The 72,089-nt window shown below is 33.7% G+C and overlaps 2 protein-coding genes, 1 long non-coding RNA gene and 2 pseudogenes across 4 annotated transcripts in view; 3 read left to right on the forward strand and 2 right to left on the reverse strand.

The window, feature by feature from the left end:
• The window catches only part of LOC146914255 (uncharacterized), a 2,467-nt gene extending 1,314 nt beyond the window's left edge, over nucleotides 1–1,153 (forward strand). Inside the window, exons 1-2 of the long non-coding RNA XR_015016507.1 lie at nucleotides 1–648; nucleotides 741–1,153. The exon at nucleotides 1–648 is cut by the window's left edge and continues 1,314 nt beyond it. This is a non-coding gene — a long non-coding RNA (uncharacterized LOC146914255). The remainder of the gene's footprint in view (nucleotides 649–740) is intronic.
• Nucleotides 1,154–2,632: 1,479 nt separating this feature from the next.
• LOC146914256 (ABC transporter C family member 10-like) lies at nucleotides 2,633–7,922 on the reverse strand (annotated as a pseudogene). The gene is made up of 10 exons (XR_015014059.1): nucleotides 5,865–7,922; nucleotides 5,382–5,702; nucleotides 5,211–5,297; nucleotides 4,526–5,113; nucleotides 4,270–4,434; nucleotides 3,896–4,190; nucleotides 3,589–3,803; nucleotides 3,188–3,493; nucleotides 3,047–3,107; nucleotides 2,633–2,965 (listed from the first exon to the last, which is right to left on the reverse strand). The product of XR_015014059.1 is annotated as an ABC transporter C family member 10-like (transcript).
• Nucleotides 7,923–10,878: 2,956 nt separating this feature from the next.
• On the forward strand, nucleotides 10,879–46,567 carry LOC146914257 (uncharacterized). The gene is made up of 2 exons (XM_085721030.1): nucleotides 10,879–10,937; nucleotides 45,652–46,567. Exons 1-2 carry the CDS (start codon nucleotides 10,879–10,881, stop codon nucleotides 46,565–46,567), a joined length of 975 nt encoding a protein of 324 aa, XP_085577156.1.
• A 10,760-nt stretch (nucleotides 46,568–57,327) lies between these two features.
• LOC146914258 (uncharacterized) lies at nucleotides 57,328–64,109 on the reverse strand (annotated as a pseudogene).
• Nucleotides 64,110–67,856: 3,747 nt separating this feature from the next.
• LOC146914259 (PH, RCC1 and FYVE domains-containing protein 1-like) overlaps nucleotides 67,857–72,089 on the forward strand; it is an 8,985-nt gene continuing 4,752 nt past the window's right edge. The window contains exons 1-4 of the mRNA XM_085717139.1: nucleotides 67,857–68,365; nucleotides 71,391–71,477; nucleotides 71,709–71,798; nucleotides 71,937–72,023. Of these exons, the coding sequence (XP_085573265.1) occupies nucleotides 68,315–68,365; nucleotides 71,391–71,477; nucleotides 71,709–71,798; nucleotides 71,937–72,023 (315 nt within the window). The 5' untranslated portion in view covers nucleotides 67,857–68,314. The remainder of the gene's footprint in view (nucleotides 68,366–71,390; nucleotides 71,478–71,708; nucleotides 71,799–71,936; nucleotides 72,024–72,089) is intronic.

Raw genomic sequence — 72,089 nt, forward strand, 5'->3', positions numbered from 1 at the left:
GTCTATAAGACCCCTAGCCCACCTGCCAAAAAGTATACTGCAATTAGCATGATGGATGGCAGGAACAGAATCATTGAGTATAAGAATCCTACTCTTTGAGTAGTATGAAAGACGTCGGGAATCGATTGTTAGAGATAACAAAAGGTTTCATCATTTCAAGGATGGAAAATGCTCTTGTGTGGATTAATGGGTAAAGGAATTATTACTCCAAATCCTACAATATCATGAATATATAAATTTCTAAGCGCTGGTCGGCTCGTGTTTCGGAAAGACACATGTCGTGCGTGGAAGCTTTCAACACTACTAGGCAAAGGAGATGAATGAATTATGTAGTATGCACTGACTTCAAAAATATTTTTACATTGTTCAGATATCGGCACTATTGTCTCTCGTTAAGTTTGAAATTGCAATTCTATGGTTGTATTGTTTTAATTATTTTTTGGTTCTACCCACATCAAATTTAGCTCTGTTTTAGCTCTTTTGTTATAGGTGCAAGAGAGAGTTCAATATTTCATATTGCAATGGTATCATGCAGGATTCTCACTAACTATCAGAGAGTTTTATGCATCTTGGAGATCCTTTTTCTAGCAGGTGTAGCGAGCAAATGGAAACATCATTACGCGCTCGTCGTGACTGTCCTAATGCGATGTCAGTTTGGCTAAATTCTGTTCCGGATCAAGTTCGAATTCAGTTTTTCATCTCTGATTTTTATTAATGGATTGAGTTCAATCTGGTAGCAGATTTGGAAAATGGTGATGCAGACTACTGGAGCAGTTATTGGACATTAAAGAAGACAAGGGGCAGTAGCCGATAGGGTAAAATGAATGCCATTCCTTCTCGCCAATAGGGTGGTTGCTTCCGGTGCCGAGCTGATTCATCCTACTGATTCAGAATTAAAAACATAGATTATTATTTATTAGATATTGATGAAATTTTAGAGGTTTGAAGAATTATCTGAGAGGTTTCGGATTGTACGAGAAGAATGTCCTTAGTTGAAAAAAGTTATAAAAGGGGTTTGCACATGTTGCAGCTATTGTTTTCTATCACTTTAAAGTGTTCTTTCTTATCCTGTACTCGATTTTGTGTAACGAAAGCAAATTATGGCAAGTTGGTGGTATAGTTGAATTCATCAAAGGTTTTATGTTAACCAAAATTGTTCTTTCTTATACTGTACTGTAATGTTTGATTGAAATTTCACGAAATCTAATTTGTAAGTTATATGTGTGTCAATGTCAAGTTTACCATACAAAAAATGACAATATCATAATATGTAAGTGAAGATGCTTGTGCTACATGTCAAAATGTCAAATTTTTTTTTTGGGACTAGGGATCGTAGACATGGATAATATTCCAACATTTTTAGTTGAATCTGAATATAAATGCATATTAGAGGTGGTTGGAATGATATGCCATTCGATGATTTCAGCTACAATTACCAAATTCCTCATGACAGCGGTCACCACTATGCTGATGACAAGTACTTATCCGGTCACCACTATGCCGATGACATGTACTTATCGCACCAGATGCTGACACACTATGCTGATAACATGTACTTATCGCATCAGATGTCAGCACACTATGTGAAGAGTTCAAGGAATGTACAGAAGAGAAAATTCTACGAATTGAGCGAGTTTGTTATAGATTTTAGTTTAGGTAGGAGAAGCGTACATAATGTTTTGTGGAATATTTTGTTGCTTTCTTGTGCTGATAATTTTAAGATGAAGAGTTTGTTAGGATGGTTGAATTAGGTTTTCGTACGGGTGTTACAAAGTTTAATATTCGCGCTTTGGAGTTTTCGAGGATGGCATTATTTTAAGATCTTCATCTTATTATTGAGCATACGAGGAGTGAAAAGGTTGTTAAATATGGAAGGAATTTTGAGTTTGTTTTGAATAAAATGGATGTTGATGATTGTCCATGATTGGTGATGAATCCGTATGTCTTTGAGGTTTTAGGTAAAGGTAACTTTCACTTAAGTTCAGAGGCATATTTTGAATACAAGACAAAACAACAGAAATAGAGTTATAGGGTTTTGATAGATGATTTTGATTATTTCCATTTCTTGACGAATTTAACACACTTATCGACCGTTTGATCCCTTAAAGACATTCAATATTATGTAGAAAATTTGAAACAAACTTGTTTTGTGCAGTTACTCTGTGTGCAGAAAAAGTGTGCACAACTCTGACAAATGAAGACGGACTAGAATCTAAGGAGACAAAGTGAGTGATGGAGAACGGTAAAATTTGTGCAGTTTTGGTTGAATATTTAATCATATGGATGAACAAGAAATGTGTACTTTAGAAGTGACTTTGAAGACCGAAAGAGTCAGTCATGCGCTAATTGAAAATTCGGTGAATCAGTCAGGTCTGGTTGTTTTAGTCCTTTAATCTTCTGGAATGAGACATGTTATGAGCTTATCTTAATAGGTATAAATTGTTCTGCTTTTGTCTTCTGTCGAAACAGTTCACTTTCGGTTTTCATCTAATTTGGCGATGCAGCCACAAAAGATGAACATATAAAGAATAAAATATGAAAGGAATGTAATTGCTGAAATGTAACATTATTATACTTTGATTTGATTCAAAAAGTATAGATCAATATATATAAAAGATAACAAATATGTTGGTACTAAAATCAGTCTTCACGACTGATAATGAGACCAATATTCCTTTACAAGTTGTCCAAACAACGATTTTACTTTCTTCATTAACTTCATTGGCTCATCATACTCAGCCAACTTTCCTGTAAAATAATCACAAATTTCATTTCATTGAAGGGAAACAAGTAAAGAATCATATGGAAGTGTCATTTAAGGTATTTTGAAGAATTAAATCAGTTGCATTATCAATTGATGCAGTTGCTTCATCTAGCACCAATATCCTACTTCTCCTCAAAAGAGCGCGCCCTAAACAGAATAGTTGCCTTTGTCCAATGCTCCAGTTCGATCCATCTTCGACGACTGCATAACATTTTAATCCTTCCTCAAAAGACGTTCTTGCAGAAAATTTAATTACAAAATTGAAATGAATTATATAATTACCTGAGGAATCTAAGCCACCTTTATCTTTGACAGACTCTCGTAACTGACACTTTCGAAGAACCTTCACATGGAAGTAACTATTAATCCATATTTTCTAGGATAAACAAACTTTTAAAAGATATAGAAATTAAATATAATTACCTCCCATATTTCTTGATCAGAATGTTGAGATAAAGGATCCAAGTTATATCTAACTGTCCCAATGAAAAGGGTAGGATCCTGAGGTATAATACCAAAACATGACCTCAAGTCGTGAAGGCCAATAGATGCTATGTCTATTCCATCGACTATAATTTTGCCTCCTGCCGGCTCCACAAGACGAAACAAAGCACCTATCAGAGTAGATTTTCCGCTGCCTGTTCTACCGACAATCCCAATCTTGTGCCCTCCTTCAAAGGTGCAATTGATACCATGTAGTACAAGTGGTGTATTAGGCCTGTATTGTATCTGGCATTATATAAACAAAGAAATTATGTATTTCATTTCATCTCACATTTTTTCTGAACAATATGATTCACATTATAAAAATAATTTTGAATTACCTTCAAGTCTTTTATTTCAACTTTTCCGACATCTGGCCAATTAATTGGAGGATGATTTCCTTCACTCACTTCTTCAGCCTCACTTGGTATATGAGAGTATTGATTTATCCTTTCTATTGATACTATATAATTTTCTAGAATGCATTTGTATTGAATGCTATATACTAAGGCACTGTTTAATGCAAGGCCATAAGAAAGGGCCATGCCAATAAAACCTGGAGCAATGGTTGATGAAAATAAGAAACTTGCATAATAAGAAAGGTAAAAAAATATTATGTTTAGATGTTAACAATAATTGATGTCTCACCAGATGTTAAAGTCCCTAATGGAAGCATAGCGATGGATAGTGCTACAGAGGCAAGAACGACTGCGTACGCTGTTTCTACCCGTTAGATCAACCACTCATTTGAGGCAAAACTATGGAAGAAAGCAGTAGCATTGACATCAATTAAATCAAGATTCTTGTTGAACAACCGATCTTCTTCCTCAAAAGCTCTTATTGTGATAGCTCCAGCAACAGTTTCAGCTACATGATTAGCAACGGAGGATTTTGTTGTGCCATTCATCCGCATAAGTTCTTTTGCACATGCATAGTAGTGTCTCTATTACAATAAAGGAATGCCAAAAGTTAATAAAAGCACATTACAAGACAGTATGATTCAAAGGGAATATGTCATTTACCTGTAAACGAATAATAACATAAGCCATTGGTATACACACAAACAAAACTTGCCAAGCGACCGATGTTAAAACTATTAGACCTGAATAGTAAGCTATATTGGATGATATACAATATGTGAGGTTAAAAGAGATATCAAGATCCACAATGCTCAGATCTAATGATACCTAAAGAAAAAAAAGAATTTAATTAAACATTAGTCAAAATATATTATTTCATCGATTACATAGTATGGTAAAAATAATTTAATAAGCTTACCCTACTAAGTATCCTTCCAAAGGGTATGGTGTCATAGAAAGACATTGGTGCATGAAAAAGAGAGTTTATTAACTGTCCAAATAAAACCTTCGATGATTGAATTCCCAATGCAGCTGCAAGTAAAGCTCTGCTTATAATGAAAACCGTAGAACCAACTCCAATCAACAAGTAAACTGTAATCAATTGTAATGTGCCGACTTGAGGATTGTCAACATTAGCAGCCATCCATGAGTTTTGCGATATCTGGCAGATCACAAATATCAGATAAGAAAGAAAACCAACGAAGAAGTATATGTAGCCGCTTTTCTGATTCAGATACTGTAAGTAAGGCTTCAACCCTGTGTCTCCTTTTTCTCTCTCTTCTTGCTCAATTAATTGATCACCATTTTTAGCATTAGACGACTTCTCTATGGAATATTGTTTCATCTCTCGACTAGACATTGAATGTATTGGGGTTGAAGTAATGTCTAAAAGATGATTAGGGTTGCCAATCTTTTTGTGTGGATTAACAAGGTCCTTAAATTCTTGGCTAAAGGTTAGTAGATCATGATACGTAGAAGCTTGTTGGATTTTTCCATCTGACATCAACTGCGGTAAGAAAAAAGGAATTGTTCATTAAGAATTTTCAGTACACAAGCTGAAGTGATATATAAAAACAAACATTCCTTAAGGCACAAGAAATTACCAAAATAGAATCAAATGACGGGAGAAAGTCAACTTGATGAGTCACAAAAAGGACTGTCTGTCCGGCGAGTCCTTCCAATATGTATTCCTGTCAAGTTTCAATGTCATTTTTCAATAAAGAATGAATCTTATGATGTAATCGCAGTTTGTTAAGAAAGGAAGAATTGATTACATTGAACAAATTTTTTGCAGTGTGCGCATCAACAGCACTGAAAGGATCATCCAAGAGATATACATCAGCATTTTGATAAAGAGCTCGAGCTAGTTGAATTCGCTGTTTTTGAACCCCACTTAAATTGACTCCTCTCTCTCCTATCACGGTTAGATCACCATATGGAAACAACTCAAGGTCCTTCATCAGTGAAGACCTATGAAGTGCTTCTTGATACCTTTGAGAATCCATAGGTGATCCAAACAAAACATTTTCCTGTATTGTTCCGGTTTGAATCCAAGCTGTTTGAGAAACATAAGCAAAATTTTCGTAAACTTTGATCTGTAAATTACAAAAGAGAATTCAACGCCAACGAATAGTATCTACGTCTTGAATAAAAGACATAAAAATACACTCCAATTTAATCAAGTTATTATAAATTAAAGTATAACAAAGTATAGGAATATTATCGATAAGCATAAAATAGAAGGATTAAAAGCTTACTTTCCCTTTAGTATTAGGCACTTCTCCGAGAATTGCTGCTAATAAAGTTGATTTTCCTGAGCCAACTTCTCCACAAATAGCTATTTTTTGCCCTGCTCTAACCGTTAAATTAATATTTCGTATTGTTGGCTTCAATATATTATATTCCCATGAAAAATCTGCAGACTTGATTAAAATTGAGCCCTTTAACTTCTCATCGTAGAAGCTCTTTCTGACACTAGTAGTTTGAAGCTCAGGTGCCTCGAGAAATTTCACAACCCGAGAAAAAGCAACCTTTGCTTGAATGATCACTCCAATAACATCTCCGATGGTTGAAATAGGATCTTGCACAAGGCGCACGGTTGTGATAAATGTGAAAACATTATTTGCATGGAGAGGAACTTTCAAGAGGTAACAAGCCAAAAAGGTAGCAGCAGAGACCAAAGTAGGTGAAAACCAAAAGAGCATAAGACTGTATGCCTTTTGTAATAGCACTGAAGATAACAATTTTTGTTCAATGATTCTTAGGATTTCAATGGATTTTTTAAAATGCATTTCCCATGCATATAACTTTAGCACTTTCATATTCACCAGAGCCTCAGAACTAGCCTTCAACCTTTCATCTTGGGCCACCAGAAGTTTACTTAGATACTTATGTTGTAACTTTGCTAGTGGAGCATTCAAAAGCACGGTCAAAACTATCACCACCAATGATGCAATTGTTGCCAATCCAATAGCGCGAAAAAGAATCACTAATGCAATTGATAGTTGGAGGACTGTTGTCCATGTCTGGTGAAACCAAAACGGAAATTCTCCGATTCTATAGGCATCCACATTCACATAGTTCATTATCTCACCGCTAGAGTGAATCAATCTAGCAGCATTGGATAATTTCAGCTGTTTCTTATAAATAGATGCAGTAAGTAACGATCTAACTTTCATACCAATAACTCTCGAGTGAAAATACCACTGCCTTTGAGATAGGGACTCTAAAATCTTGATAAACAAAAGTGAGATGGCCAAAAAGTAACCTTCAAATTTGAAACTTTGATTACCCTCAGCCACCAGTATAAAGGCATTCAAAATTATAGGACAAGAAGAAAGAGTGAGTACCTTGAGAAATGCGAAGAATCCAGATATCAAAATCTCTCTCCGGTGGCACAAAACGATTGTCCATAACACCGATGATCGAGATGATGGATCCTTTTGCTTTTTTCTATTCAATTGATCTATAAATAATGAATAACATACTTCTGCTCTATCCGACTCTTGCAACTTTGGGATGTCTTCGTCCTCAAGTGTTTTCTTTTGACCCTTTTTCATCAGTGGATTCAACCACCAAAAAGACATCCGACTAAGGAGTCCGGCTTTGGCAAATGGGGTTACACTTATATGACTAACATGATCAACATCACGGACCCAGCTATTCAAAGGGGCATATAGACTTCCATCTACTTCCTTGTCAATATCTTCATCTTTACATACTTTGTATGTGCAAAAGAGCAGCAAAATTACTCCCAAAAAAGATAGAACATCTAAAGATACCTTAAGGGACATTTCTTTGCTGCTAAATGCATAAGATAATGACAAAGCACAGAAAATACTAGAAACAAAGAATATAAGAATAGTAAACAGTCTCAAGCATGTTCTTGGAAGTTGTTTCGGCACAAGACTTATAGTTAAAGCAACTAAGATCCATGTGAATCCGTGAAGAAGTTGTAGTGGCCACCAAGTAAGAGGGAAAACAGTGAGGTTTTTCCTTAACTTATCTTCTAAAATCCAAATGCCTAAGAACAAATGCAACAAACCAAGAGAGCCATTGGTTATTGCAGAAACTAGCTGCAACTTTGAATACCTTTCCACTCTATTCTGACCTTGAATTGACTTCACCAAAGACTTTTGGATCGTAACAAACGTCAACATTATTAGCAACAACAAATTAAGAAAAATGATCAACAAATGGTTGATGCATGAAGAAGGATTCGTCAAAACCTCGAAATCGAAACAGAAAGGTTTTCCTCCAAGTAAAGAACAAGCTGAATCATCATCGCTACAAATCACGTGCCAAAAATCTTCCATTTTCTCTTTACTCTCTTTTGTAGTAAAAAAAAATCTGTAACATAATAATTTGTTTAGAATGAAAACTTTGTCCTAAATCTTGAAACTTAGTTAACAGGGAAAATAATAATAGCTAAAACAGAAAATAACAAGGAAAATAAAGGTCGAATGTTTGCTTTTTCTATAATTCAGAATGTGTGAATAGATTAACCATATCATTGTTCTCGTGAGCTTAGCTGAGTTGGTAGGAACAATGCATAATATATGCAAGGTCTGGGGTTCAAACCTCGGCCACCACCAAACAAAGATTAACCATATAATGTGATTTAACAAATGTCAAGTAAAATCCAACAAATAACTTCAGCATTATTGTGATATTAACGATCATTTTACAACTGTCCCGAGAGGATAGTCAAACTCGTACAACTAAGCTGACACCTAACCGGATCGCAACATTTAAGTTTAACACAATTGAAGAAAAATGCATTATAAAAAACAAATGAAAGAATGTTAAGTGCATGCATTGAACTCAGTTTAAGGAAACACCTGAAGCATTTCATACCACAACATTGATAATGAAAAATGTAGCAATGCAAGTAACACAAAGAAACAAAATAGCAAATTTAAATGGATTGCAAAAAAAAAAAAAAAGGTGCAAGTAACATACTTGTTATTGTTGCTACTTAATTGGTTTCTCAGTGAAGTTTTATGCCTTGATGGATGTGGAAAGGAATGTATAAGTAGAGGAATAAAGTGAAAACATGTTTTGTAATAAATAATAATGTGACAGCAGAGACTAGTAGTGCTAATGATACATTCTTCAGGTTAATTTTTTAATGACATGTGACAAAGCATATATTATTTTGGAACATATTTTATTAAACTCTTTGACTTTGGACAATTATTTTATAAATCTCGTTTAATTAGTTAAATATTGTAATTATCTTTTCATGGGATCCATTTTCCAGATAATAGAACTTCAAGTTGTTTTATTATAATTTTAATCCCTTGTTGTGTGCGTCTTAAAATCTCATGAGATCGCGAGGCGAACCAGAAAGATCGTTAAGTTATCTACTTCACATCTTTTATTCTTATTTGTTCGAATTCACAACAATCAATTCTATTTTGTTGCTTGGACCAAAGGAGAAGTGTGAATTATTGAACATTCGCTGCTTCAGGTGAGTGTGCATGATTTCCCTGCTTGGCTGAATTGAAAAGGACCGCCTCGTATGCGCACTATCCTGTTGAAGATGGCTCATGTTAAGGTGATAATAGTTGTCCCCATTGCAATTTAGCGCTACAAACTCTTATGCATGTGTTAAGAGATTGTGATGACGTTAAACCTTTTTGGGACCATGTCACCTAATATAGTAATTGGAGCAAGTTTTTTACTCTGGGAACTTTAGCCTGGCTCGAATGGAATCTTGAAACAAATGATATTGGAAATAGACCTTGGCCTTGGAATCTTGTGTTTGGGGTTGTCGTTAATATGCTCTGGCAAGACCGTAATACACTCATATTCGATCACCATACTGATATGGATCACACTCTTTGGTTCAAAGTTATAAATCAGGTTGAGAATATTCATATATAGTTCGATGAATGCCTATTTGAGGAACGGTAACAATACGACTTCCCATAATTTTTGGTCGATGGCGCCTCCTATTCAAAGTTTATTTGAATTAATACTTGCTGCAACTTGAGAAAGCAAAAATTAACCATATTTTATCACAGAAGGTAAAGTTATGGACAGAACCTTGAACATTTCTAAAATTTGCAAAGAGGTAGGGTATTTCAGATACTTGTAACAAGACATAAATTAAGTGTATTCAAGTTTATTTGATACTTTTGTTTCCATCCCTCAAGTTTTATACTCTTGTTTATACTAGAACATACTACACTGAAAAATTATAGACTATGCTACAAAATGTCGTCAAAAACATTGATAACTATGATAACTCAAAATAAGTATTGTGCTGAATTGTTCGTGCCAACAACCAAAAACACTAAAAAAGACATAATCCTTTGAATAACAATATGCAAAAATAAATTAACATAATTAGAGACTTAAATTTTCTGCCGGGACTCTCGCTACTCATAATAATTGGTTCGACATACTGTGGTTGAACATAATTTCAATTGTCGATATGCTTTCCAAGACATGCCCTGCAGGATCCAAAGTAACAAAGTATCATAATCACAAACTAATTACAAATTATAATTTGTGAATAACCAACTTATCTACAAATTTTTCATAATAAATTTCTTTTAAAGTAACATCTTAGAGAAATAATTTTGTAAACAAAACATCTTACTTTAGCAAAGCAGGTTGAGAATAGCAAACAAGACTACTATGCAATTGATCACAACCCTCCAAATTGATTTCTCTCAATTCTGTGCAGTTTTCTACCACATATTTCACTCCCTTCTTTGTGACATTATTACAATATAGCAGTGACAGCTGCAAAAGCCGACGACAGTACTTTGAGATCACGTAGAGTGTTTCATCATCAACATTTGAACATGATAAATCCAACGTTTCAAGTTTAGGAACTTCAAAGTTCATTCCACGTAGCTTCACGTTTTTACATGCGGTTAAGTTCAAATGTGTAATGTTACAACATTTCCTTAAAACATGATTAATACCTTCTTCAGGTAAGCCAGTAAAATGACTCAAATCAAGTTGTTGCAAATTGGGGAAACAATTAGCAATGAGGAACAGATTTGCGGGTTTGGCGCGAAGAATGAGCGTTGTGATGTTCAATTGGAAACTAAAAATTTGAGAGATAAGTGCATCGACGTCACCGCGGAAGCTCGGGAGATAGAGGTAGTTGAGGTTGGTGAACCTTTTCAAGAGCTGATCAAGGAAAGGGACTGTTGGAGTAGAGATAGTAAGTGAAAATCGAAGACGGTCTGTGATGAAGAGAAACTGTTTGGAGACTAAAGAGAGAGAATTCAAACTCAAGTAACGATCACGATGCCTGATGGGTTTGTCGCTGATGACGAATTTGAAGATATGTTCCCAACACTCATCAGGTAAATAAAAGACTGATGGTGCCACTGTTGTTGTATTTTTCGATTTTAGAAAGTTTTTACTTCTCTTCTTCCTTTTCATATTCAGGATAACTGCGAATGATATTGGTACCATGGTGATTACAACAACGATTAAAGAAAACAAAATCATTTTCATATTCATATTTGTTCCTGCCGCCCGCGATAGATTTGTCAAGGTATAAGGGTTAGGGTTTTTTTTTTGAAGAAGTATAAGGGTTAGGGTTTATTTTGTGGATGCCATTTGTTTTACTTTTTATTACTTTTATACTTGCTGTATTTTTAAAAAATTAAATTATATATTAATTGTTTTTTGAAAGAGTTATATATTGATTTTTTGTTTTTTAATAAAATATAAAATATTAATTTTGTTTCTTAGTGATACTCCACTAGATAAAAGTTTGAGAAATTCTTACATGAACTCTTACCTAAGAGATCATTCTTACACCCAACCAATTAAAATCAAACATCTCATTAAAATAATTAATATCATAATTTTTTCTCATTATTTTTAATATTTCTCTCTCCTTTTTCCACTTTCTTTAACCAACAAAAACCACTCACCACCATTTATTGTTTTCATTTCCTTAATTAAAATCACATTTTTTTAAAGTTAATAACATGTGTCATATTTTTATTGGTTGGGTGTAAGAATAATCTCTTAGGTAAGAGTTCATGCAAGAATATCTCTAAAAGTTTGAGTAAATTACACTATCATTCGGAGATGTTTAAATTACGTTATACTCCTTATGATCGTACCTGATCAGAAAGTAACTGTCGATGCTCTTTAATGCGGTGTTTGAAGGTGGTGGAAATGCGTCAGTTTGTGCACTGGAACGGTGGGGGGTGTGTACCAGACACTCCGACGCTTAAGTCAGTAGAGGTCAGAAATGGGGGTTAAGAGATAAGAGAGAGTCTACCTTGGGGACTGTGAGGAGTCCCCTTTATATAGAGGTGAGTGTTTGCAGAGCCGTTGTACAGTACACGTGTGTTCGGCGGTTACGAAAACGTGGGAAGTGTAACCGCCAGTGAGAGATTCGTGGGAATGTGGGGAAATAGACATTACCGTTCATTTGAACTGGTCTCTGTTGCACCGTGCACCCCCTTCGCGAGAAAATGGTGTGTTGCGAGTAAACTGCCAAATGCGGTATTTGGTCTGGATTTGTTATGGGCCTAAGCGATTAGGCCCTAGGTCTTTGACTGGTCCAGAACAGTTTTTATAATAAATTATTATTAGTATATGGTAACTATTTTATTTTTTATTTTTATTTAAAAGATAAAAAAATTAAGTTTAACTAATTGATTGGTGACAAAAAGTTGTCTCATGTATGAATTGTATTTTTCAAAAGCAATATTTAATAATTCATTTGTAGAAAATAACATGAGAACTTGCCGGTTTTTATTTAAAAAATTAACAAAAAAAATGTTTTAAAAAAGGACAATTGTCAAAGAATAAAAAGGGAAGGGGTGTAATTTTTACTTTGTTATTGGTTATCTTAAGTCTATTGTGGATTTAATTGCATATAGAAAGTAAGCCACCCTTCATTTTCTCATATAAAAAAGTCGAAAAATCATATCCAATTCGCATAAGCAAAATATTATTATTACTAGTATAGTGACCCGTGCCAAGCACGGGAAATAAAAAACTTTTAGGATCAAATGTATAGATTTTATATTATGTTATAGTATTAAAGTTATAAGTGTGGTTATAATTTAAATTTGACATGGGAAAAAAATATCATCTTAGCATATGTAATATTTTTGCAAAAATACGTCAACGTACTGTATATTATTATTTGTTGACATAATGTATTTTATTAATCATAAAAACTAAAAAATTTATATTTTTTTATATAATAGTCAGTGTCAGATGTATACACCTAGTCTGTGAATGCAAACGTTAAATTTTTTACGGGTGTGTATAAGTATAGTTTGGGCTACAGAAACGCCGATTGTTATTTTTTTTTATTTTTTTACAAAATCAATGGTCTAAAGTAAATATTGTATTTTAGGGTAACAACGATGTAAAAAAAAAAGCGTTCCGCGTATTGTTATACCTGAAAAGTGCATCAATTAAAAGTCAATGGCAGGAGGATCTGCTTATATAGAAATTGCATGTCTTGTAATGACCAGTACGCCTTTCAAAGAAATAAAAAAAAATGACTTCCAAACAATACGCAACTTTTGTTTTCTAAATTATAGCAACAACAATTGTAAAACATAACCAATGATCATACTTTTTGAAAAACTTCACGATACACAACATTTGTGGTCTCCTTGCAAACATTATTATCTTCATCCAAGATGAGCAGCTTCAAACCTTTTCTAGAAGTAACTCGAGAGACAGCGACATAGAGTTGTCCATGCGTGAACACAGACTTAAGAAGATTAACTCCCACTCGAGATAAAGGTTGACCCTGACTTTTATTTATTGTCATTGCAAAACAAAGCGTCAATGGAAATTGTCTGCGCCTGAATTTGAAGGGTAGTCCTGGATCACTCGAAATAAGATTCATCCTCGGAATGAATACCTTGGTAGCTACCCTTTTTCCTGTAATTACGGTAGCAACTATCATGCTCTTCCCTAGATGTGTAACTGTCAGCCTAGTACCATTACACAGTCCATTGGCATGATCGATGTTTCTCATCAGCATAACTGGACATCCCACCCTTAGTTTCAACCGGTGATTTGGAATTCTAGAGCTCTTAGTACCATTAAGAAATTCTGTTGTGAACCACTCGCTTTGGACATCAAATTTTTCACCCGATCGACAAACAGAATCAGAGCTTAAATACTTTTTCTCTTCATCTGGAATCAGTGACATCATATATTCGTTAACATGCTCAGCTGAATCAAGCGTTGGTGCGAGTATTCCCTTTCTTGGAAAAATAGCGGGTCACCAAGGTTATCATTCAAATCGGGATACATAAAGTCTATAAGTGACATCAACGGATTTGTTGTGTCTGATATGAGCAAATCTTCAGGAATTTCTACCTGCATTTCACCATTCTCATCCGAAGTGTCGTTGACGTCTCTAATTACCAAAATTAACAATTTCTTCCTGCTCTGCAGGTACCGAAGATGCACCTAATCTCATATTAACAGTAAGCCTCAACAAATTACAATAAGCCCATATCTTTGATGAATTGATTGAGGCATCAACAATATCCTGCCTCGTTCCTTTTCGAACAACAGACAATATCTGCCTGAAATCACCACCTAAAACTACTGTCATTCCACCAAAATGTCTAAACTCATTTAAGGGATCATTCTTGGACATGGGATCATTCTTGGACATGATATCATGCATTGATCGGTCAACTGCCTCAAAGCACCATCGGTGCATCATTGGAGCCTCATCCTAAATTATCAACTTTGCAGCATGCACCAGGTCTGCTCTAGGACTATCCTTTTCCATCGTAAGCGATGATGCCTCATTAATCTCAATAGGGACTGTTAGTGTCGAGTGCACGGTTCTTCCACCTGGTAATAGAAGAGTCGTTATAGTGCTGGATGCAACATTCAATACAATTAACCCCTTCGATCTAACAGCAGCCGATAATGTTTTCCATATAAAGGTTCTTCTAGTACCACCGTAACTGTTATACCCTAATTTTGGACCTAAAAATACTAGTCCAATTCTTCTTTTCTTGCATTACAAGCTATTTGAACTATCTCTGATCAGTTGCATCGTTCTCTGCATTTTATTTCAATTTTATTTGCAAAATTCACATGCAGGGGCATTTTAGTCATTTCCTATGTCAAGTGTCTCTCAGTCTTTCAAAATTTTGTTTGAAGTCCTTTCAAGTAGTGTGAATAAGTCTCTGTATCATTCTATGTCAAAACCCATTTTTTAAAAATTGCATTTGAAGCCATTTTGAGTCAGTTTTGCCCCTAGGGGCATTTTGGTCATTTCAAGTGTCAAGTCACTGTTTAAATCCTAAAAATTGTCTCTGAGTCTTTTAATTTTGCTTGTATAAGCTTTTGTTTCATTTCTCTGTTAAAAATCCATTTTAAGTTTGCATCTGAGTCATTTTCAGTCGTTTTAGCCCCAGGGGCATTTTGGTCATTTCACACGAAATTTCGGCAAAGAGAGGTTACTTTAAAGTACCTCATTTAGGCCATTGGTTCGTTTTAGTCCGTTTTGTCAATTTTAATCGTTTCACTTTACGTTATTTTCCAATTACCAATTTTAATTCATTTTATTTTATTTTTTAGTCCTAAATTCCTAAAAATTGCATTTCAGTCCTTTAAACTTTCAAAATTGCACTTTAGTCCCTTTTCACCTTTTTATTTCTTTTAAGAATTTAGGTTTTAGTCCTTCTAAGTCAAACTTCCATTTTAGGTCAATTACAATGAAGTCCTTTTGTCCAGTTTATTTTTAGTCCTTTTTTAGTTATTTGCAGATTGGTCCATGAATTTTCAACAATTGCAGAAAAGCCCTCAAGTCCTAAATTCAGCAGAGGCCGAATTAGTTACAAGTCCAGACAGGTGGCAAGCACACATTGGCTATCATGAACACAAGTCACCTATATAAAGGCCCAATCATCACAGTCCCAAAAAAAGAACGAAACAACTCAGCAAAGTTCAGTGCCACATCACAAACAGATTTCACATTCTCTCTCTATTCAGTTACGATCCAAAATCAGGATCAATCAAGAACACAGAAGAACAATCACAAACCCTAAGTTCTCAAAGCCAAAATTCAACACAATTCCGATGAATTGGTGAGAGTTCTCAGAGATTCGAAGCTGAATCATCATCACTGAACTCAAACCACTGCAATTCAAGCACAAGTTCGAAGAACTTATACGATCACAGTGGAGAAGAAGAGGAATTGAAGAAGGATTCGAATCAGAGAAGAAGAAGAGGAAATTTACCGGTACATTTTTCAGTTCGTAGCAACAAATCACCTACCAGAAACTCAAAGAAGATTCACGAAGATTTTCTTCGTCTTCTCATTCGAATCTCCAGGTAAAACCTCAAAACCTTCTCGTTTTTCATGTCAAATCATCATCGAAGGCTTGTAAGCATAAATAAACGGTGAATCGAAGCAAAAACTTCGAAAAGATTCAAGAAAGAATTGAAACCGAAACCCTAAAATGTAAATTCTTCAAGATTCACCGTTTATTTCATGAATCCAAGTTTATAATCATCATCAGCGAAGAAAATAGGTTAGATAGGGGTTTAGTTCCAAGAAGATTAGAAAAAGTTCGAAAACCCTAGAAACCGTAAGTTCAAGGTCCGATCTACTTCGTTTTCATCATAATTTCATAAAAATAACCGTGGATCCGTAAACAGGGGAGGAAGACGAACGTTTCTGTGTAAAAAGTTTGAAAAAGTAGCATCAGGTCGTCGGAGAAGATGAAGATTCCGATGAATCTTCATCTTCCTCCGTCGTTCTCCGCCGTCCTCCCCAGTTTCCGGCTAGGTTAGGGTTTTAGAGAGAGAAGAGAGAAGAACGAGTGAAGAGAGAGAATGAGAAGTGTGAAATGAATTAGACCGGTCACCTGGCCTTTATATAAGCCTTTGAACCGGTCTGGTTCAGCTGGTTCGCTCTCCTGACTGTTGGATCTAGGGTTGATCCATCTGGATCAATCCAACGGTCCCTGAACTCCCTGAGGATCCAGGATCCGTTCATCCCTTGGGTTTGGGTTTTGGGCTTAGTTTCCTGCGTGTTTCCTTGTTTTTTTTGCTATTCTTGCCACTGTTTCTTGCTATTTGCACATCTTTATGCTCAAAAAATTTGTTAAAAATTCCAAGTATATTTTCATGTGTTTTTGACTAGTTTCTTGATTTTCTTGTGATGTTATTATGTGTTGAATTTGGATAAAAAAAATATGTAGCATTTTTTTTCAATAGTTTATTACATTTGTTAAATCTTGTGAAAATTTTACATGTTCTTGTGATCAAAACTCTTTAAAAAAATTCCAAAGAAATTCATGTGTGTTTTTTGACAATTATGTGACCTTCTAGTGTGGATTTTACATAAAAAATTGGTGAGCATGGTGTGGTTAATTTTCCTAATGCTTTGTGACATTTTATGCTAAAAAATAAATGAAAATTCATTTGATTTCAATCCAAATTGCTTGATGAATGTTGGTGACCTATACCTTTTGATTCCATAGGATTTAGCTACTGTTTGTGTTTGATATTAGTGCATGAGTATGAATTTTGATTAGTTACTTAGCTTGCAAGTTAGTTGAATAGTTAAATAATGCAAGTATGTTCAAAGTTTGTTTTAAAATGCCAAGAAAATCATGTAGCCTTAATTTCCATTCCAAGACTTTATTATAAACCTTTTAAAATGTAATTGGAATGTGAGAATTATAGGTCACTTGGTTCTTGCATTTTATGAATAAATTTTAGCTATATTTGCACTCTTTTGCCTTTATTTTCTATCCTTTATGTCCTAGTACTTCTCTTGCTTTATTTCCTTTGATATTGCTCTATGCTACTAACCTTTCCATTTCATGTTTCATATTCATCATAAGCATTCCCACTTCATCTTCTTCTTCATCTAATTTCTTGCATTTTAAGTTACAATTTCATGCCAAGTCTAAAATGTAAATACTTAGGAAAATCTTGTAATATTCTTCCTTTATGCACTTTTAATTTTCTTGGCAAAGAGGCCATAGAATGTATTTAGGGTATGATGTAAAGGACAATGGGCTCTAATGATGTACACCGACACAAGCACCGACACATGCACACACATCACTAAGTAGCTAGAATATGCATGTTTAGATGTATGTTTAGGATTGTATGCTTAGATGTATGTTTAGGCTTTATACTTAGAAAAACCAATTTTCCAAACAAATGTGAACAACTTCACTCAAAGCTTTTCCAAATAAACCTTGGGGTCCAACATCCCATTGTATTTTCTTTTCCATTTTCTTAATCAAATTTCAATGAAAATAATCATATTTGACTTCTTTTGCAAATCACTAATCCAACCTCACAATTTCCTAATCTCATGCCCTTGAGGCCTCTTCCTATTCTTCAAAATCCATTTTCAAACTTAAAATCAACCAACAAAAACAAAAACATTTTTTGAAAGAGAACTACGGTGGATTTGATCCCTTAAATGGGTACGTAGGCAAGGAACAAAATTCCTTCAATTCAACTAAAATAAAACTCCAAACACATTCTTCTCCCTCCAATTCTTCACTTAGCAACTCTTAGGTTTAAATAAATACTTTTAAATGGCATTTAAAAATAAAGCGCGCGCGTAGAAATTAAAGACGGTTCCTATAGGATACTATAGTCGTTATGGGTGCCTAACACCTTCCCGTAGCGAAAACAACTCCCGGACCTCGATTCTCAAGGGTTTTGCTTACTTTTTCCCTTCCCAAGAAAAAATAAGATATCACCGGTTTAAAAGGTTCAAACGTAATCAATGTTTGACACCCGAAAACCAAGATAAAACAGCTGGCGACTTCACTGGGGAGATTCGAGAGTTACGCCTAGTCTTTATTTCCACGCTTGCGCTTGTATTTTTACTTGCTTCTTTTACTTGCTTCCTTATGTGAATAAATGTTTAATTTCTTGCAAACGTGTGGGGTGAGAATATCAAAAGTCCTGCACCCGGGCTGAGTGAACTTAGGATTTAGGGGGGATATAATCGACAATTCATTCCGGGGGTTGCCTCGTGTCTTGGATTATGCGATCAATCCCACATAGCTGAGGCATTTTGGGGGTGATGTTGTCGGCGCGAGTTGTCGCGTTTAGGCACTTTGCTTCTAATTGTTCTATGACGCTATGAACCGTAGATAACCAAACCCATCCATGGCCATTTTCTAGGATGTAGTGCGGAGGCTAAACCGGGTGTTGTCTCGAGTTTTAGTCGTCACGCGATACTACACTCAAGTTAGACCTTCCACGTATAATCATGGAGCGAGTGTTGACTCGTGACACCATGAGATACGTCGGAGAGGTTGCAACTTGGGAACCTTTTTAGAACCCGGTTACTATTATCCTAAAACCCTAGTTTCACCGGACACCGTGTCCACCCATGACTCCTCGACTTTGAACTTCAAACCCACCATGTTTTCTCCGAATTTGAACATAATCATGCATTCATGCATACATGCATACATGCATAAACTTTTTGTCATGCATTGTTATCGAAGGGCTTAGACAAGTTGAAATTGTAAACATTGTAGGGATGAAGATGACTAAATCCTACAAGTTCAAGGAAGTGGATTTGGCTAGTTTGAGGGATTTGGCACTCAAGATTGAGGATCCGACTGGTTTCCGACGCCGTTACGGGGCTTTACTTCCTATTCTCCATACTAATGTGGATGAGAAGCTTGTGCACACTCTAGTGCAATTCTATGATCTGGGGTATCGGTGCTTCACTTTTCCAGACTTTCAGTTGGTGCCTACTCTAGAGGCTTATTCTTCCTTGACAGGTCTATCTATTGCTAAGGGGATACCTTTCTCAGGACCTGAAAATCCTCCTCCTCCATTGGTTATTGCTAAAGATCTCTATCTCAAGACCACCGATGTCTCCAAGAATCTTGTCACTAAAGCACATATTCGAGGGTTCACTTCAGAGTATCTTCTTGGGAAAGCCAACCTCAATACCACTTGTCAGGACACTCTTGAGGCTATTCTTGCACTTCTCATCTATGGGCTTATTCTCTTTCCGAATCTTGATGGCTTCGTGGACATGAATGCTATTATGATCTTCCACTCCAAGAATCCGGTTCCTACTTTGCTAGCTGACACATACCATGCTATTCACGATCGTTCCAGCAAAGGTCGTGGATACATTCTTTGTTGTGTGCCTCTCCTCTATCGGTGGTTTATTTCGCACCTTCCGCAGTCTTTCCACGACAATCCGAGGAATTGGTCTATTTCACAGAGGATTATGGCTCTCACTCCTAATGAAGTGGTTTGGCTCACTCCCGCTTCTAGGGTCAAGGAAATCATCTTTGGTGGTGGAAAGTTTCTTAATGTACCTCTTCTTGGTACTCGGGGTGGAATCAACTACAACCCGGAGCTTGCTTTGCGACAATTCGGTTTTCCGATGAAAGATAAGCCCATCAATCTTGCTACAGCTCCTTACTTCTTTCACTACTCCAATGCTCCCACAGGCATTAGAGAAGATTTCATGCAAGCTTGGACCAAACTTCGGAAGAAAGAGGTAAAGCATATGGGTGTGAGGTCCGGTATCGCTCATGAGGCCTATACACAGTGGGTGATAAGCCGAGCTGAGAAGGCTGGTACGCCTTACCCCTCTATGAGATATGTGTCTGCATCTGTTCCTACCATGCCTTTGCCTCTACTCCCACCTACCCAGGAGATGTATCAGGAGCATCTAGCTATGGAGAGTCGGGAGAAGCATCAGTGGAGAGCTAGATACTATGAGGCTGAGAACTTGATCATGACTTTGGATGGAAAGGGTGAGCAGCAGACTCATGAGGTCTTGACACTGAAGAAAGAGTTAGCTAAGGCTAGGAGAGAGATTGAAGAGAAAGATAGGTTGCTTATGAGGGACTCCAAGAGAGCTAGGGGGGCCCGTGACTTCTACGCACGATACTGCGACTATGAGTCCGACTCTGAGGATGACGCTTCCACTTCCTATGCTTGAGGATTTCCATTTCCTGTTGTTATTTCCTTTTGTTTATGTTAAAATTGTCTTGTAAAACTATATGTTAGTTGTTTGATTCCCGTTTATGTTAATTGTTGTTTAGTAATGTTTACGAGTTTATAATTTGTCTAAAACCCTTCGATAACCTAAAAAGAGTCTTTTTTGCATATGCATTTACACACTTCATGCATCATATGCATTCATTGGCCACAAAAAAAAAAAAAAAAACTTCTCTCGTGCTCATTGCCTCCTGGTTTTGTCCGCCGCAGTCTGAAAAGTGGCTCGCGTTCGCAAAGTCTACCAACCAGATAGAATTCATCAGACAAGATTTCACAAGAGAAGGATAATGGCTAACTTTGAGGAAGAGAATGCTCAGCTCCGTGCCGAATTGGCTGCTATGAAAGAAGACTTGGCCAAGGCTCATGATGCTATGTCCGCTATGATGGCTGCGCAGGAACAACCAGTCACTTCTGTTCCAGTTACTGCTGAGGTGATTCCCTCAATCCCACTGTCTACTGTGGCTACTGATGCTCGTTTTGTTATGCCCAACGGCCGTCCTTATGGCCTCTCAGCTTACTATTCTCCTAATACTACTGCTGGTGTCTCTGGTTTTGCTGGTCAAGGACAGATTCCTGTGTCTACTGCTATGCCTCAAGTAACTACTGTTGTTACCGATCCTATTGTACACACTGTGCAACAGGTAATTGATGTTGATACTCCGCGTGGACAAGATCCCGCAATGGAAGCTATGAAGAAACAGTTGAGGGAGTTGGCTGGAGAACTCCGTGAGGTCAAGGCTAGCCGGGGAAACAATGGTGCTCCTACTAAAGCTCGCGATCTATGCTTGGTATCCCGATTTGAGGTTCCTAAGAAATTCAAAGAGCCAGAATTTGACAAGTACAATGGGACTTCTTGCCCACATAACCATGTTATCCGGTATGTCCGAAAGATGGCTAACTACGCCGACAATGATGCACTGATGATCCACTGCTTCCAGAGTAGCTTGACAGATGATGCAGCAGATTGGTACACTAGTCTGAGCAAAGATAACATTCATACCTTTGAGGAACTTGCTGCTGCTTTTGAAGGTCAATATGAGTTCAACACCCGTCTGAGACCAAACAGGGACTCTCTCAAAGCCCTATCTCAGAAATCAGATGAAACATTCCGTGAATATGCTCAAAGGTGGAGAGGGGCAGCTGCCCGTGTCTCTCCTCGACTTGATGAGGAAGAGTTAACACAGACATTCCTGAAGACCCTGAAGAAGGAATATAAGGAGAGAATGATAGTCTCTGCCCCAAACAACTTCTCTGATATGGTTACAATGGGAACGCGTCTAGAGGAGGCCGTCCGAGATGGTATTATTGTCCTAGAAAAAGGTGAATCTTCAAACAGTGCACCAAAGAAGTACGGTAACGGACATCACAAGAGGAAAGAATCTGACGTAGGGATGGTGTCTGGTAACCCATCTGCAGCTGCTACACAATTACCCCTGCCTTATCACTACATGCAATACTCTCAACACCCTTTCTTCCCACCATTCTACCAGCAATATCCTCTGCCACCGGGTCAACCACCAATGCCCGTCAATGCTATCCCTCAGCAAACACAACAACAGCCTCCTGCTCAACAGCAACGGCAGCAACAACAGGGTCCCCGACCCAAGCCTTCTTTTCCACCAATACCAATGTCGTATGGTGAACTGCTCCCAACTCTATTGGCTAAGGGACACTGTGTCACTAGACCAGGCAAGCCTCCGCCTAATCCATTGCCTCCCAGGTTCCGTCAGGACCTAACATGTGAATTCCATCAGGGTGCTCAAGGCCATGATGTTGAAGGTTGCTTCGCCCTGAAATATATTGTGAAAGATCTGATAGAAAAGGGACAGTTGACTTTTGAGAACAGTGTTCCTCATGTCCTTGATAATCCGCTTCCAAACCATGCTGCCGTCAATATGATTGAGGCCTTTGAAAGGATTCCCGCTCCTCAAGAGGATCCCATGTTGGATGTCCGCAATGTCGTTACTCCCTTGGTGCCATTACATGTCAAGCTTTGCCAGGCTTCTCTGTTCAAACATGATCATGATTCTTGTTCAGAATGTCTGCAGAATCCTATGGGCTGTTGTGTTGTGCAAAATGATATCCAGAGCCTGATGGATGACAAGTACTTGATTGCCAGTGATGTATGTGTGATTGTGCCAGTGTTCCATGACTCTCCTGTTGAAAGTGTATCTCAGGTAAAGAATGTTGAGCCTTTGGTAATCAGGCTACCCGGTCCGGTATCTTATACCTCTACCAAAGCAATTCCCTACAAATACAATGCAACCATGATTGACAATGGGGTGGAGGTGCCTCTGGTATCCCCAGCTACAGTTGATAATGTTGCCAGTGAAGTTACAGCTCTGAGAAGTGGGAAAGTCCGTCCACCCTTGTTTCAGAAGAAAGTGGTGACACCTATTGCCACGATAACTCCACCAGTTGCCCCTCCTGTTGACAAGAACACCGGCCCAGCAGGACAATCCATTGAAGAGTCCAATCTGGACGAAATCCTGAGGCTTATCAAGAAAAGTGACTATAAGATTGTTGACCAGCTGCTACAAACCCCATCAAAGATATCCATCCTGTCTCTGCTCATGAGCTCTGAGGCTCATAGGAAAGTGTTAATGAAGATACTCGAGCAAGCTTATGTTGACCACGAGGTCTCTGTGGATCAGTTTGATGGGATAGTGAGTAATATTACTGCCTGCAACAACTTAGGGTTCGGTGACGATGAGCTCCCCGAAGCAGGGAAGCACCACAACTTGGCTCTACATATTTCAGTACACTGTGGGTCTGATATGATATCCAACGTATTGGTAGACACTGGATCATCTCTGAATGTAATGCCCGAATCCACGCTAAGGCAATTGAGCCATCATGGAATTTCTCTGAGGGGTAGCAGTTATCTGGTTAAAGCTTTTGATGGATCCCGCAAGGATGTTCTCGGGGAAGTGGACTTGCCAATTACCGTTGGACCCGAGACATTCCAAATAACCTTCCAAGTCATGGATATCAATGCCTCTTACAGCTGTCTCCTCGAAAGACCATGGATCCACGACGCTGGAGCAGTCACATCCACTTTGCATCAGAAGCTCAAGTTCATGAGGAATGGTAAGATTGTCACTGTGCATGGTGAGGAAGCATATCTAGTTAGCCAGGTATCATCGTTCTCTTGTGTTGAAGCAGGGTCCGCTGAAGGGACGTCGTTTCAAGGATTGACTGTTGAGGGTGCAGAGCCCCGGAGGGCTGGTGCTAGCATGGCTTCACTAAAGGACGCCCAGAAGGCTGTTCAAGCAGGGCAAGCTGCTGGCTGGGGCAAAGTGATTCAGATTCCGGAAAACAAGCGTAAAGAAGGCCTTGGATTCTCCCCGACATCTGCTGTTTCAAAGGGAACTTTCTACAGTGCTGGGTTCATCAATGCTATTACTGAAGATGCTGCTGAAAGAAGCCATGTGCCTACATTTGTTGTACCAGGAGGCACTGTGAGAAATTGGGAAGCCATTGATGTTCCTTTAGTCATGCATGCTTCCATGTAATGTGTCGTGTTGCTCATGTTTTCTTGTTTTCAAAATAACAATCCTTTCGCTCTGCCCAAGGCGAAAGTGATATCATTGTAAGGGCGTGTTTGTTTCGGCATTGCCGTTATCAATAAAAGTTGTCGTTTTTCTCACGACTCTTTGTTTTTTTTACTTTTTAGTGCTTTTTCCTTGGAAATAATGGTAATGCCAGAAAAAACCAAAACATCTGTATTTTTCTTATTAATTTCAAAAATCTGCATGAAAAACTTTTTCTAAAATCATCCCAATCATATTATGCAGATTGAACCATAATAAACCCGTTGAACACAGTGACCCTATGGTTCATCCAAATTTTGAATTCCCTGTATATGAAGCTGAAGATGAGAATGATGATGAAGAGATACCATATGAGATCACTCGACTGCTTGAGCAAGAAAGAAGAGCCATTCAGCCTCACCAGGAAGAGATTGAGCTTATCAACCTGGGTACTGAAGAAAACAAGCGAGAGATCAAGATTGGTGCTGCACTTGAGCCAGGAGTGAAAAGGAAGATTACTCAGCTTCTCCATGATTATCCAGATGTCTTTGCATGGTCTTATGAAGATATGCCGGGTCTAGATCCCCAGATTGTGGAACATCGGATACCGACAAGACCTGAATGTCCTCCTGTCAAACAGAAATTGAGAAGGTCTCGTCCAGACATGGCTCTTAAGATCAAGGCTGAAGTACAAAAACAAATTGATGCGGGTTTCCTCATGACAGCTGAATACCCTGAGTGGATTTCCAACATTGTACCAGTACCAAAGAAAGATGGGAAAGTTCGAATGTGTGTTGATTACAGAGATCTAAATAAAGCCAGTCCAAAAGATAACTTCCCATTGCCTCATATTGATGTACTTGTTGACAGTACTGCTCAATCCAAAGTGTTCTCCTTCATGGATGGTTTCTCTGGTTATAATCAGATACGAATGTCTCCGGAAGATAGAGAAAAGACGTCCTTCATCACTCCGTGGGGAACGTTCTGTTATAAAGTGATGCCGTTCGGCTTGATAAATGCTGGTGCTACCTATTAAAGAGGTATGACAACTCTGTTTCATGATATGATTCACAAAGAGATTGAGGTATATGTTGATGACATGATTGTGAAGTCAAGTGATGAAGAGCAGCATGTTGTGTATTTGAAAAAGATGTTTGAAAGACTAAGAAAGTACAAGCTGCGGTTGAATCCTAACAAGTGTACATTCGGTGTACGATCGGGAAAGTTGCTAGGCTTCATTGTCAGTCAAAGAGGCATTGAAGTTGATCCTGACAAAGTCCGAGCCATCAGAGAAATGCCGGCCCCTCAAACTGAAAAGCAAGTCAGAGGTTTCCTCGGACGTCTGAATTACATTTCAAGATTCATATCTCATATGACTACTACTTGTGGTCCAATTTTCAAATTGCTCAGGAAAAATCAGCCTGTTGTATGGAATGATGAATGTCAGGAAGCTTTCGATAGCATTAAAGAATACCTGTTAGAACCACCTATCCTTGTCCCACCAGTGGAAGGAAGGCCTTTGATTATGTATCTGTCAGTGTTGGATGATTCAGTGGGCTGTGTTCTCGGTCAACAAGATGAGACTGGTAAGAAAGAGCATGCTATCTACTATCTGAGCAAGAAGTTCACCGACTGTGAGACTCGGTATACAATGCTTGAAAAGACTTGTTGTGCTTTAGCTTGGGCTGCCAAACGCCTGCGTCATTATATGATGAATCATACAACTTGGTTGATATCCCGAATGGATCCAATCAAGTACATCTTTGAAAAGCCTGCTGTTACTGGAAAGATCGCACGTTGGCAAATGTTATTGTCCGAGTATGATATTGTGTACAAAGCTCAGAAAGCAATCAAAGGAAGCGTCCTTGCTGAGCATCTTGCTTGTCAACCTCTTGATGATTACCAGCCAATTAAGTTTGACTTCCCTGATGAAGAGATTATGTATCTGAAAGCAAAAGACTGTGAAGAGCCACTGATCAATGAAGGGCCAGATCCCAATAGCAAGTGGGGATTGGTGTTTGATGGTGCTGTTAATGCTTACGGTAAAGGAATTGGAGCCATCATTGTAACTCCACAGGGGCACCACATTCCTTTCACTGCCCGAATAACTTTCGAATGCACAAACAACATAGCTGAATATGAAGCATGCATCTTGGGCATTGAAGAAGCCCTTGACCTGAGAATCAAACACCTTGACATCTATGGAGATTCTGCACTTGTCATTAATCAGATAAAGGGTGAATGGGAGACTCATCATGAGAAGCTGATCCCATACCGTGACTATGCAAGACGTCTGTTGACATACTTTACCAAGGTCGAGCTGCACCACATCCCTCGGGATGAAAACCAGATGGCTGATGCTCTCGCTACTTTGTCTTCCATGTTTCGTGTCAACCACTGGAATGATGTGCCTGTGATCAAGGTGCAGCGTCTTGATAGACCCGCTCATGTGTTTAATATTGAAAATATGCCAGATCAAGCTGATAGAGATGTGAATAATAAAAAGCCTTGGTATTACAACATCAAACAATTCTTGCAGAATCGTGAATATCCACCTGGTGCTACCAACAGGGATAAAAAGACTTTGAGACGATGGGCTAGCAAATTCCTTCTGGACGGAGAAATCCTATACAAGAGGAACTATGACATGGTCTTGTTAAGATGTGTTGACAAACAAGAAGCCGAGAAGTTGATGCATGATGTACATGATGGTACTTTTGGGACCCATGCTTCGGGCCACACTATGTCGAGGAAATTGTTAAGAGCCGGCTATTACTGGATAACAATGGAACGTGACTGCAACAAACATGCCAAAAGATGCCACAAATGTCAAGTTTATGCTGACAAGATTCATGTGCCTCCACATGCCCTCAATGTTATATCTTCCCCATGGCCTTTCTCTATGTGGGGCATTGACATGATCGGAAGAATTGAACCAAAGGCTTCCAATGGGCATCGTTTCATTCTAGTGGCAATTGACTACTTCACCAAGTGGGTTGAAGCTGCCTCCTATGCCAATGTGACCAAACAAGTGGTTGTCAAGTTTATCAAGAATAACATCATCTGTCGATATGGTGTTCCCAACAAAATTATCACTGACAATGGTTCCAATCTGAACAATAGCATGATGCAGGCTTTATGTGAAGAATTCAAAATTGAACATCACAACTCTTCTCCTTATAGACCTCAGATGAATGGTGCAGTTGAGGCCGCTAACAAGAACATCAAGAAGATTGTTCAGAAGATGGTCACTACTTACAAAGACTGGCATGAAATGCTACCTTTTGCCTTGCATGGTTACCGTACTACGGTGCGCAGTTCAACCGGGGCAACCCCTTTCTCCCTTGTGTATGGCATGGAAGCAGTTCTCCCTCTGGAAGTGGAGATTCCATCTCTTCGAGTAATCATGGAAGCAAAGTTAACTGAGGCTGAATGGTGTCAAAGTCGGTACGATCAATTGAATCTGATTGAAGAGAAGCGTATGGATGCTATGACTCATGGACAGTTGTATCAAGTACGAATGAAGAATGCTTTCAACAAGAAAGTCCGACCTCGAGAATTCAAGGAAGGCGAACTTGTATTGAAAAGAAGGATAAGTCAGCAACCCGACCCAAGGGGCAAGTGGACACCTAACTACGAAGGTCCTTATGTTGTCAAGAAGGCTTTCTCTGGTGGTGCTTTGGTTCTTACACACATGGATGGTGTTGAACTCCCAAATCCTGTTAATGCCGATATAGTCAAGAAATACTTTGTCTAGAAAGAAAAGAACAGCGTGGTAGGTCGAAAACCCGAAAGGGCGGCCTAGGCAAAAATGCGCTTCCCGGTGGATCGAAAACCCGAAAGGGCGATCCAGGCAAAAGTTAGGGACAAAAAAAAATGAATATGAAAGAGCTCGCTGAGATTTGTACGCAACTCAGGCAAGAATGAGCGCCTCGATGAGCCGAAAACCCGAAAGGGCGGTTCATGCAAAAATGAGGTTGACAATAGAAGACAAGTAACTATATCTGGCAAATCACCATCACCCCTTGGGGCATCTGCAACTGTCAATGATCGTCTTCATCAGAGACTTTTGTACTTGTGAATTCAAAATTTCTATGAAATGTAGCGGTCATCGTGTTCAATGTATCACCAACCAATAAAATTACCATTTTCCAAGCTTTGTAAATCCGTGAAGTCATGCCTTTGGCTGACTTTCACTCTTCTACATCAATTTGAGCCTTTCTATTGTTTGAAACTCTATTTCCTTTCTACTTTCAACGCTATATACAAAACATTTTCTTTCCATTTGATAATGTCAATGTCTGAAACAAACATCTTTGAAAATTGAAAAAAATCTTTTTCTGTCTATTTTGAAAGCAAACCTGAGCAACAGGGTACATTTCAATGAAACATGCATGAATAAATGAATATCAATGTCTATTTCAATACATGTTACAAGCAGGTTACTCCCCAGGATGATCTGTGGTCAATGGCAGGAATGAAAAAACAGAATGAAAATGAAAAATGAAAAGAATACAAATAAAGAGCTCGCTAAGTTGAAAACCCGAAAGGGCGGCTTAGGCAAAAATGAGCACCCCGCTGATTGACAACCTATGAAGGCAATTCAGGCAAAAATGGGGCAATGAAAAGAATCTTTATTCCCCGGTGAATCGAAAACCCGAAAGGGCGGTTCAGGCAAAAATGGGGTTTGAAGATGAAAAATGAAAGAATGAAATATTGAAAAAGCATTGACCACAGATGCGAACATCCAATGTTGACCCAGCACTGACACGCCTAGCAACGGCGACCTGTATCCAAAACCTTCCAAGTTTCCCCCTTTACAAGTTTTATTGCCCTCAGCCATGGTTTCGATACGTCTCCCAACGACGGTCTCTCCAAAAGAGGTTTTTTCCCCTGTGAATACGTTGCAGCACGAGCCACTACGTGCCCAATCTTCCAATATTTCGTCTGCCTTTGTGAAACTTCTCTGACTTCTCTGTCAAACTGCCAATCAATCATGCATTTCAAGCATTCATACATGCATAACCATGCATTTTATGTGCTCATACATCCAATAGTCTTGCTATACCATACATACATGTTGCATATCCAACTGTCAACTGTCAAATTCAATCCAAATTCCAACTGTCAAAATTCAATTTCAATTCCAATTCCAAATTCAATTCAATTTCAACCTGTCAAATTCGAAGCAATTTCCAATTTCAAATGTCAAACTGACAAATTCGAAGCAATTTCCAATTTCAAATGTCAAACTGACAAATTCGAAGCAATCTCATTTCCAATTCCAATGTCAATATCCAATGACAATGCCAAATTTCCAATCTCATTTCCAATTCCAATGTCAATATCCAATGACAATGCCAAATTTCCAATCTCCAATTCCAATTCCAATGTCAATACCCAATGACAATGCCAAATTTCCAATCCAATTCCAATCCAATTTCAATGTCAATTGCAACTCTCCAATCCAATGTCAATGTCTATGTCTCAATCCAATTCCAATTTCCAATGTCTATGTCTATGTCTCTGTTCAATCTCAACTTTCAATCTCAACTTTCAATGTCAATTTTCAACTCAAATCAATGTCAATTTACTCTCAATTTACTCTTGGGCCAACAAAAATGGTCATGTCTATTTCCAAATCAAGTCAATAACAATTTACCCTCAATTGGTATCTTGTTAAGCCAGACTTTCAATTTGTATCTTTTACTGGTCAAGTGCCAGGTTCGATCCAAAAAAAGAACCACTTGTACCTGCTTGTATACCTGTGCTTCCGGACAAACGGCAAGTTCGATAGAACAGTTTGTACCCAGTTTATGCTCTGTTATCAGTCAGATGGCAAGTTCAATCTGAAGAACAGTTTGTACCCAGCTTATGCTTTGTTATCGGTCAAACGACAAGTTCGATCTAAGAGAACAGTCTGCACTCTCCCACATGATGTGGTGATAACCCAACAAGCAAGTTCGATCCAAAGAAACAGCTTGTATCAACCCTTTTCTCTATGGCTCCAACCAAACAGCCAGTTCAATCCAAAGAACAGTTTGTGTCTACCTATCTGTTTGTATCTTCAACCAAGTGTCAAGTTCGATCCAAAGAACCGCTTGTATCTGCCTATATGTCTATGTTTCCGGTCAAGTGCCAAGTTCAATCCCAAGAACAGCTTGCACCTCTCTCTTGTCTATGTTTCCGGTCAAGCGCCAAGTTCAATCCCAAGAATAGCTTGCACCTATCTCTTGTTTTGTATTCCTTGGTCAAGTGACTAGTTCGACCCAAAGAGCAGCTTGTACCTTATTTTCTGTCCCTGGTTTGTCTACCCTGTCAGTGTCTACCTGAATCCCCAGTAACATGACAGGTTCCATAGACTCCAGTCGTTTGTCATGCATTCATAATCAAAGTGTTGCATAACACTCATGTTTCAGAAAATCTGAAAGCGTATTTTTGTGTCCAAAAACAGTGCAAATGTTAATATTTAAGTATCTTCGTCCCGTCAACTCTAAGACTTCGTCTCTTGACTCTCCGGACAAAGAAACTTAAATAGGGGCAGCTGTTATACCCTAATTTTGGACCTAAAAATACTAGTCCAATTCTTCTTTTCTTGCATTACAAGCTATTTGAACTATCTCTGATCAGTTGCATCGTTCTCTGCATTTTATTTCAATTTTATTTGCAAAATTCACATGCAGGGGCATTTTAGTCATTTCCTATGTCAAGTGTCTCTCAGTCTTTCAAAATTTTGTTTGAAGTCCTTTCAAGTAGTGTGAATAAGTCTCTGTATCATTCTATGTCAAAACCCATTTTTTAAAAATTGCATTTGAAGCCATTTTGAGTCAGTTTTGCCCCTAGGGGCATTTTGGTCATTTCAAGTGTCAAGTCACTGTTTAAATCCTAAAAATTGTCTCTGAGTCTTTTAATTTTGCTTGTATAAGCTTTTGTTTCATTTCTCTGTTAAAAATCCATTTTAAGTTTGCATCTGAGTCATTTTCAGTCGTTTTAGCCCCAGGGGCATTTTGGTCATTTCACACGAAATTTCGGCAAAGAGAGGTTACTTTAAAGTACCTCATTTAGGCCATTGGTTCGTTTTAGTCCGTTTTGTCAATTTTAATCGTTTCACTTTACGTTATTTTCCAATTACCAATTTTAATTCATTTTATTTTATTTTTTAGTCCTAAATTCCTAAAAATTGCATTTCAGTCCTTTAAACTTTCAAAATTGCACTTTAGTCCCTTTTCACCTTTTTATTTCTTTTAAGAATTTAGGTTTTAGTCCTTCTAAGTCAAACTTCCATTTTAGGTCAATTACAATGAAGTCCTTTTGTCCAGTTTATTTTTAGTCCTTTTTTAGTTATTTGCAGATTGGTCCATGAATTTTCAACAATTGCAGAAAAGCCCTCAAGTCCTAAATTCAGCAGAGGCCGAATTAGTTACAAGTCCAGACAGGTGGCAAGCACACATTGGCTATCATGAACACATGTCACCTATATAAAGGCCCAATCATCACAGTCCCAAAAAAAGAACGAAACAACTCAGCAAAGTTCAGTGCCACATCACAAACAGATTTCACATTCTCTCTCTATTCAGTTACGATCCAAAATCAGGATCAATCAAGAACACAGAAGAACAATCACAAACCCTAAGTTCTCAAAGCCAAAATTCAACACAATTCCGATGAATTGGTGAGAGTTCTCAGAGATTCGAAGCTGAATCATCATCACTGAACTCAAACCACTGCAATTCAAGCACAAGTTCGAAGAACTTATACGATCACAGTGGAGAAGAAGAGGAATTGAAGAAGGATTCGAATCAGAGAAGAAGAAGAGGAAATTTACCGGTACATTTTTCAGTTCGTAGCAACAAATCACCTACCAGAAACTCAAAGAAGATTCACGAAGATTTTCTTCGTCTTCTCATTCGAATCTCCAGGTAAAACCTCAAAACCTTCTCGTTTTTCATGTCAAATCATCATCGAAGGCTTGTAAGCATAAATAAACGGTGAATCGAAGCAAAAACTTCGAAAAGATTCAAGAAAGAATTGAAACCGAAACCCTAAAATGTAAATTCTTCAAGATTCACCGTTTATTTCATGAATCCAAGTTTATAATCATCATCAGCGAAGAAAATAGGTTAGATAGGGGTTTAGTTCCAAGAAGATTAGAAAAAGTTCGAAAACCCTAGAAACCGTAAGTTCAAGGTCCGATCTACTTCGTTTTCATCATAATTTCATAAAAATAACCGTGGATCCGTAAACAGGGGAGGAAGACGAACGTTTCTGTGTAAAAAGTTTGAAAAAGTAGCATCAGGTCGTCGGAGAAGATGAAGATTCCGATGAATCTTCATCTTCCTCCGTCGTTCTCCGCCGTCCTCCCCAGTTTCCGGCTAGGTTAGGGTTTTAGAGAGAGAAGAGAGAAGAACGAGTGAAGAGAGAGAATGAGAAGTGTGAAATGAATTAGACCGGTCACCTGGCCTTTATATAAGCCTTTGAACCGGTCTGGTTCAGCTGGTTCGCTCTCCTGACTGTTGGATCTAGGGTTGATCCATCTGGATCAATCCAACGGTCCCTGAACTCCCTGAGGATCCAGGATCCGTTCATCCCTTGGGTTTGGGTTTTGGGCTTAGTTTCCTGCGTGTTTCCTTGTTTTTTTTGCTATTCTTGCCACTGTTTCTTGCTATTTGCACATCTTTATGCTCAAAAAATTTGTTAAAAATTCCAAGTATATTTTCATGTGTTTTTGACTAGTTTCTTGATTTTCTTGTGATGTTATTATGTGTTGAATTTGGATAAAAAAAATATGTAGCATTTTTTTTCAATAGTTTATTACATTTGTTAAATCTTGTGAAAATTTTACATGTTCTTGTGATCAAAACTCTTTAAAAAAATTCCAAAGAAATTCATGTGTGTTTTTTGACAATTATGTGACCTTCTAGTGTGGATTTTACATAAAAAATTGGTGAGCATGGTGTGGTTAATTTTCCTAATGCTTTGTGACATTTTATGCTAAAAAATAAATGAAAATTCATTTGATTTCAATCCAAATTGCTTGATGAATGTTGGTGACCTATACCTTTTGATTCCATAGGATTTAGCTACTGTTTGTGTTTGATATTAGTGCATGAGTATGAATTTTGATTAGTTACTTAGCTTGCAAGTTAGTTGAATAGTTAAATAATGCAAGTATGTTCAAAGTTTGTTTTAAAATGCCAAGAAAATCATGTAGCCTTAATTTCCATTCCAAGACTTTATTATAAACCTTTTAAAATGTAATTGGAATGTGAGAATTATAGGTCACTTGGTTCTTGCATTTTATGAATAAATTTTAGCTATATTTGCACTCTTTTGCCTTTATTTTCTATCCTTTATGTCCTAGTACTTCTCTTGCTTTATTTCCTTTGATATTGCTCTATGCTACTAACCTTTCCATTTCATGTTTCATATTCATCATAAGCATTCCCACTTCATCTTCTTCTTCATCTAATTTCTTGCATTTTAAGTTACAATTTCATGCCAAGTCTAAAATGTAAATACTTAGGAAAATCTTGTAATATTCTTCCTTTATGCACTTTTAATTTTCTTGGCAAAGAGGCCATAGAATGTATTTAGGGTATGATGTAAAGGACAATGGGCTCTAATGATGTACACCGACACAAGCACCGACACATGCACACACATCACTAAGTAGCTAGAATATGCATGTTTAGATGTATGTTTAGGATTGTATGCTTAGATGTATGTTTAGGCTTTATACTTAGAAAAACCAATTTTCCAAACAAATGTGAACAACTTCACTCAAAGCTTTTCCAAATAAACCTTGGGGTCCAACATCCCATTGTATTTTCTTTTCCATTTTCTTAATCAAATTTCAATGAAAATAATCATATTTGACTTCTTTTGCAAATCACTAATCCAACCTCACAATTTCCTAATCTCATGCCCTTGAGGCCTCTTCCTATTCTTCAAAATCCATTTTCAAACTTAAAATCAACCAACAAAAACAAAAACATTTTTTGAAAGAGAACTACGGTGGATTTGATCCCTTAAATGGGTACGTAGGCAAGGAACAAAATTCCTTCAATTCAACTAAAATAAAACTCCAAACACATTCTTCTCCCTCCAATTCTTCACTTAGCAACTCTTAGGTTTAAATAAATACTTTTAAATGGCATTTAAAAATAAAGCGCGCGCGTAGAAATTAAAGACGGTTCCTATAGGATACTATAGTCGTTATGGGTGCCTAACACCTTCCCGTAGCGAAAACAACTCCCGGACCTCGATTCTCAAGGGTTTTGCTTACTTTTTCCCTTCCCAAGAAAAAATAAGATATCACCGGTTTAAAAGGTTCAAACGTAATCAATGTTTGACACCCGAAAACCAAGATAAAACAGTAACCATATAAGAAATAGAAACCACCGTCGTCAGAATCAACGAACTCCATGATTTTGTCATGCACACATCTTTGTTCATCAGTTAGCATCAGTAACATATCAGCGTGTGTCTTTTCCAGTTCATCTTTGTTGTAATTTAGCTCATCAACGATAAGCTTGTTTGTGAAAGTTGGCATGTCTGTTGCGTTTGGTCTGGGCATAGATTTGAAATCAGTAAGCGACTGTCTGTTTTCCTGAAGCAGCATTTCAATTTCAATCAAACACAGGTTCTTCACGTCATCGTCACTGATATGCAGATCTTCATATTAAATGTAAAGTCACGAAATTAATATTAACACCCTTGCATGCATATGTGTGCACGTTGAAGAGAAAGAAAAAATATTAGCTTTATATGAGAATCCTTTATATTTAAACATATCAGCCTAAAAAATGTGGAAAATGCTGAATGGTATCGTAGAGTCAGTAACTCTTAGTTTGTTCTTTACTATATCCTAAAAAAGTACCTCTTAACTACTTAAACTACTCTAATCAGCCTTTACTATATCCTTGAAGACACACCCCTCGAAAACAACATTGTCATCAAGGTTGGAATGTGCTAAATTTCTTAATGTATAATAGTCTTCAAATGTATCACCCTTATCCCTATTTTTTGTTAGTGAAGTACTGTTTTTCTTCACATCTTCAACAATAACATGAGTAGTTTCTCTCCACTTCCTTTGCATAAGCTTTTCATTTTGAGAAAAAGAGAGATAGAACCATTTGAAATAAATTATTTGTCTAAGAAACTTTTATCAAAATAATTGCCTCGTCCATGTCATTTGCACCCTGATGCTAAACTCGTCATCACAGAATTCCAAGCAATTTTGGCTTGTGTTGCTTCAAAAACAACAACAAAGGAGTACGCAAAGAAAAGTGCGGTGGAGACAACACTAACAAAGCGTATCTCAGTGGAGACATGTTTTTACTTTGAATTTTAATGTTACCTCTTAATGCATTTTAAGTGCAGCTTTTCCTTTTAAAGTTGCATAGTGACACGCCATTTGTTCTAATTCTCATCAATGACAATTACAACATGTTCTAGCGTTAAAAAGAAAAACATATCATTATGTCTTGAAACATGCCTATTTTCATTTCTGTCTTTGTCATAAAAACTAAAAATGATAGTAAGAGAATATAAGCAATGCAACGGAAATTAACGTACTTATTTTATTTACTTTTACTCGAACAATTTACATATTTATTTAAGTTTAACTATATATATATATATATATATATATATATATATATATATTTTAAATTGAATATTAATCTACACAAAGTTAGTGAATATTTAAGTTATTTGATATATAAATCAGTATAAATTTAAAGTAACTTTAGTATAAATTGTAAAGTTTTTTTTACAAAAAAATATAACTCGTAATTTTGTGTAATTTTTGTAAAAATATTATATAGTTTTATTAAGATATTTGCTTTTACAAATATAAAGTATATGTAGTTTACAACTATATTTTATTTTAAATTAGTATCTTTATCCTAACTAATAAATTGTTTCAAGGGGTTGAATAGTTCAAATGGTTTGAGTTAAGGAATAAGAAGTTTGAGATACTGTGGTCAAACTGAAACGAAAGAGTAAAGATTAATCTAATAACTACAAATTTGTGGGCTACAATCCAATCTCATATCCTCTTTACATTCACAATATCTTTTTTTCATTCTTATCCTCAATAATGCCTACACCATTTCTCGATCTAACTATTCCAGTTTAACAATGCTTAAATACTGAACTATCTAATTCTTTCACCTTTTCACCCACCCACTTAGTTTCTTGTTGGCACTTAAAATTAATCTTCTTCCTAGTCATAACGTCAATGATTTCCATATATGTTCAAGTAAGGGTGCCTTTATTCCATGTTCAAAAACAGATCATACTCTCATGAACTAACTTCTTTACCCACACTTGTTCACAAAGGTGGGGGACCCTTCATTATTTTTTCCTTCATTCAGGCATCGATGTATCCACCTTTGCTCATTTAACATTGTACTTGAGCTATACAACACGTTTCTTCTAGGCACTGACCTAATGTTCACACTATTATATACTTGGTCCATGCCATAGAGATTCAAAGTGTTTCAATTAAATTCAAGTGTTCAAGTTTTAAACAGTAGAATCTAGTCCAAGTCTTGAAATTTTTATAACATTTAATTAAAGAGTTTTTCTATCATGTGCAAATTTACACATGTTAAGAAGTTTAAAGTAGTATCGTTGATTTGGAACTTGTGTATTTTCTATTAATATGTAATTTTTTAATAAATAATTATTGTTTTTCAATAAATAGTTGCTGCTTTTAGATACTTTAACATGTGCTGTAACATCCCAGACTGCTTTTTAGGATTGCCGACTAACCCCACAAACCAACACGAGTCTTTTCAGCATGCTTTGTCCTCACTCACATGCTTATCGGGAAACTCCCCGGTAGGTCACCCATCCTAGTACTACTCCAAGCCAAGCACGCTTAACTATGGAGTTCCTATGGATTGAGCTACCGAAAAGAAGATGCATCTTGTTGATATGGGTAGTACCTAACAATTCTTATAAGCCTTCCTTCAACCATGTAGTCCCATACCTACACGGCCTCCGAATCCCTCTCATTCCGATGTGATTCGGTTCCTCTTATTAACGTGTGCCTGTAACAGCCCGGTGGTCCGACTCATCCCGCTTAAGTCCGGAGCTGGCCTGGCTCCGCCACTGTTACTGTACCACGTTGTGGGTGTTACATGCCCACCAGCTTCCTCCTGGTTCGTCCTCGAACCACACCGTACTGGGAGAAGTCTGCTCTGATACCAAGTGTAACATCCCAGACTGCTTTTTAGGATTGCCGACTAACCCCACAAACCAACACGAGTCTTTTCAGCATGCTTTGTCCTCACTCACATGCTTACCGGGAAACTTCCTGGTAGGTCACCCAACAGCCCGGTGGTCCGACTCATCCCGCTTAAGTCCGGGGCCGGCCTGGCTCCGCCACTGTTATTGTACCACGTTGTGGGTGTTACATGCCCACCAGCTTCCTCCTGGTTCGTCCCCGAACCACACCGTACTGGGAGAGGTCTGCTCTGATACCAAGTGTAACATCCCAGACTGCTTTTTAGGATTGCCGACTAACCCCACAAACCAACACGAGTCTTTTCAGCATGCTTTGTCTTCACTCACATGCTTACCGGGAAACTTCCCGGTAGGTCACCCATCCTAGTACTACTCCAAGCCAAGCACGCTTAACTATGGAGTTCCTATGGATTGAGCTACCGAAAAGAAGATGCATCTTGTTGATATGGGTAGTACCTAACAATTCTTATAAGCCTTCCTTCAACCATGTAGTCCCATACCTACACGGCCTCCGGATCCCTCTCATTCCGATGTGATTCGGTTCCTCTTATTAACGTGTGCTTGTAACAGCCCGGTGGTCCGACTCATCCCGCTTAAGTTCGGGGCCGGCCTGGCTCCGCCACTGTTACTGTACCACGTTGTGGGTGTTACATGTGCAATAATGCACCCTTTAACTATATATATATATAAGATATTTGTTAAAAAGTTATGTGCAATTATTTGTTAATCCATCCTAATGAAACTTGATTGCATCAAGTAATAGATTACAATGAAAACCGACCCATCATGTGAACACATGTAGGCGTGGATACAAAAGCATGTTTGCTTATTTTGAAATAGGTCTCCTCATCGATAATTAATTTTTTTCATACCCATAACGATCATAAAATTATATTTGCTTAAATTTAATTTTTTCTTTGAATATTTTTTTTAATTAGACGACGAATGAATTGAATGATTCTATTTCCCTCATCAATGGAACTCTATTCAGTTCATTAAAAAACAATGACATATTGAAAGTGCCCATCCCACTTTTACTAAAAACAAATAAAAAAATTCAAGAGAAAAACATGTATATTTTTATTTTATTTTTTAGGAAAAAGAATGGTTTGCATGGTATAATATGAGTTAGAGTGTCCGTTGTACTCTCTTTTATTATGTATTATTTTTCATATTAAAACTCAAAACCTTTTTGTACCAAAAAAAAACTCAAAACCTTTAAATATCCAATTTTATTCATTTTACTTCTGATAAAATATATTTTTTAATTTTTATTTAATGCACATTAGGATTATAGAAATAATTTTTTTTAATGATTTCTATAATAAAAAAATTCATAATAAAAACACTAAAAATTTCAATTCTTGTAAATAAAAAACTATAATAATCATTTATAAGTATAATAGAAATTTCTACAACTAATTAATTAGCTTATCTTTAACTTTCATTTAAAATTTAAGGGTGACCATTGTTTTTCTGTTAAATTTTAAATTAGCAACCACATAATATCAAATAAGTTATTTTTCCCAATTTTTTTATCAGTATGAAGTTCATATTTTGATTGATTCTCATGATTACCAAGAACTGGCTTGGTTTGATTTATTTTTTATTTGAAAGATGGTTTAATGATCTATTATTTACCAAGAATAGTAGAAACATGTATTGAAGATTCGGATGAGGGTCAAGAGTAAACACAACTAAGAGAATGAGACATACCTATTTATTATTGCTTGATTTAAAATATTCCTTGAATTTTTTTTTTTGATTGACTTGATTGAAGCATTTCAAATTTCCACAATTTGTTTACCTTTAATACAATTAATTCATGGGTTTTATTTTTTAAAAAATAAAAGAGGATTTTTTTTATGATGGTTTAAAAGTCATTTAAAGTTGATTGACTATGGAAAACGGAAAACTTGTTTTATATTCTCAAATGATTTAAAGAACTCAGTGAATTTCTTTTTTAAGATAGCCCTGATTGTAGCATTTCAAAGTTTCAACAAATCATTTATAATTAATACAATTAAAGTATGTGTTTAATTTTTGAAAGAACAAAATAGGATTTTTTTTATGCTTATTTAAAGGTTATTTAGAGGTACTTTCTAACAATTTTTTATGTCGTATTCACGCGGAAGTCACGATCCCTTGCTATAAGCATACACAACAACTAATAACAATCACTTGAACTATTTTATTTCTCCCAAGTCTTTGGAATCAAATGTCGTGAAACAAAGAAAAAAAAGATAGCCTATTTAGAAAGTTTGTACCAAATTAATTTCATTCAAAATATTACAATGTTTATTTCAAATATTACAATGCGATCACTTATTTAGAAAGTTTATACCAAATTAATTACATTCAAAATATTGTTGATCCTTAGAGATATTTATCTTAATTAAAAAATAATAATGTCTCGAATTTTCATAATTTATAAACATAAAATATAAACTCCTTAATTATTTGGTCAAAGGTTTATTTCATGGCACTACAAAAAAAAAAGTTTTATTTCATGGCATTCTTAAATTTTACTCGAAAAAAGAGTTTTCTCTTTACTCTTTTGTGAAAATGACTAAATGAGCTGTAACTATATAAATCAATTAATATTTTTTTTTATTTTTATTAATTACCATTTACATTACAACATATATGATGTTGTGATGGATAAATTAAATATGTCAATTAAGATTATTACTTCCCTCAACAAAAAAAATAAAATCATAACAAATTAAATACTAAAATTTGTAAGCAATAAACGAATATACAATTTACCGAAGAAAAGAGGACATGAGACTGTTGGTTTGGAATTGAAACTTGGGTGTTGTCATTTGATAGTGTGTGTGCATGATGTTTATTTTTTATTTTGACTAAACCGACTTTAAAAAATGGAGAAAATGATAAACTCCATTATAAACTAATTGTAGTAAAAAGCATTAAAATGATGATTAATTTATTAACTAATTTCATCAAAATAATACTCATTTGTTCCATTTTTCAGTCTGATTACATATAAATTATAACAAAAAATTATACAATTCTTCTTTGTATAAGAGACATAAAAAGTGACTCATCATAGTAGAAAATTTATCTAGATTCTTTTCTAATAAGAACGACTATTTTTTTTTTAATCTCAAAGTTTGTCATAATGTCATCTAATTTTTTCCTCTAGGCCCTCGTGTGAAGAATATGTTGTCTTGAACTCAACCACCAAATAATCGGTTTCATCTATAAAATAATATCTCAATATTCTTATTTTTTGTACTTGTTCGTGATTTCTTGATTCAAATCACATGTATGCATCAGAACCATAAAAGCAAAAAAAAAACATAGTATTCATTTATGAACCATCCATAAATTTAAACAGAATAATAAAGAAAACAAAAAAGCATAAACAATGTCATAAAAACATAAGGAAGAATAAAATAAGTCACCGGAAAAAAAATTAAAGGAGAAATGAAGATTTTTTATATAGGAGAGACGAAGAAACTATTTTTATGTTGTGAACGTTTGATTCATCAAAATCGCAGCATGAAAGAAATATTACTCTTCAAACATTGACATCAATGAAAAAAATATGAAGAAAAAAGAATAAAAAAACTAAACAATCTTTGTGTGAACATTTGAATCATCAAAATCACAACATAAAGGAAATATAAATCTTGTAGCATTGATATCACAACATAAAAGAAATATAAATCTTGTAGCATTGATATCAAAGTAAAAAAAAAATGAAGAACAAAGAATAAAAAACTAAACAAAATAGAAAGAAAAAGAAAGAGTGACATAGAAAAAAAAAACGGGGGATAAGAGTTGTGAATTGTGATGTGAAATTATGTCAATCCAAATTTCTAATTTATACACTTGTTTCACACCGTAATTTGGTATAATAACCATTATTTTTTTAACATTCTTAAAAAACAATTGTTCTATATAGGGTATTCATTTACAAAATTATTTGGTCATGAATCAATTTTAATGTCCTTAAATTATTTTAATAGCCATTAAAAGCGTATCATAAAAAAGTGTCCTATTCTAAGTTTTTTTTTTTTTTTTGAAATCTCCTATGCTAAGTTTGAGGTGATTTTGACATATATATTTAACATAATCATTTAAAAATATCGTAAAAATAGAGGTCATTTTTTTTTCTTCCGATTATGTGTTTTTTTTATTATTATTATAATATATGTAATGATCCAAGCTCAAACAATTAAAATTTTGATCAGTGATAATAGTGAACATTTTCTCACTAAATGTTTCATTAAAAATAATAATTCTTATTAATATTTTGTTTTCATTATTGTTTTCACATTATAGTGACATTTAAGTTTGACCCTTTTTTATAATAATATTACAATATATAAACTTCTTTATTTTCTTAACGAAAATACAACATATGCTATTTTTTAAGAACGAAAATACAAAACATAATGAAGTGTATCATTTGGTTTTGTTACTTTTAATTTCAAACACAAAATAATTTAGATATAAATAGATTCGTGTGTATATGTGTGTGAAAAGAAAAAATTCAATTAAAATAATAGTTCAGATATATTATATATTTAATATTCCATGAATAGCAACACATGAAATTAGAATAATTTTATAAAACTCAAATAAAAATAAAATTAACAGCATTAAATGTCAAATTCATTGTGAGCAAAAGAAAACATATATATATATTTTTTTTAATAATATGGCTCGTTTGATATAAGTTATAAAACATTTAAAAAAAACATAAAAAAATAATGCATGTTTTTTAGTTTTTTGTTAATAACATGGCTACTTGATATAAGTTATAAAATATACAATGACAGTCTTAAATTTAATCGGTTTCTCTCAAAAAAAAAAAGATTAGTTTAAATAGGGTATCAATCGGTCAATGTTACAACAATATTTTTCATTAAAAAAATTATTATTAATTTCTTTTTTAGAGAATTTATATATTTTATTACATTATAATACAAATAATATAACACAATGATATAATATAATTGATACATATGATACCAAAAATGAATTACAAAAATTAATAGTGAAAGTTATAATAATGCAAAGTTATAATAATTCCAAAAATAATGCATTAGAATAAAACAACATTAGAGTGCCACGTGTCGTGACTTGAAAGAAATTCTAAAACATTAAAATGTGGTGACACATGTCAAGAAGAGAAGAGAAGAAAAATGAAATAGGTCCTAAATTTATATAATACTAGTATGGACACCCGTGCCAAGCACGGGTTAGAATTTCGTCATACTTAACATATTGCAAGAAGATGTAATATCATTCTCATTTGTGTAGTTGATCTATATTCAAAAGATCGATTCACACCAGTGCTGACTCCTCCACAAAGTTTAACGATGGTACCATAGCCTTGTTTGATCTCGGATGCATAAAGTAGGCATTACAATGGGGTGCAATTGGGAAGAGTTTTACGTTTCCCGTCTTATCCTCGACTTTCATATACTTACATGTTACCCTACTCAAACACAATGGGAGTGAGAAATTGAATCTCATCCCCTTCCCAGACAGGTTTGGGTATCCATGTCGCATCCTCATCTCCACAGTGAATCATTTTTTTCGAGCCCCGAGAAAAATGTTATACTGCATTTTTCAACAATATGTTAATATTCACATTTCCATGACCAGATAATTTGGTTGCTCCTTTAAATTTCAAAGGCAATTATTATAACATGGCAAATCTCAATAGGGAATAAAGTAATTTTCTACATTCAAGTAGAGTTTGGGTATGTGTTCGAGGCAGGTATGTATATCCATGTTACCCATCTTGTACCCGTGTTGAGAAATCGGAGAAAACATAAACTCATACCCAAACCCAATCAAAGAGGAGAACCCCGTCAAAGCGGGGTGGGTTCGGGCGGGTAAACGCGGGTACGGGTTTTGTTGTCATGCATAGTAGAAAGTCTTATAATTGAGGCAGAGATGGTAATGTGTCAAGTGTAAGTTGTTCCACATTGAATGCAAAAGTGGATGTTGAGAAACATAGAAGTGATGTAACCCATATATCTAATGCCTTAAGGTTTACGGTGAAGATGTGGTGTCAAAATCGGTTGTGTGGATTCTCCTAGTTTGATGTGATAAGCAAATTCAATGTAGTATCCCCTGAAAGTCATGATATTATGATGAACTTTTTTTTAGTTTTTGGATGTCATTTGTTTAATTTTTTTATCTTTAAATTTAGTTTTTGGATATCTTTCTTTTTCCTATGAATTTGTTCTTTCAGCCTTTATTATTTTAAATTTATTCATTTTTTATTTTTGGTGGCAAGTGATAATGGAAATTTGCATATGTGTTATGCTAATTTGACAAAATACATGTTTATCACACATTTAAAATTATGTGGCGTTATTTTAATTGAATCTATTTTTTTGGTAAAATAATTACGCAAAAATTTCAAACTCTTTCAACAAACTCATAAAATTACCGGCAACTCACACTATTTTCGATACTATTACAAACAAATGCACACTACTTTTTTTTTTGCTTATCTTCTTAGATGTTCAATTTTTTTATGTTCTTTTTCTTTGAATATTGTTTCCTTCTTCTCTTGAAAGGAATAAACAAAAATCTCCTCCATGAAACACCATGAATCAACCCTTTTGAACATGTTGTGTCACTGTTTGACCTTATTCGACTATATCACATAATTACGGACGCGGAGAGTTACACAGTTGATTAACAAATGTTAATGTATCAAGTGTGAATTGAAGTTATATATTAGATGGAATAGTAGAATTTGAACAATGTATAAGTGAGATGACCCATATAACATGTCTTAAGGTTTAGGGTGAATATGTGATATCAAACTCGATGTAGGATACCCAGAAAGTTCCGAAATTATAATGAACTATTTTGTTAGTTTTTAGATGTTATTTTTTTTAATTTTTTCATCTTAAATTTTAGTTATTGGATGTCATTCTCTTTCATGCTATTATTTTTATTCAACCTCCAATATTTCAAGTTCATTGGTGAAATCTAACAATAAAAAAATAAAGATGTGTTTTGTTGAATTGAAAAAATATATGCTTGTTTGAAATTTTAAAATGATGTGACATTTTTTTTAATTGAATCTAATTTTTGATAAAATAATTATCTCAAAATCTTCAAATCCTTGAAAATAAAAACGTGCAAAATTAGCGTCAAGTCATTTAATTCCTTATACTATCACGGTTAAAGTACACATTCCTTTTCGTCTTTTTTTCCTTATCACTTTTTTCATGTTAAAATTCATTTTTCATCGTCTTTCTTTTTCTAATTTAATTTCTTTACTCTCATGAAAGAAAGAAACATAAAATTACCTCCTTAAAACCACCACCAACCACCTTTTTTACCATATTGGAACTCAGCTTAACTTTATTTGGCAATGTCCCAAGATTAAGAGAAATGTCTTATATGTCATATGTGAGGTAAAGTTCTACATTGGATGCAATAGTAGATAGTGGGGAAAATATAAGTGAAATGACTCATATACCTAATATCATAAGGTTTTTGGTGAAAGAAATGAACATAAATCCCCCTCTTATCCTCTTTATGTTTCTAATTTATTTTCTCTCTTATCATGAAAGAAATGAACATAAACCTCCCTCCATTAGCGTATCATATGTGAATTCAAGTTTTAAATTGAATCGAAGAGTAGATGGTGAGAAATATATAAGTATGTTGACCTGTACCTAATCCCTTGAGAATTTTGATGTAGATATGGTGTCATTCTCACTTGAGTAGTTTTTTTTTAGCCTAATGTGATTATGCAACTCAGTTTAGGCCCTTTGGAAATCCAAACATTATGTAGATATGGTGTCATTCTCGCTAATTTTGAAAATCTGTTTAAAATCTATATTTTATTCAACCTTCGTTATTTTAAACTCTTTTACTTTTGATCTTTGGTGGGATCTGATTGTGACAAAATATAGATGATCATTTAACCTTCATCATTTTTAACCACACACTTATTATTATTTCCTTATCATTTACATCATGTTAAAATTCAGTTTTCATATTTTCCCTTTTCTGAATTTCCTTTCTTTTCATGAAAGAAGGGAGCACAAATATTCTTGTATTAACCACCACCAACCCACTTTTTTTAGCAAGTTGTATCTATGTTTGACTTTATTTGGCTATGTCTCTACATCACTTTCGCATAAATTCTCGCACTTAAGGGAGAGATGATAATTGTGTCACATGTGAGTTAAAGTTTCATAATTGATCGGTTTCAGACTTAATCAACAAACTCGTTCAGCTTTCCGCTTCATAATGTTTTCGATCGTATTGATCGTACATCGACTGATGAGTTAGATATACCTAGGCCTGTGTTGGAGAAGGTTGTTTCCCCTGTAGAGCACGATGACGTGCAACCTATAGAAGCGGTGAGGTCTCATCAGACATCGCGGGAGGTGTTGGAGAACCCCACGGTGACTGCTGTTACTAACTCGCTTTTGGGTAGTGTGAAACACAATCATGAGAGCTCGAGGGAGATGGCGGAGAGTCCTAACGGTTTTATTGAGCGTGTAACACATTCATCCCCTCTTGGGCGTGAGGACATACGGCCTGACGGAGTGGAACAAACAACTCAGACATCGAGGGAGGAGTTGGCGATTCCCACGGTTGATGAGGTTTATGAACCGCTTCAGGATGGTGTGGAACATGATCATGTGAGCCCACAGGAGCTGGGGGAGAGTCCCAAGGGTGCTCGTGAGAGTGTTGCAACACCATCCCCTGTTGAGCTTGATGACATGCATGAGGTGTCGGCTGATTTCGAAGACCATCACGATATTTCTCTCATTGATCCTCCAATTATTACAATTGAGAATTCTGATGGGTCGTTGGAGGGTACAGATGATGTACTTGCTGGTTCACAAGCACTGAAAACACCTATGGTTACTGAACCATCAAGTGTGGTTGATGGAGGTATGCCCTCGGCAAAGGATCAGAATGTGATTATTTTGCAAAGTCAAGATGTTCATCCTAGCAAGAATATCCAACATGGTTTAGATTTGTGGGAAAGAGTCCGAGATTATGATGCAAGATCAGCAGCTGAAGCAGCTGCTGGTTTCATGCCTGTTCTTACACGAAATCAAAAGCAAAAACTTAAGGTACAACATGTTTTATCAAAGCAGCCTTCCAAATCTCGTGCACGGGGTGACATTCAACCGTGAAGGAAACTGTTGTGCAGATAAGTTGGCTACTTTGGGTCACTCCATTGTTGGTGAGATTTGGCTTCACAATCTTCCAGATGAGGTGAAGATTGATTTTTATAGGGACATATGTGGGTTACCTAATTATAGATTTCCTTAATCTATTTTTGGGCTGTTTATTTGTTTCTCTGTTGCTTTTTCTGTTTTCTGCTGTTTTTTTTGGTGGGTTTTGGTATAGTCCCCCCACCTTTTGTAAATATCTTTTCTCCCTTTTTTAATAAATTTTTCGAGTTTGGCGGCATAGGATGGAGGTAGCTCGGGGTGCCAACCTAGTTGGGATGTCGATGTTGTCTCCTGATGTCTGTCCTCTCTCCTTGCTTATCAAAAAAAGTTTCATAATTGATATAAAAGCAGATGTTGAACAACATATAGATGAGAGGACAAATATACATAATCCCTTAAGATTTTAGTTAAATATATGGATCCAATCTCACTTGTGTGGTTCCTCTTAACCTAATATAATGATCTAACCCATTTTAGGCTACATTATTATGAATTATTTCTTAGTTTTTTTATGTTATTATTAATTATCAAGAAATTTTCAACTCTTTCAACAAACTCATAATATCATCAGTAACTTTTGGAAAATGTGTTTGACCGAACAATCCCAATCAGCAAGAACAATTAAACCAATAATGTTTTTCGATAAAAAAAAAATCAAGATGAGAGATTATTCGAGTATAAAGAATAGGTCATTTGTCATGATTAATTTGATATAAAAATCCTTTTTTAGTTCATCGGAAATTTTCAATTATAAAGGTTTAGTCTAGTAGTAAAAAGATAGATTTTGGATCTATATACATTATGGGTTTTGAGCCCTACTATTACCCTTAGAGATAGGTAAAGGTTAATGACTTTGTGATTTCCTACCTTGTATAAAATCAACATTCTCCCAGCTTTAACTTTTTTTACCAAAAAGAAATTCATAGTGATTTTTTTTTATTAAAAGCAATAAATGGCATGCCTCAATAATCATCATTAAGGAAATATCCCATATACAATTTTTTTGGTCAAGTATCCCATATACATTTTATTTATAAAATTAATCATAAATGTATTAAATATATTTTTTCTGTATTAAAAGACATTTATTGTATAAAAAAAGGCATTTATGTGCATTATGCTATTAAAAGACATGACATACTTTAATTTTTTTTTTAAGACAACCTTTGTAAAGATTTAATAAAATTGAAATTTGAAAAATAAATATGTTACTACTCAAATTTGATTTTGAATATCATTCAATCCTCCTTCAAAATGTTGTCGTTATTACTATTTATATAAGAGCATTCCTATTTATCTAGACACTTTTTATCAAGAATTTATCAAGAAAAGGTCTCAACCAATTAAATTTGTTATTTGGCGGAGATTAAGGGAGGTAATGATGTGTAATTAAGGAAAAGTGTTAGCAAATACATTGTCTTGAAATTTTCTTGATAAATTTTGTCACTGTATATATCATTTCCCTTTGTATAATTATATTGTTTTCCCATGTTTGTGTCTTGTGAATAATCTTTCTTTTAGAAAATGCCAAAATTGAGACTTTCATTTTGAATTAAAAAATTGAGGTTTCTAAATGATTATTATCAGAATTTTCACTTCAAATAAAACCATTTTTTATGATAAAAAATTTAAGTGAGTTGAGCTCCGAGAACTCATCAGTGTCATGTCAGACTTCATGCGTCAATGACTGCTTACCAAAGTATTTATAGATCACACACCAAAGAGGTCCTCACACTTCAGTGGAAATTAAATTCACAACCTTGCGCTTGAATCAACTCATTACAAACTAATTCAACTTTCATTGGCAATGTTATTATAAGTAATAATAGCAAAAAAAGTGAATCAAAGACATGTTAGCATGCCAACTTTAGGTTTATGTCTCTTTGAAGGTTTTGGCATGAGTTCCCCCTCTTTTTGTATGTTTTTCTCTTTTAATGAAGTTAAGAGGTTGCAGTCTTTCTATTTATTAAAAAGAAAAAAGACATGTTACAATACTTAAAAATAGAACAGGATAGAACATATTAATAATATTAATATAATTTAATTCTCCTTCAAAATGTTTCAATATAATTACTATTTCTATAATTATTTGATTTTCCATGTTCTTGAATAATTTATAAAAATGTTAAGTGATTTATTATTTAAACAATTTTTTTACACTATGAGAGAACGTCCTTCCTTCATTCAGTTAATGGCATTCGAATCTTGATTAATTCATGATTTCGTGATTGTGTTTGTTGTTATTCATGCATATTTTTAAAACATGTGACATCTATTAAGCATTTATGTGATTTATACACATAAAATTATAGTAATGGTGCTCTCTATTTCTTTTAAGAAATAGAATGGAGGGGATCTTAACCCTAAATGAATATGCTAAGGACTAATTTGATTGTAAGTGGATAAACAGAGAACCAATTGATAGTATAATAAGTTGTATCAAGTAATTCTTGCTATTCAAAAGAATATATAAATCATAGAGTCGTGTAAATTACATGATGTAATGAGCTTATTCCTTTTAGGATCTTTTTTATCATGAAATTCATAATAAATGAGACGATTCATCAACATAATTGAAAATTAAATAGCATTTATGATTGAATATTCTCCTGTTTATTACTCAAATCAAATGGAATGAAATTATTTGAAATTGATCATATAGGATAACATATTTGGCTTCACTTGATTTCCAATTAAAAAAATTTGGTTGATACTCCTTGCACCAATCATTTTTCAAAAAAAATATTATGAGGCATATATGATTTCGCATCGCATAAAAAGAAATATGAATAAAAATTGCTAGAAAAAATTTGAAAACAATTTTTCTTTATTTTAGTGTTAACCCTCCAGTTCAAAGTGTAATTGGACCAATGTAATCTGAAGTTTGTCACAAAGTTATTTCACTAAGAGATCACACTTGGGTTATTCAGAATGACTGATATTTATATTATTGAATGTTCATGATATATTTTAAATTATTGTATTTTCAAAAATTGTATGGATTTTTACGTCCACTTGTTTTAATATGATTGCACTCGCTATTTTGATCATGCAAAGATCCAATGTGAATAATATCATATATCTATTGCTTACTGAATATCATGCACAAATTCCGTATTCATTCATTGGGTTGTTATATCAATACAAAAAATTAAGATGAATTGTAATAGCATAAAAATAAAGAGAGACTTGATAGTTAGAACCTCAACATTTTTTATATATATAGTCAACTTTCTAAGATCTTGTAGAAGAAAAAAAAAAACTCTCATAAGAAATCTCATCAACCAACACTCACAATGGTCTACATCAAAAACAAAAATAACTAAAATGAATCACATCAAAATAAATAACATCAATTATTCAAAAAAAGAAAACAGAGTTTTTCATACTAAAAAACATGATGTACTTTGATTGTTTTTTTTCAAGACAATTTTATTAGAAAATTACTAAAATTGGAATTTGAAAAATTAATGGGTTTTGCTTAAATTTAATTTTGGGTATCATTTATTTCTTCCTCATAATCTTTTTTTTTTTGACAACCTCATAATCTTGTTTTTTTTTTGACAACCTCATAATCTTGTTGTTATTACATCTCTATAATTATATGATTTTTTTTTTATGTTCTTGAGTAATCTTTTTTCTTTTAGAATATCAAAATTAAGGCTTCCATTTTGAACAAAAATTTGAGGCTTTTTATATTTTAAAAATATGATTTTTTTTTTATGTTCTTGAGTAATCTTTTTTGGTTTAGAATATCAAAATTAAGGCTTTCATTTTGAATAAAAATTTATGGCTTTTCAACGACAAATATCAAAATTTAAATAAGTTTGGTTCTGAATTGTTCACCGTCGTCATGGCATGTCTAATGATTCAAAGAGCGCTAACACAAACACTTGAAAATTATCTATCAAAGTGGTTCTCACGCTAACACACATGTATATGTATGTATGTGTGTGTGTCTATATATCTATATATATATATATATATATATATATATATATATATATATATATATATAAGTAATATAAAATATTAGCAAAATAAAAATAATCAAGATAATTACATTTTACGAATTTCCAATATTTATTTTATATTAAAAACGAAAATGCATTTATTTTAAGGATAATAGTGCATAATGTCTGATGAGTGCTACATTTGTTTTGGCAAAAGTGCTACATTTTTTTAAAGTGATGAGTACTACCCTTAAATTAATTAAATTTGATTTATTTTACGATCATGTTAATAATTAGTTTTGACTTTAGTTGCAGACATATCAAAATAAAATTATTCTACATTACTTATTCTTATGAGTTTTGATAGTAATACAATTTTTTTTTATGTCCTCTAAGCTTTTATACTTGTTTTTATTTAATATATTTTTCTTTGCTTAAAAAAAGATAATAATTCAGTCACATCAATTGATACAAATTTCCTTCTCTAAAAGGAAAAATAGTACTCATTAATGAAAAGATATATATATTAATAAATGTAAATCAATCAAGATCAAAATATTTTAATACCCTAAAAAATAGTAATTATGATTATTTACTCTACAAAAGTTATTACAATTATTTATAAGTATTTATGTGTTTTAAAAAAATTCATGTTACATTTTTTTTGTAAAAAAAAAATTCATATTACTAATTGATTCAATTCAAGTGAGATGATTGTGTCCACCATTATTAATTAGTAATAATATTAATAAAACCAATTGACACTGCTATTTTAGTGATGTATACAATTTTGAGGCAAAATTTTTGTTTTGTTGAGGTGAATAATGCTTGCAAGTTAAAGAGTCAAAACAAAAAAAAAAGTTATACAATATTTAACAACACAACTTTATATTGAAGAAAAACTACATTGTATTTGACAAAAAAAAAAAAAACAGACTCAGAAAAGACTTTTAATAGAATGAATTACCGAAACTCGTAATTCTCTTACATATATCAAATAAGAGAAATCAAATAAGTTTTTACAATACATATGTCATGGAAATTAATAAGAAAAATGTAAAAAAATTGACAATGTAACAAAGAGAGAAAATAAAGGTTTGGAGAAGACTTTCAATAATATGAATTGTGAATAGAGAGTGGCGTGAAAAATGTGAAAGTCAAACCCGATATTTATAGCCAAAACATAAAGTAACCAAAATAATGGAGTACTTCATTCATGCATACAATCACGAAAAAATAATATTGTATATATTAATATTCATCAATTGGTACATTTGATCTTAGAAACAAAATCGCAGTAATTCAAACTAAATGATTTTATTTTATTGATGACCATATATTTGACATTTACACACACTATTTTTTGGCCAAATATATTTTTATTTAATTTAAATGTGTAACAAAAAAAACTAAAAATGTGTATAAACATATTATATACCATAGCATTCATTTCATGTTTCATAAACTATGGAAGGTGTTACAAAAATTTAGAGAGTTGTCTCTTCGTTGAAATATTTAAAAAGAAATTTGTAATAAAAAAACGAAAAATAAAGAAAAAGAAAACAAAATTAAAACACAATGCATGAATAAAGAAAACGAAAGCTAAATTTTTTTAGACATATTTGTGAAAACAATACTTATGCATCTATAATAACCATATATAGAGAGAAAAAGTGTGTGTGAAATGAAGATAGAGGGAAAGGATGTCATATTACAATGAAGATGAAAATGATGACAAACATATTGACTATATATAGGGAAAAAAAAAACCTAGGTAAAGTTTAGAAGGATGACATGTATTCTCAAATTTGATTGGTTGGTAATTTCAATCATGAATCATGATTGGCTGATAATTTAAATCATGAATCATACTCAAATTTTATTGGCTAATAATACAAAACGTATTCATGATAGACTTTTTTGGTAGTGTATTCATGATAGGCTATTAAATTGTTTATAATTTCCATTTTGGTTTTTAATAAATTAATTGAAATAAATGAAATTTGTTTGAGTGATACAAAAATAAATATTTATTAAAAAAAAGATATATGATTGGTTCAACAAAATACATATTGTCAATAATAGTGTGGCTGAGATTTGCTGACCATTTAAAATATAAGAAATATGATTGGTTCAACAAAATAATATTGACATATAAAAAATATTTTCTCACATTGTTAAAAAAAACATTGTCTCACATCATCTTTATTATATTATTACTAAAATAAAAATACAAATAAAAATTAAGATATTGATTTTTTTTTCATAATTGTTTGGCATTCAATAAAATATGTTATTAAATTGTCTCACAATTCACAATATTATTATTATTAAAATAAAAATAAAAATTAGTTTGTTTCATGAAATCATTAATTTCATAAATTTATTAGTTCATATTTACATTTCAATAAAATATATTTGACATTTTTTTTGAAAGAGAAATATATTTGAAATAGTCTTAACCAAACAAATAGTGTCACATTACTATAATTATTATGAAATAAAAATAAAGATAATAATTAGTTCATTTCATTAATCCAATATTCCTTTATTATTCTTTTTTTCATTAATTGTTAAATGCACGGAAATGCTTGGTTTGGTTTAGACGCCACATGTCACTTTAAAAAACAAATGTTTGGTTTGGTTTATGATGTCACATGTCAACATCAAAAGAAGAGAAAATAACTTCCAAAATGGGACATGAAATAGGTCCTAAATTTATATTATATAGATACTAGTCTGGACACCCGTGCCAAGCACGGGTTAGATTGTCGACTATTTTTTTTTGTTGGGTTAAGTAGCCTAGTGGCTAGAGCTCACATATTTTAAATGTGGAGAAGTGGAGTGTCATGGGTTTGAACCTCCGCCCCTGCATATATTATATAAACATCAATTAAATCTTAAATTTATTATTATTATTTTTTCATAAAGCAGATTTATTAGTTTTATACACGATATATCAATAACATATGTATCGTTACTTTTTTTTTTTTAACTAAACATTATACATTAACATTAACGCGTATATATTTATTTGGATTTCCGTATCTCCAAACAACAATAATTTAACGCATGTAACACTGAAATAGTAGTCTTTAACGCCGAAAGATCCCACATGGATGAATAAAATCAAGCATATATTTTTAATATGGATAACGATAATAAAAGAATTAATCCAAAAACAAAGCAAAATTAATTATGGAGATGTGAGTTTTTTTTTGTGTTATACCTATAATTGGGGTATTTGGGGTCTCGAACTTAACCAATGCATATAAAATGGATTGTCTATACCAATTGAGTTAAGCTCACAAAAACTTAATAAATATTTCCGTAAAAATAAAATGAAATCAACATACTATCTTTTGTTGTAAATTGATTTCCATACCAGATACACTTATATATATTTCCGTAAAAAAAAATGAAATCAACATACTTCTCAGGAAAGAAATGAACATAAATCTCCATCTATGAAACCATCATCAACCGACCTTTTTGAACATAGCGCGTCTCCGTTCGACCTTATTTTATTATGTCACACAATTACGAACGCAGAGAGTTGCACACTTGATTAATATAAGTTAATGTGTCAAATGTGAGATAAAATTATACATTGGATGGAAGAGTATATTTTGAACAGCATATAAGTGAAATGACCTATATACCTAATGTCTTGAGATTTTGGATGAATATTTGGTATCAAACTCAATTGTTTGGTTTCTCTCAGTCAAATGTGGTGTTCAAACTAAGTATAAGATTCTCCCAGAAGTCCCAAAATTACGATGAACTGTTTTGTTGGTTTTTTAATATGATTTTTTATCTTAAATTTAAGCTATTGGATGTCATTCGTTTTCATATTATTTTTTTATTCAACCTTCAATATTTCAAATTCCTTCAATTTTGGTCTATGGTGGAATCTGACAATGGGAAAATGAAGACGTGTTCGGTTGAGTTGACAAAATACTTGCTTATTAAAAAATTAAAATGATGTGTCATTTTTATATTTGAGTTTAATTGTTTGGTAAAATAATTACCCCAAAATCTCAAACTCTTTAAAAAAATCAATAGATTAACATTAACTCACTTTATTTCTTATACTCTCACATTCAAAGCACACACTCTATTTTTTTTCCTTATTAATGCTCTTGTGATTAATTCCCTTTTCATTTTTTTTACATTTATTTTATTTCTTCTCATGAAAGAAAGGAAGAGAAACCTTCCTCCATGAAACCATCATCTACCCACCGTTATTACCACGTTGTGCCTCAATCCGCATGACACCATATCACATTGGATGAAAGAGTATATGGTGATAAACATATAAGTGAGATGACTCATACATGTAATGTCTTAAGGTTTTGGATGAAGATATGGTGTCAATCTTACTTTTGTGGTTGCTCTTAACCTAATGTGTCTATCCAACCCAGTTTATACTCCCCAACATTTCCAATATTATGATGAACTATTTTGTCAGGTTTGAATGTCTTGTCAGGTTTGAATGTCATTTGTTTAATTCTTTATATTAAATTTTAGTTTTTGGATGTCATGTTGAGGTGACAAAAGAGATGCTAATCATACATTTTAAGTAAAGTGGTGTCCATATCATTTGTGTCATCGTTCTTAGCCTAGTGTAATCATCCAATCCAATGTAGACTCTCTTTGTTGTCCCAACTTAATAATGAACTATTTTGATAGGTACCGGATCAAATTTATTTACATTTTTTTATGCTAATAATGTTCATGCTATTTTTTTTATTAAACGTGTATTAATTAAATTCTTTAACTTTTAGACTTTGGTGGGATGTGACATTGGAGAAATACACATGTGTTATGTTGAGTTAATAAAATACATGTTTATTAGACATTTAAAATGATGTGACATTTTTTTAATTAAGTCTAATTTTTAAAATGATGCAACAATGTACTTTTTTCTCATGTCATTCTAATGTTTTATGTACTTTTTCTGTACATTTTCTTAAATCAGTCTTTATAGGTATCCAAAATCAATGCAAAATTAGTGTTAAACGTTTTTATTTGCATTCAATATGTTCAATGTGAAAATGGAAGAAAAAAATTGCATTGACTTGGACTACTTCTATAAAACATATTATTACTGAAAATGAAATACATCACTAAAGCAATGGAAATATGAACAAATGAAAGCAATTAAAAAAAATTGAAAGCAATTAATAATAGAAGTGTTGTGAAAAAATTGTTTTTTTTTGTAGAAATGATGGATGAAGCGAAGATTATGGAAAGAGTTAAATATGGAGTTGGTTTTAAAGCATTTGTGATTATACGTTTTAATAATAGAATGAATGCATTGAATACAAAAATATGGATTTGAATAAAACAATTAATATTTTTCTCTAAAAAAACATAATAATTTAATAATCTTTAATTAGAATATTAATTTTAATAATTGTATGAATTCATTTACATATTTAATTTGGATAAAGAAATAAAACATAAATGATTACTGTGTTTATTATTTTTTTAAATGCACTTAAAATTTTAGGATAACACCTTTCTCCCTTTTAGTTAAAGAAAAATGAACTTTTTACCGAAAAAATAAATTAAAAATGCCATAAAAACGACTTTCTTTTTTGACATATACATAAAAGTATCATTTTCCTCTCAAAAAAAGATCATTTGGAAGATGTCACTCCAAAGTTATCAATTCAACCTGTTTTGTGAAAATGAGATGCATTTCTTCTTGTCTATCTGGTTTCCATCTCAAGTATAAAGTAGGAAAAATAGAGAAAAATCAAATATACTCACCAAAGTAAAATATAAAAGAGCAAATTATCAAAAGTAAAATAAAAACATAAGAAATATAAGAAAAGTTAAACAACAAAAAATAAATAGATAGAAAAGGTTGCGAGTATCGAGAGATTAAAATAAAACAAAAGGGTTATAGAAATCCTCGATATATTTTTTGATTGATATGTGATGCATTTCTTCTTTTCTCTTGATTGACTTCCATGTCTAAACTAAAGATCCGGTCAAAATCAAAAAACTTATAAACACAAAAAAATAATTGAAAAGAGAGAATATGAATAAGAAAACAACAACATAAGAAATCACAATATAAAGTCACATAAGAATAAGAAATGTTAAATAAATTAAACAATAAAACAATAAAAAATAAGAAATAAATAAATAAATAAAATAAAAGAGAATGGGGTTGAAAGCAATGATTTTTTTATGGAAGAAAGAGGTAGATGAAAATAGTGAAAATCAAATTGTCTATATATAGGAAAGAATATGTCATAATCAACTTTGATTGGTTGATGAAAAATAGATGAGTCATATGATTTATTTTGATTGGCTAATAGAAAATGAATGAGTAAAGATCCATTTTGATTGGTTGATGAAAAAACATTAAATGAGATGGAGAATATGAAGACGCCACGTGTACTATTGCTTATAGATGTATGCTTTTGTATTATATAAAGATAGATTCATGGAGTTGCAATATGGAAACTTGGCACTGATATTCGCATAAGCAAAAATCATACTTTAACCAAACCATGTTATGTTAAAAGATGTGTTTCATAATGTTATTTAATGTATTAGGTATTAGCTCTGCATTCATACAAACTTGGCACTCACAAACTAAGAAATTGAAAATACTAACAGTACTAATTTTAGAACAATAACTCAAACATTTATATGAGCAGACTGATGAGCCTATACACAAATTTATTTTAAGAAGTAATTTCTTGGAGAAATAAATCAGAAAACAAAAACATTTTATTTCAAAATTCAAACTTCAACAGAGGATTTGCAAAATATTAGCAGAGAAGGTACATGACTCAAGAAGAGTTCCCTCTTTTTGTTGTTGAAACGACAACGAGGTTGAACAGTTATCTTTCTCAATGATGGCCTTGATAATATCATCGAGTCAACAACATTATGATGCACTTTATAGCAGTTCTTCAGATTGATCTCTCTCAGTTGTGTGCAGTTTTCTACCACATGATTCACGCCTCTTTTAGTGACATAATAACAATGTTCAAGCTAGTAACAGTTGCAAAAGCCCACGATAAGTCTTTGAAATCAGATAGAGTTCTTCGTTAATGTGACAAGTTCAACACCTTCAGTTTGGGAACTTCAAAGTTCACTCCACGCAATTTCACTTTTGAGCAGTGAGCTAAGTTCAAATGTTTAAGTTTACAACATCTTAAAACTTGACAAATACCATCAGATATTTGATCGCAATAACTTAAATCAAGTACCTGCAAATTGGGGAAAATGGAAGCAAACATTATAATGTTTTCATCACTTAACCATGTATTGCGAGTCAAGAATAGAGATTTCAATGGTTTACAACAAAATCCATCGAAGAATTGGTATTCTCCACAATCTTTTCCCTCATCAGATAATTAGATATCTGATTACAATCTCTGGTGCCAATTTAGGTGGGTTAGTTTAGCTTCTTCAAAAAAAAAAATATCTGATTACAATAACTTAAATCAAGTAGCTGCAGATTGGAGAAAATGGAAGCAAACATTATAATAATGTTTTCATCACTTAACCATGTATTGTGAGCCAAGCATAGAGACTTCAATTGAGGGCTTACAGCCAAATCAATGGAAGAATTTGAATTTTTCACATTACTTTCCTTCATACATGTGTGTTTCATTGTGACATCACTAGGTGATTCCATTTTGATATCACTAAGTGAGGGACATCTCTTAATCAGTGCAAACAAAGTTGTGAAATTGTCCGAATTGAAAAAATTGTGAAAGGATAAAGACCTCAATGTTGGTCTCACACGTAGAGCAGAAGCAATACCAGCATCTGTTATGTCGGTACAGTCAAATATGATGACCTATTCGAGAAGCTTCCAGTTGTTGAACAGTTGAAAAAGCAATTGGTCATTGAGGTAAATATGAGAAGGTTGTCAAAATCGGGACTTTACTTCAAGTCGAAAGGGAATAGCAAAATCGGGACTCGTAAAATCGCAATCAAAATCTAAGGATTTTACTCAAGGACTTTGTAGAATTGATATAGGATAGCAAAATCGGGACTCGTAAAATCGCAATCAAAATCGAGGATTCTACCAAAACAAAAATATGTTAAATATATGTTATAAATTGCATATAGTCATAAATGACTTATAGTTCAAAGTCCACAAAATACATATACATAAATGACTCAAAGCCTAGATGCAAATATTCTTTAGTAGTCATAATAATGTTAAACAACCAAGACAAAATACTTAAAGGCCAATCCTAGACGCCTGACAAAATACTTGATCACAAGTGAGTAAGATGCCTAACAAAATATTTAAAGGCAAAGCTTATATGCAATCATAAATCACGTGTAAATCGCCAATTATTAGAGTTAGGAAGGAGGCAATCTAGTTAGGTTTAGTTCGTCTTGAACTAGATGAACCGTGTAACTAATGAAGAAGTGTGGGGGAAGTGAAAGAATGAAAAAATTTGGCCTTTTCGGTATTTATAGAACCGGGTCATGGATTCAAATCGGGTCAATTGACGAAGTGGGTCAAAAATTGACCCTTATCAAAAAATGAACAAAATCCATCAAAATCTTGCGATTTTGAACTTATTTCATGATTTTGTGCGATTTTGATAGGATTTTCTCTTTTTTTTTGGGATTCTGCTATGAATTTGAATCGTTCAAGCTACGCAAAGTTGCGAAAACCTGGATTTTGGGACTTAAGTCGCGATTTTGACATCCATGAGTATGACGAGATAGATTAACCTTACGAAGTTTCAGAAGTGCCAACGAAAGAGTCTCTATCACATTGAGGAAGTCACCGCGGAATATTGCAGGTCTGCTGAGGTGGAGTTCTTAGAGCATAGGGAAACAGTCGGAGATGAGCATCAAGTCAGTGATATTGATGGAATCCTTGTAGGAACAATTGAGAGATGTCAAAGTTGTAATATTTTGGGAGAAAACTCGCAACCCGTTTAAGGGAATCAAGGCGTCGTTGGTGAGATTGAACGATGTGATTTTCAATGGAAAACAAGAGATTTTAGAGAGAAGCTTGTTGCGGTCAAAATTGTAATCACCACGAAATTGTGAGAGGTTGAGCGAGGTGGGATTAGGAAATCTATGGAAGATGGGAGTGAGGAAAGGATGTGTATCTTTACGGATGGTGAGAGAGAATCAAATACGGTTGGTGATAGCTAGGAACTTCTTTGAGACGACGGAGACAGACTTCAAGTAACAATTGTTGTCTTTATCGTCACCATCATTCAGGAATGAGCAAACACGTTCCCACAAATCATCCAGTAAATAAAAATCTGCATCAGCCATGATCTTGGTGGATTAAACGAATTGTTCTGAAAATTTGAGAGATACCTTTTGGTTGAATTCGGTGCTGTGGTGGAGGTGGTCTCGGAAATTTTTGATATATATCTAATTTTGAGGGATTTACGGTTAGGTTTTTTCCTTTTTTTTTTTTTTACGTGAAAGTCTGACAATAAATCAAATGTAAGAATGCGGAAATACAATTTGTCAAAAAAAAAAAAATGCAGAAATACAAGACGGTTGATCCATATGCAATCTAATTTTTTAAGACCATATTTTCCTTTTCTTTTTCTGATGGCAACGGTTAGTTTTTGATTCAAAAGCCCAAATTCAAATTTTCCAAAATAAAATAGCCGAAATTCAAACTATATATCTTCTCTAAGTTCGGCTAAAATAAAGACAAAGAACCCTACCAACTAAGGTCTTTTATTCTTGGTAAAGAAAACGGTTTTGTACAAAGAAAACTGTACTTTTATTTGATCAATAGTTAGACTTAATCACTAATTAATATAAACGTTTGTTAAAAATTGTCAAAAAAGCTAATAAATAAACTAGAGTTAAATTAAATCCATTAGAAATATCAAGTTTTTGCCAAAAAGAAAATCCCAATTTTGTACCAAAAAAAAAATCCCAATTTGATTTCTAGCTAAAGTAATTATTGCTTATATTTTATTTTACTTTAATTTATGAATGAATGACCCTTTATTATGAGAACAAGAAGGTTAAATAAAAACTTATACAGTAACTCTATTCAAACATTAAATTGAAAAAGAGAGGTTTAAATATATTTAAAAATTAAGGTTAAAGCCGGAGTGAGTTTTTCTCAATTGATAGTGACAACGTATTATATATGGATGGTTAGAGTTTGAACATCAAGTTCCCTAATTTTCATTTTACGAGATGAATTCCTATCCACTAGACCACTTTATAAAAAAAAAGTTAAACAAGTTTTTTGTCACTATAAATATCTCAAATGTCATTTTTAATTCCTGTGAAAAATTTCAGCAAATTTTGATCCCTTAATTTTATTTTCGTTACGACTTTTGGTCCTTGTTTATAAGTAAAATCATGTGTACTTTTTTTAATTTTTGAATAACTTCTTGCATACTTTATAAATTATAGAAATATTTATCGCAAATCTTTAAAAAAATTACAAGTTACAGATTAAATATGAATTTTGAAGTTTTAGTGCTTAAAAATTCGTATTTAACTTTGATTTTGTTAAAAAATTCTAAATTTGTATGGTAAGTTTTAGTGCTTAAAAATTCGTATTTAACTTTGATTTTGTTAAAAAATTCTAAATTTGTATGGTAGAGTTTTTATTTTCTGTAGTGTCTGGGGTTCGAACCCCGGACCTTGCATATATTATGCATTTTCCTTATCAACTGAGTTAAGCTCACATGGACTGTATGGGAAAATTGTAATAATATTTTAAACATTTTTAATAAAAATTCATTAAAAAAATATGAAAATAACACATGAGTTAATTTAAAAGCACGTATCAAAAGTTGTAATGAAGAACATCTAAGGAACTAAAACTTTGTGATGTACTTTTTTAGAACTAAAAACGAAATTTAAATTATTTATAGAATCAAAAACTTGTCTAACATTAAAACTACAATGGCATTGTCTGGACGACTAAAATGACTAAAAAATCCCATTTATTTATTTTGGACAAATATAAATAAATGTTCATTTAAATTGATAGAGTATATAACCACTTGGGTTGATCTGGTGGTATTGGATTGAGACCTGAGAGTGTGCTCCTTCTCAATGTTTCAAATTCGACTTTTTTCGGTGCCAATTTATGTGGACTAATTTAGCTTTTACAAAAAAATGATATAATATATCAAATACAACTATTCAATATCACTTAAAATGTAAATGATCCTCTCAAGAAAATGTAAATGATGAATATGGAACAAACTCACATGACCCAAAATAATTGCATAGTATACAACAATAAAATGCATACAAATAAATATTGATCATAATACACATGTCTCCAGATTTATCTTAAATCATTAATTAAATATGTAAACTCATTTGGGGTTGACCTAGTAGTTGGCTTGAGATCTTAGAGTGTGCTCCTCTCAAGGTCTCAGGTTTGATTCCCTCTGGTGCTAATTTCGGTGGGCAAGTCCATATAAAGCAAAACTCTGACTTAGAACGGGCCCCCACAAGTAAGCGGTGGGATTGGTCCCCGAAGTTGATCTTTCAATAAAAATCAAACAAACACCGCTACAATATGCAAAATCAAACAATATGCCACACATGAAAAGGAGGAACAACATACATGATGCTCCAACATAAAAAAATTTCACAGCGAGTGCTCCTAGACACTATTTAAATATCCTAAATTTAAATTTATCTCTTTAAAAAATAATTAAAATTTTAATATATACACAGATTTTTTTAAAACTTATTACTAAAGATTAGTGCTTTTCATAAACACTCGTTAGCATTTCTATATTTGTTTATTTATTTAGAAACTTGATTCAACAGGTCATTTGCGAGATAGATTCTCTATAAGTCCTCCGCCTTGTTCAACATCCAGACCACTAGCATATGCATGCATACACTTCTTTGTTGGTGAAGATCTTTGGTTTAAAGGAGCATATTTCTAACATTTCTTTCCAACATGTGCTTATAGAGGGAAATTGTTGCGCATATTTTTTTGGCCAAGCTCGGCCGTTCTTCAAGGTTAGGTGTGACATTTTGGCATACTCTTCCTTCGAAGTTGGAGTCAGTGTTGAGCCTTAATTCCATAGATTATGCCCTGTTTGTGATTTTTTTCCCTTTTCTTTTTTCCTTTTTCCTTTGTCATTCTACCAAAAATATTTGTTTATTTATTCAAGTACCTCATCCTTTTCTAAATAATAAAAAAAAAAATGTATCTCATCCTTTTATTTGTTTATTTATTTATTTTCTTAAAAAAACAAATTGGACAGAATTTTCTTCAACTTTGACTAGTTACACTTTTTACAATCTCTCTTTCATAACCTCTTTGTGTCTTTTCATTTTCATTTAGTTTTTTCTTTTGTTATTCATTTTCTGTCTTTTTTTTTTTGTTCCCTTCACCGGAGCTTCTTTTCCTCACCGGAATTTCTATCCCCACCCCACCACCCCTTTTGCAAAACCCAAGCCAGTAACCTACGACGCCACTCCCACCCCCTACCTCCAACCACCCACCCACCCTAATCTCCACATCACCTCCACTAAACCCCTAGATCAAAAGACGGAGGAATTTAATCCGCAAAGGGATGTCCCCTGCCCAATTATCATGCCAAAATAAAGTATTCCGCAAAACAGTTTATATAGTTAAATTAAAAAAAGAGAAAATCTCCCTCTCCTCCCCTCAACCCTCAAAGATCTTTGAATTACATTCTCCTTCCCTCGTAACATAAAAAGGGAGAGGAGTGTAATTTAAACAACTTTAAGGAGAGGAGTGTAATCTACTTATTAAAAAAACTTAAAAGCATTCTAAAGTACATCCTGCATGAATAAAGTTGCTTTTTCTTTTGCTAAGTTTCTTTTTTCCTTTCTACCAAAACAATATAGAATCTTTGTCATTTTCTCATTTATTTCAACCTTGATGAAAACATGACTTTGTTGCATTGCATGACATCTCGAGTTAAATGCTCTGCCACCATCCCATGGGTCTACCCAATCATCCTATTCTACCCTACGTGCCTCCCTCCCAACTGCAAATTCTTTTTAGAACATTAAAGTCTAAAATTATTGAACCTTTTCAATTAACAATAATATTGAAAATAAAAAAATATGGAATCGTACTTTGTAATGTCTTATCATTTCTATCCAACTAAAATTTCTCCTTTCTAATGATCATTTTAATGGTATCTATTAAATTTAAATCTATTTATAATTGTCAATCTTTTTGATAAAAAAGTATTTAATTATGCAAAAAAAAAACTAATAAATTTTAACTTATGCATTTTTTTTCTTCTTAAAGTAACTTTAATTATCTATTATTATTTATTTTAGATATTTTCTCTTTGCAATAAATTGTTTAAGATAATTTTGGCAACTATTTCAAACTTTGAAAATGATAAATAAAAAAACATTTTAAAAAAATTAAAAAAGAAAAGAGGTGGTATATATTACACTCAATAAATTGAACAAATGAATTCTATTTTTGTTGTTTTTGTTGTTGTTGTTTATTTTAAGGCAAATCCATTTACAAAGGCAGACAAGCTATGAAGCCCGGATACTCCAAAATGGAGACGTACCCGTACCGGATACATATCGGATACCGATACTCCACGGATACTCGCTGATACGCACCCACGAAGTATCAGAATTAATTATTTAAATTTTTGAAAAATATTTTAACGGATACTTATAGGATACTCCATGGATACACAAGGATACTTATAAGATACTTCTCGGATACGTATCCTAGAAAAAGATGAAGAGTACAAAAGTGAGACAATGTTGTAAACATTCAATAGAGATATATATGATTCAATTTTAGATGTGCATCACTAGAATTGTTTCTCGATGAACCACTTAAAATTATAATCTTTGTCGATGAAGGTAACGAAAGAGAGGTGATTTTGTTAATCAACATTAGATAAAATTTGTGTTGAGTTCTTTTAATCAATGTTTATTTTCCTCAAGTATTTTACATACATATAAGTTTTAGTATAAAATTTTTGTTAACGTATCTTAGCTGTATCGTATCCTAAATTTTGAAAAATTCACGTATCCACGTACCCGTATCGTATCGTACCCACACCCGTATCCGTATCTGGGCTTCATAGCAGACAAGTCTTGGGGAACAATGTTAGGTTTCACGTGAATAAAATAAAGACAAAGAACCCTACCAACTAAGAGGTACTATTTTCATTCTTTATCAAGAAAACGGTACCTTTTTGTACAAAGAAAACTGTACTTTAATTTGATCAAATAGTTAGACTTAATCACTAATTAATAAACGTTTGTTTTAGGGGAGTTAATAAACGTTTGTTAAAAATTATCAAAGAAGCTAATAAATAAACTAGAATTAAATTGAATACCAAGTTTTTGCCAAAAAGAAAATCCCAATTTGATTTCTAGCAAAATTAATTTTTGCTTAAATTTTAATTTACGAATGATCCTGTTTTAGGGGAGTTAATAAACGTTTGTTAAAAATTATCAAAGAAGCTAATAAATAAACTAGAATTAAATTGAATACCAAGTTTTTGCCAAAAAGAAAATCCCAATTTGATTTCTAGCAAAATTAATTTTTGCTTAAATTTTAATTTACGAATGATCCTTTATGACAAGAACCAGAAGGTTAAAAAAAATTATATTTTAATAATAGTAATTGTATTCAAACATTAATTTGAAAAGAGAGGATTTTTTTTTTTGAATAAAACTTGTTAAAAGAGAGGATTAGATAGATATATTTAAAAACAAGGTTAAAGTCGGAGTAAATTTATCTCAATTGGCGGTGATATGCAAGGATCGGAGTTCGAACATTAAATTCTCTATTTATTCATTTTAAGAGATGAATTCCTAGTAATTAAACTACTTGACAAAAAAAAGTTAAATAACTTTTTTGTCACTATAAATATCTCAAATGTTATTTTTTTAAAATGTCAACAAATTTTGGTTCATCAATTTTTTTTGGTTACGACTTTTAGTCCTTAATAAATTAAAGAAATCTTTCTTGCAAATCTTTAATATATTTTAACAAACGATAAATTAAATATGAATTTTGAAGTTTTTTGAGCTTAAAATTCTTATTTAATTTTGATTTTGCTAAAAAAAATTAAGCTTTGTGGAAGAGATTGTAATAATATTTTAAACATTTTTATAAAAACTCATTCAAACATATGAAAAAGTTCATGAGTAAATTTAAAAGCTAAGATCAAAAGTTGTAATAAAGAACATTTAAGGTCTTGTCACTATGATACCAACCGATATTGTTCATTATATTCATCAATTTTCAGCTCCTAACAACTTGGATGTACAACTTCAAGATGCATGGACTTAGAGGCATGCAAAGAAAGGTGAATATACTTGTTCGAGTGGATATGATTGGCTTCTTCAACAAAATAAAGATTGGAATGTGAATTGTAACATGAATTGGCTTTGGCGCCTTAAAGTACCAGCAAAACTCCAACACTTTCTATGACTTTGTTTTCATAATGCTCTCCCTATTAATGCATGTCGGCATCATTGCAACATGGTAGCTTCTTCAAGCTGCACCTGTTGCTCTTCACCCATTGATGATATTCTTCACTGTTTACGTGATTGCCCGCACTCTAAAGAGCTTTGGCTCCGCTTGAATATGGGGCTTTATAATAATTTTTTCTCTGAATTTGATATCAAGGTTTGGCTCAATGAGATGAGAAATGGTACTTTCTCTATTCTATTTGTTACAGGAGTATGGTATGCTTGCTGTTGGAGAAACAATACTATTTTTAGGATCAACATTGACGCATTCAAGATGTGGTGCAAAAGACATTTTTGTTACACGATGAATGCATTTCTTACTATCCCAATCTTGGTTCGGACCCACACTCATCGCACCTCTTAGCTCATTGGACCCTCCTCCAGAAGGTACACTCAAACTCAATATTGATGTTAGCTTTCTAGAATATTTTGGTTGTTTAGGTGCTGGTGGTGTTGTTCGCAACCACGATGGAGATTGGATTGCTGGTTTTTCTCACTATGAAATTGGAGGTGATGTGTTATTAGCTGAGTTACGTGCTAGCCAGATATGTCTTGATTTTTGTAGTAAAAAAGGTTATGTCAACAATATTTGTGAGAATGATTGTTTGGAAGCAGTATACCTGATTATTGATGGTCGTGATCTACCTTGCACACTTATGCTACTGTCATCCTTCATATTAGAGATGGTTTGCATGGAAATGGAAATACAACATTGGTGCATGTTCATAGGAAACAAAATATGTGTGCAGATTTTATAGTTAAGGAAGTATCACATGCAAACTGCTCTTCTCATTTGAACTGTCATCTGCCTGGCATGGAATCTCTCATCCTGAGAGATAAGCTTGGAACTTAATTTCATCTCTCCCTTTTTTCTTTTTCTTTTTGCCTCGTTACTTTGTAACACTACCAAAAATAGAACATTTAAGGAGCTAAAGCTTTGAGATGATTTTTAGAACTTAAATATTTATAGAATCAAAAACTCATTTAACATTAAAAATACGATGACATTGTCTTGACGACTAAAATGTCTAAAAAACACATTTATTTATTTTTGACAAAAATAAAAAATATTCATTTAAATTGAGAGAGTATAACCACAACTATTCAACATTGCTAAAAACGTATAAGATCAATGTATAAGATCATCTCAAAAAAATGTAAAAGATGAATACGGGACAAACGCACATGACTCAAATTCAACGACAAAATACTTACAAATAAATATGATAAAATCAAAATGGACGGAATACATATGCCTCCACATCTACAACGATGATGACTCAAATTATTGATTGAATCTGTAATTAATTAAAGCTGATCTTTCAGTATGAACCAAACAAACACCACTACAAGATGCTAAATCAAACAATATGTCACACAATGAACAACACTCCACTCAAACAAGATGACTTATTTCATATCAAAAATTGATCTAAAACCAACTTACTAACGAAGAAAATAAAGAGTATTACTAATGAGTTCTTCGCGACATTGAGGACTCTAAATTTAGAAATTATTCTTCAAAAAGTTAAATATAAATTTTAATGCATTAAGTACATTCATTTTTATAAAATCTTATTAATAAAGGACGCATGTTAGCATTTTCCGACAATAATAAAAAAGTGAAACCAGAGAAATAAAATATGGACAGACTTTACACTACATACCTTTTTTTTTCTTTTTTTCAAACTATATACTTTATTAATTAATGTACTTCATCCCCATTTATTTATTTGATTTTTTTTTCCTTAAAAACAAATTGGACAGAATTTTCTTCAACTTTGACTAGTTACACTTTTTTCAATCTCCCTTTCATAACCTCTTTCTGTGTCTTTTCATTTTCATTTAGTTTTTTCTTTTGTTATTCATTTTCTGTCTTTTTTTTGTTCCCTTCACCGGAGCTTCCTTTCCTCACCGGAATTCCTATCCTCACCCCCTTTTGCAAAACCCACACCCACCACCCTTTTGCAAAACCCGGTTCAAAACTCATCTTTTTCACCAATCCAAGTCAATTTCATGAACTGGGTTTGACTTGGAATCATCAATGAATTTTCTGAAGTTTTGATTTTTCCAAAAAAGAGTGATTTTTCAACGTTTCTCTGTGTTTTAGAGAGAGAAAAAAAAGTGAGTTTTGATTTTTAGAGAGAGAGAGGTTTTGGTTGCTTTGATGCGAAGGTGAATGGTTGTGCAGAGAAAAAGAAGTGGTTGGAGTTGTTGTTTATGATGACCGGAGGTCCGGTTAGGGATCGGAGACGGTGGCGGTGTTTCGGTGAAGATTTTGCATTGAATGGCAGATCTTGTTAACTTAGGGAATGCTGCTGATCGTAACATTGAGCAAGTAAGTTTTTGTTTTCTCTCTCTAGAACGATTATTTTAAGTGACAATTACCACCTAAAACTCACACACAACTGCGAGGTCTTAGGTTTGAACCTCGGTGACAGGGTTAATATATCAATATCCGCGTTGTCAGTTGAGTTAGGTCTTACAGACCCTCTTGAAAGGTTGTTAGTTTGGAGTAAGTAGTTATGTTTTTGTTTTCTCTCTCTAGAATGGTTATTTGTTTTCCCCGTAGACGATGTGACAAATACCACCTAAAACTCACAACTAGGAGGTCTTAGGTTTGAACCTGAGTGACAGGGTTCAATATATCAATATCGGCGTTGTCAGTTGAGTTAGGTCTGGTCTTACAGACCCCTTTAGAAAGGTTATTAGTTTGGAGTACGTAGTTATTTTGGTCCGTGAATATGTCAGGGGCCAATGCTATAGTTAAGTGTAGCAAAATTGGCTTTTCCAGTTGAGCTAGGCGTTAGGGACTCTTGTTATTAGTTTGCAATCATTTTAGTCATTGAATTTGTTAAAGCTAATGCTATAGTCCTTGGATTTACCAAAATTATAAAAATATATTTGGATGTGTCTTTTGTTAGTTATATTAGTTATATTGATTATCAAATGTGCTTTTCCGTCTCTCGTAAAGGTTGTTAGTTATCAATGCTATAAACCTCAAATATAGCAAACTTATAAAAAAATATGTTTGAATGTGTGTTTAGTTTGATGTGTTTTCCGTTAATTAGTTTTGTTGTTGGTTGTTGTCTTCAATTAGTTTTGGTGTTAATCAAGAGTTTGATAGAGGGGTAAGTTAAGTCTAGTCAAGAATCGTCCATTCAGGAATCGAATTCGGGTTTAATTAGTTGGTTTAACCCATCAAATTACTATCAGAAGATATAGTTTCTGTTTGGATAAAAGACTTTATTTGCAACTTATAGTATAAGCGCTTTTCATATATAAACGATTATAAGCTATTTCCATAAAAAAAGATTAAACAAAGTCAAAATAATACATAAGATGTTTTCGTAAGTTATCATGGAGAGCTTATGAAAATAAGCTAAAAACAACTTATGAACATGTCATAAGTTGTTTTCATGAGTTCCCCAGAGACTCGCAAGTGCTTATGCTAGTGGATAAGCTCAAATAAGTCAATCCAAACAAGCCCACGCTCGGTGATGTTTTTGTAATTGTAATCTAGTACATTCAAAGAATTATGTGGAGAAAAGTACAGTGAGGGACTATAATGACAGTGCCTCACATATTTAAGTGTGGAAGTTACCAATTGTTGTGTCCAAATAGCAATTTTTGTTTCAGTTTTTATAGTGATATGCAAATGGTTGATGGTTTTTGTTGACTAAGAATGTTTTGATTGTGTATGTGTGTGTGTTGCTTGTTTGGAATAATACACGAGTGCTTTGAAGGATAGAAGAATAGTGCTGTTACATAGCGGCTATAGCTTACTGGAATTTGATTAAGTCATTATTGTTCCATGATATGTTATTTAGTACGAAAAGTTGTCAAATAGCGTCTATAGCACTATTGCATAGCGGAATTTAAACAAACCAGTATTTTTTATTTTTTTATTTTTTTATTTTTTTGTATTAAGTAAAGAGATACTGGCATGTATGTTTGTGTTTGAATGGAATGCGGATAGATGTATTTGAGTAGCATGGTTTTAAACTATGAAGCACGAACACGTAGTACATGTACAGGTGTGATACGACTCGGATACGCGGTTACGGAAATAGATGTCTTTTGATGCCATATTATAATGTTAAAATTATAATGATAAAATTCGAAGTTGTCACACTTGAGAGTCAATGTAAACTGGTGAAACTCGGACATGTAAACTCGACTCGTAAAGTCGTAGAGTCGCTAATTCAAAATAACGTTCTGAAGCTTACCATACTGTACTTACAGATGCACGATTCAAAATGATGAACAAATACATAAATTACAAGTTAAGTTCACAAAGCATGATTGGTTTAAAAGCAATGAATTAGTTGACAAATCACAAGGGTCAAATTTATCAAAAAGTGAAGAATGGTGGGACTGAGTTCCCCTTCCCCTCATTTGAGCTGGTTTCAACTTCGTAAAGCTAGGATACTGTAATAGGATACTGTAATGGGATAATGATATTGTAGGATAATGCTTATTGATGAAGTAGAATACCGACACTAGGAATAACTTCCATACGAGAGTTTACAAACCAGACATAATTGATAACTGTCAGAAATGTACAAATAACTGCTGGAAATTAAACAATCCTCTGAGATTTAGAAAGCCTCCTCGTCTCTCCTAATCCAACCAACATAATAAAACAACATAGTAACACTAAATGTCCATCTTTATTCTACTTAATACATGTAAGTAAACTATATTGGCCTGCTAACAACTCATTCAATCATCCTCAAACTAATGATTCTATGCAAGTTACTGACTCTTCTCGAGTTTATACAGAAACAGTTTTGTACGTAAGTTAACTCAATTTTGATATCTGGAGTTTTAAACTCATGACTCTGAGCTAATTAGAGTTTGAGAACAATGACAAAACGTTTTGGTGCAGAATTTTATTGTTATCTTGGGCTGTTTCAAATGGGATACTTAACTTTACATCAATGTTATTGTATTCACTTTTGGCAAATTGAATTTCGTGTACCTGAACAAGTGATTGCACTAACCGAACCTTTTATCACCTAGTTCTAAGTTGAAGTCAAATAATATAATTATCTATTCAAATTGAGTCAGATATGTTTGTTTATATGAAATATCTGTAGTCATTACAACATTTCCGACCTTTGGATTAGGTCACAGTATTAAGAAGGGACAGATACTTTTCATGGAGATTGAATCAATGTTGTAATTTACTGGATTGTTTATGGAATTTCACAACATTTACAATAATATATATAAAAGGGCTTCTTAAACACTTCCTTTTCTTCATTCCTCCGCCCTAATTAATGTCTATCTTATATTAACTCTGCTCTATTTTTTTGTTCCTTTTTTCTGGTTTACAATGCTACCTTTTCATCCTGCAGGCACTGATTGCTTTGAAAAAGGGTGCTCAACTTCTTAAATATGGTCGTAAGGGAAAGCCAAAATTTTGTCCATTTAGACTCTCTCCTGTAAGTTAAATGAAAGCTTTTCTCATGATTTGTTTTTGGATTCTCTATTTTGTTTCCTTTCAACCTGGTTGAACATACTGGTCGTGTTTCATTAATGCTCTAGGAAAGATTGGTTCTTTTGATGTTCTCTGATGTTATAATTATTTGAGTGATATAGTACGCAAATTCTTTTAATTTGTGTTTTGAATATTATATTCCCTGCATACGATAATCTTTAATCTACAACGGCAGGATGGATCATCTTTAATCTGGATTTCAAGTGGCGGCGAAAAAAAACTGAAGTTATCTTCTGTCTCAAGAATCATTCCTGGACAAAGAACTGTAAGATTTCTATACTTATATATAGTTAATATCATACCATGCATAGAATTCTTTGTAGTTAATGAAGTGATTTGATCAATTGTTCCATAAGCTTATACTCCTCTTTTTTCTATTTTAAATTTGTTAATCTTTGTGCAGGCTGTTTTCCAACGGTACCTGCGTCCTGAAAAGGATTATGTGTCTTTTTCACTTATTTATAATAACGGAAAGCGGTCTCTTGATTTGGTTAGTGACAGTTTATGTGACTCCATGGTTAACTACATCATTATTGTTGTTTTTTCATTTTTTTGT

Source organism: Medicago sativa, chromosome 6 (genome assembly GCF_051527215.1).
Source record: "Medicago sativa cultivar Bolivia chromosome 6, Bolivia_mono, whole genome shotgun sequence".
Lineage (NCBI taxonomy): Eukaryota > Viridiplantae > Streptophyta > Magnoliopsida > Fabales > Fabaceae > Medicago > Medicago sativa.

Excerpts from the sequence above, each read along its gene's own strand:
- LOC146914257 (XM_085721030.1), top strand. The coding sequence starts at position 10,879 with ATGCCTGATGGGTTTGTCGCTGATGACGAATTTGAAGATATGTTCCCA. Across the intron at positions 10,938-45,651 it reads ATGTTCCCAACACTCATCAG|CTTTCCGCTTCATAATGTTT; the intron begins GTAAATAAAAGA and ends AAACTCGTTCAG.